This window comes from Anomaloglossus baeobatrachus, chromosome 8 (genome assembly GCF_048569485.1).
Source record: "Anomaloglossus baeobatrachus isolate aAnoBae1 chromosome 8, aAnoBae1.hap1, whole genome shotgun sequence".
Taxonomy (NCBI): Eukaryota; Metazoa; Chordata; class Amphibia; order Anura; family Aromobatidae; genus Anomaloglossus; species Anomaloglossus baeobatrachus.
In genome coordinates, this window is record NC_134360.1 from 203,667,126 (window position 1) to 203,739,214 (window position 72,089).

The following is a 72,089-nucleotide window of genomic DNA, read 5'->3' on the forward strand; positions in this document are numbered from 1 at the left end:
TCCTATCCCCAATATATAGTAAATGGAATAGCAATAATATCAGCAAACATCAATATTTGGAAATGTAGAATAGTTCTCCTGATTAGGCATGCCCTTACCTCATGAGCAGGGCATTGCAGCTTTGGTAGCAACAGTTACGACATGGACTCTGCTGCTGTGGACCCGGGGAGAGTGGGTGCAGATTCATTGCACCCACACTCCTCACAGGGAGGGTCTGCACTCCTAGAAAATGGGGGATACGTTCCCTGAGCGTTTTTCCTTTACATTAAATTGGTGAAAGAGGGAATGTTTTGGGGAGTGTTTTTTCAAATAATTTTTTTTTGTCTATTTTTTTGGTTAGTACTGACTGTTTGTGATGTCGGGTATCTGATAGATGCCATGACATAACAAACTGCTGGGCTTGATGTCAGGTGACCTTACAGCTAGTATCAACCCCATTTATTACCCCGTTTGCCACTGCACCAGGGCACGGGATGAGCTGGGGTGAAGCGCCAGGATTGGCGCATCTAGTGGATGCGCCATTTCTGGGGTGCCTGCGGCCTGCTATTTTTAGGCTGTGAAGGCCCAATAACTATGGACCTTCCCACCCTGAGAATACCAGACCACAGCTGTCTGCTTTACCTTGGCTGGTGATCCAATTTGGGGGGGACCCTACTTTTTTTTTTGTAATTATTAATATTTATAAAATAATTATAAAAAAGAGCCTGGGGTGACCTCCACATTGGATCCCCAACCACGGTAAAGCTGCCAGCTGTGGTTTTCAGGATACAGCCGTGTGCTTTACCCTAGCTGGCTATCAAAAATGGGGGGACCCAACGTCATTTTTTTTAACTATTTTTTAAATAAAAATTAATCCAAGAAACTAAAGAGAAAATTCAGCTCACAGAGTTGCTGTGATCCGCTGTATGTCCAAGGCTGCGCACGGAGGGCTAGGCTGCCATAGAAGAATCAGAAAAAGGGAATTTCCAGCGCGGTCCAGAATATCTTGTTAAAATTCATTTTTATTTATAAATCCTTAAAATAGGAATTTACAGGCGGTCAGCAGGATATTGCATAGATGTTATTCAGACCCCACAAAGCTACGCGTTTCGACGTGAGTCTTAATCATGCTCTGAGCATGATTAAGACTCAAAAAAAATTAATGGGCTTCCCTGTATTTTGATTGCCACCTAAGGTAACGCCAGGCAGATGGGGGTGGCAACCCGTAGCTGTCTGCTTTATCTGCACTGAGAATCAAAAATAACGCGGAGCGCTACATCTTTTTTTTAAAGATTTATTTTTACAGCACTGTGATGTTAGGCAATCAAAATACAGGGAAGCCCATTTTTTTTAGTTATTTAAATAAATAATTAAAAAAAATATATATGGGCTCCCGCTGCATTTTTTTGTATTGCTAGCTAAGGGTAATCCAAGCAGCTACTGGCTGCTAACCCCCACTGCTTGGTGTTACCTTCACTGGCAATGGAAAATCCAGGGAAGCATTTTTTATTTTTTTTGCCAAAAAACTACAAAAATAATGACGTGTGCTTCGCCATATTCTTGTATGCTAGCCAGGTACAGCAGGCAGGTACAGCTGTCCCCAATCCCCACCTGCCTATTTGTACCCGGCTGGGAACTAAAAATATAGGGAAGCCCTTTTTTTACTTAATTCATGAATTTTATGAAATAATTAAAAAAAAAAAAAATGACGTAGGCTTCGGCCCATTTTTGTGTCCAGCCGGGTACAACTAGGCAGCTGGGGATTGGATCCGCAGCACAGGTTAGCCCGAGGTTTCTGGGCGCCTCCGTTGCGAATTGCAGTCCGCAGCCGCCCCAGAAAATGGTGCTTTCATAGAAGCGCCATCATCTGGCGCTGTATCTAACTCTTCCAACAGCCCTGGAGCCGGATGGCTTGTTGGGTAATAATGAGTTAATACTAGCTTTGTTTTACTAGCTAGTATTAAGTCAGAGATTCTTAATGTCAGGCACGTTTGACCCGGCCATTAAGAATCTCCAATAAAGGGTTAAAAAAAAACACCACACAGAGAAAAAATACTTTAATAGAAATAAATACACAGACACACTTAGAGACTCCATCTTTATTACCCCCTCTCAGCCCTCCACGATCCATGCTCTTTTGTCTTCTTTCTCCTTCAACACATGCAGCTCTGTTTGCTCCATCAGACAGCGCTGCATAGGAGAAAGGACGCTGTGCTCCGTGCAGAAATCACTGTGTGAAAGTGACCACAGGCTCCCGGCTGTAAGCGGTGGCACGGGTTGCCATAGCAACGCTGCTCCGATCATGTGATTCCGGTGCCGCTGCGTGCTGGTAGCGGGACGTCCCCGTCACCGCTACCAAGCGCGTTGCTTTGGCAACGGTGATCTCCGTTAATGACCGGCTGTGTCAGCCAGTCAGGAGCCGGCTTCTGCGGACGCTGGTAACTATGGTATACATCGGGTAACCAAGAAGGCCTTTCCTTGGTTACCCAATGTTTACCTTCGTTACCAGCGTCCGCCGCTCTCACGCTGTCAGTGCCGGCTCCCTGCTCCCTGCACACATAGCATGACTACACGTCGGGTAAAATTAACCCGATGTGTACTCTGGATAGGAGTGCAGGGAGCCAACGCTAAGCGGTGTGCACTGGTAACCAAGGTAAATATCGGGTTGGTTACCCGATATTTACCTTAGTTACCAAGTGCAGCATCGCTTCCACGCGTGCTGCTGGCTAGGGGCTGGTCACTGGTTCCTGGTGAGATCTGCCTGTTTGACAGCTCACCAGCAACCCGTGTAGCGACGCTCCAGCGATCCCTGCAAGGTCAGGTTTCTGGTGGGATCTCTGGAGCGTCGCTTAATGTGACGGTATCTTAAGGTAACGGGGAAGCAGTGCGGGGAGTCGACCGTGTGCTAGAGCATGTCGCCGGTACACAGCAATACACAAACGTGCACCGTGTAAGGCCCCCTTCACATGTCCGTGATACACGTGCGTGTTTGGTCCATTTCCGTATATACCGGAGACACGGCCAAACGTGCACCAATGTTATTTAATGTTTGAGGACACGTGCGTTTTTCATTAAGGTCCGTGGGTCTGTGTGCGTGCTACGTTTGTGTCTCTGTTTTGCACGGGTGCATGTCCGTTTTCAGCACGCAACACACAGCACGGACCCAATGAAAGTCAATGGTCTGTGCGCACGTCCGAGTGAAACGGACGCATCTCTGTTTGCTCCCTGTACGTTTTGTGCTTTTTTCATGTGATGTCGGTCTTTTTTCTTTTTCTGTTTCGTTCTCTCCCTCAGTCCGTCGGTCGGTCGGTCTCTCTCTATGTCTGTTGGTCGGTCTCTCTGTCTTATCTGTCCCTCTCGCTGTCTGTCGGTCAGTTCCCCCCCTCTCTCATACTTACCGTTCCCCGATCACCGGACGGACACAAAAACGGAAAACGGACCCGAACAACGGACATAACACACGTGCGTGTTTTTTTCACGGACGTGTGAAGGGGGCCTAACAGAGAAATACAATGACAGGACCTAGCATGACGCGTCATAGTCATGTGACCAGTCTGTAGCCAATGAGATAATAGACACGTGACTGGTCACATGGCTATTTTGACGTTACGATAGGTCCTGCATCACTGCTGGTGTTCCCGGAGGAGGCAGCGATTACCGATGGAAAAGCTGCGGGAGACAGAGTGCAGGACGCATCCTGGGGACAGGTAAGTGTTATGGCAATGTTTATTAACTGTACGTGTACATTTACAGTATAATGCGTTTTTATGTGTTTGTGATTGCCTCCCATTGTTTCCTATGGGGTTCGAGTGGTTAGCCGAACCGAACTCGAACCAGACCTCGGTTCGGCTCATCTCTATTACTGACACTCCTGAATAGAGATGAGCGGTGTTCGAATCGAACCGTTCCTCAATTTCAAATTCAAGTTGTTTTGGGCGATGTTCGAGTCGGTCGACGAACTCGAACGATTTGCTTCACGTTCGACACTTCGAGTTAACGTTCGATAATGGTTCGGTCACCAAAAGCGTGACTTTTCACAATAAGGCTATGTGCGCACGTTACATATTTGCATGCGTCCTGCGTCCCCAGCACAATCCCTCTCTCTTTCCTACTCACCGATCAGCTGCAAGGCTGTCACAAAGCTTCGGCGGCTTTTGCTGTTTTGAAAATGGCTGCTCATTATTCAATCTTGTATTCCCTGCTTTCCTCGCCCACCGGCGCCCATGATTGGTTGCAGTCAGACACGCCCCCACGCTGAGTGACAGCTGTCTCACTGCAACCAATCACAGCCACCGGTGGGCGGGTCTATATCGTGCAGTAAAATAAATAAATAAATAATTAAAAAAAATTTGCGGTCCCCCCCCAATTTTGATACCAGCGAAGATAAAGCCACACGGCTCGATGCTGGTATTGTCAGGATGGGGAGCGCCATCTTATGGGGAGCCCACCACCCTAACAATATCAGCCAGTAGCCGCCTGGAATTGCCGCATCCATTAGATTCAACAGTCCCGAGACTCTACCCAGCTCATCCCGAATTACCCTGGTGCGGTAGCAATCGGGGTAATAAGGAGTTAAATGGCAGCCCATAGCTGCCACTAAGTCCTAGGTTAATCATGGCAGGCGACTCCCTGGTATACCTTCCATGATTAACCTGTAAGTGAAAGTAAATAAACACACACAATGAAAAATCCTTTATTTGGAATAATAGACAAAAAAAAACCCTCATGTACCACTTTATTAATCCCCAAACACCCATCCAGGTCCGAAGTAATCCACATGACGCTTTCAGCGCTGCTACATGAAGCTGACAGGGAGCGCCGTAGAACACGACTGCTCTGTGTCAGCTCCACACAGCAGCTGAAGTGAGCCGCGCTGTCACCGGAGACTTCACTCAGGTAGTGCTGGTGTGTGCGAGGATGATGGAGGCCAGTGTGTGCAGGGATGATGGGGGTCGGTGTGTGCGGGGATGATGGAGGCCGGTGTGTGCGGGGATGACGGGGGCGTTGTGTGTGGGGATGATGGAGGCCGGTGTGTGCGGGGATGATGGGGTCTGGTTTGCGCGCGGATGATGGAGGCCGGTGTGTGCGGGGATGACGGGGGCCGGTGTGTGCGGGAATAATGGGAGTCGGTGTGTGCGGGGATGATGGAGGCCGGTGTGTGCGGGGATCATGGGGGCCAGTGTGTGTGGGTATGACGGGGCCAGTGTGTGCGGGGATGATGGAGGCCGGTAACTGCAGTGACGGCACCGCGGATCGCAGCTCACTTCAGTCACTCAGGGGATTTGCGGTCACCGGTGACCGCAAATCAGGCTGCGACACATACAGAGCCGCAGGATGACAATGAAGTCGGGTGAAGTTCATCCGAGTTCATTCTCATCGCGCGACTGCAAAGCAAACATCCAGGGCGCATACATTCTGCATCAATTCTGCAGTCCCAATACATTCACATGTGCTGCCAAATCGCTGCAGAATTATATGCATGAACACTAAACAATGTGCGCAATGTTAATAATATCCAAATTCAGTGTATAGTGTGCGGGGGGGCGGGGGTTCCGGCAATAATGGCGATCTCCATTTTTTTTTCCTAACCGTGCGTACAGTGGGGCAGTGCAGGCTGTCAGCCAATCACACACACACATGTGACGCCCTGGGCAAGCCAGGGGTCACAGGTCATTACACCACCACACCCTACACCCCAGTTAGGAACATCTAAGCTAACCCAAAATCCTTGTTGCCTTCCTCCAGGGGCTGATGTTCACACCAGGGGGTGGGCCAGGCGGTTGGCTCCGCCCACCGAGGAGTACACAGCCCTGGAGGCGGGAAGAACCAGGCAGTTCAGTGAGGGAAGTGAAAGTGAGAGGAAGCAAGATGAGTCTAGGAGGAGGAAGTGAGAGGAGTAAACAGTAAGAGTTGAGTAAGGGAAGTGGAAGTGAAGGAGTGGAGAAACAGAAGGAAAGAGTAAAAGTGACAGTAAGAAAGCCTGAAGTTGGTCCGTGGCTGTGTGCCTGGACAGAGTCAGCAAGGTCAGCAGACGGTGGTGACAGTCTGGAGAGGGACTGCTCGGAGGTTGCTGGAAGGACCGCGGATGGGTAGTGGCCCGGCGGTCTGGAGCAGTATACAAAGGACAGTCAGCACCAGGGCAGGGGCCTCTCGGATCCCGGCAAGGCTAGGAGTCGCCGTAAATTTGCCAAATCCGTCAGTGAAGGGGACGTCTGTCTCCAAACAACCAAGTCCCGACTGAAGGCAACAGTCCAACCATTGAGGAGAGACACCGCCACAGCCAAGGCACCAGTTTCTCAGGGCCAGCGCCTGCGGGCAAAGTAGGGCTCCTCCGGCCCATATCCAAGCCGGGGATCGGGTTACCGGTGGGAACCCATCAAAACCAATATCAACTTAGGTGCAGGACAGAGGGACCGTCACCGTCACCTACTGGGGAAAGCAAGTGCAGCCGTCCGTGGGAACCGTCTTCCCAGCCGAGTGTTTTACCGAAAACTGTGTCAACGTCTCAGGCTGAGTGAGTACCACAGTGCCGCAAGGCACAGCGCTGCCCCCGCGTCCCTGCGCCCACCAGGCCCTGCATCTCCCGTTCCCTCGCTGGGCCCCGGGATCACCAACCCCTACCCACGGAGGGGCAACATAACAACTGGCTGCTCCGTATCATCCTTCCCGGGATCCCCATACAGAGCAGCGGTGGTGCAATCACCACAACCGTGGGTGGCGTCACGGACAATAGACAATCCCCACACCCCAACAACCCCTTTCACTCACGGGCGAGGAGTGCCGCTCGAGAACCCCCGGGATCCGGCCCACCGCTCGAGCCACCACTGAGCAGCAGCAGCCGGACCCGAGCAGAGGGGTGAGCGCGGTGCCGTCACCCTCCTCCCCGCCCGCGACAACTTGGCGTCACGAACAGGATCTTACCGCTCTGCCGTTGGGTAGAGGTGCGCCTTGTGACCGCCGGAGGTATCCGGCTGAAAATTTCCAGAAGTCGCCATCTTTGGCGCGAAAAGTTCCCGCTCGAGCGTCTTCTCGAGTAGCAGAGGCGCGAAGGCCAAAACTCCGCCCCAATAAAGGAGGGGCCGGAAAGAAGCTAAGGGGGACCCGATGGCGGCTGGACGCATGTGAGGTGGCTATAAAAGCAGGGACGCCAGGACCCTGTGGCCATCTTGTTGTCAGTTCCTGGAAAGCACGACTGCTGAGATGTCCGCTCCAACAAACGGCAGCGAGATCCCTGTGCCCGGCACAGCGGCGTGGATAGAGAAACCGGACTACCCCGCTGAGTCAGCGTCTGCAGGCCCGGATGCAGCTCCTCCTGGAGGAGTGGGAGGCCGACATGGCGGACGTGGTGGCTGCTATGCGGAGATGCGAGATGGAGGAAGATTTGGAGGAGCGGGTAAGAGACCCACGTCCCTGTATTCCAGAGGGATCGGCCATCGCGGCTCAGGGGCCCGGCCTACACCCGCTCACCCTGCTGCCTCCCCCGCTACCCGCGTCAGTTGCTGCCGCCCCGCCACTAGGCCCGCTACCTGTCCAACCGGTAGCGGTACCCTGCCCGTCCGCCCAAGCGGACCGACCGGCTGCAGGCGTCTGGGGCAGCCCTGCACTGCTTCCCCAGAAGCCCCTGGAGCCGAGCCCCCTTGATGAAGATGTGTTGGAGGCTCCGGCGGTGATTGTGCCAGACCCCGAGCCCGGGGCCGTGGCCTGGATGAAAGGCTGGGTGATTCAATTCCACCAACGTCAACAGAATCAGATCTTCAGGATGGTGGAGCAGTGGACCAACGAGGTGGAGATGCTGATTGCAACTGCCCTGGTGTACGGAAGGGGAACAGATGTAGCAGAACCTACTGGTGACCCACGTCCCTATGTTCTGTCAGGACCGGCCGCTGCGGCTGAGGGGCCCGGCCCAGTGTCAACCTATGCATCCTCCTTGCCGTTACTCCTGGGGCGCCTCAGTGTAAACTCGCCTGATCTGCTGCCCCGTGCTGTTACAGAGGGATCTGATGCGCTGGGTGTTGGAGGCCAGGAGACTGCGGCAGCTGGCGGCAACCCGCCTGACGCAGAAACAAGAGATGACGACTCCTACCCCAGCCTCGGGTCCGCTGTTGAGTTTGAAGAGTCAAGTGAGCGTTCCCGCTATGTAGGAGACCCCGTGGTTGTCCATACCCCGCGTACCGGTGGAAATGGGTACCGGGTGCCCCTGTCACCGCAGGCATGTCAGTGCATGTTTGATGTGCTGGTGGCAGAGGATGGGTCCGCCTCAGCAGAAGAGTATGAGTAAGGGCAGCGGATGCCCGCTGCAGCAGTCCCCGTTGGGACCACCAGAGTGTTGTTGAAAAAGTTTAAAAAGTTTGAAAGTTTACAGAGAATGATAAAAAAATGATGATTACCATGTATTTAACCTGATTCTCAGTGATTGAACCGGCCGGAGCCGGCACCGTTGTCCCTGTGGGGACCGTTTAAAAGTTTAGCATGGGAACTATCCATGGACAAGCCCGTGAACTTGCAGGACAACCACAAACGTTAGTGGCATGTAAATAAGTTGGTTTACCGTACCGTTTCCACAGTGCCGCCTCCGGAGAGGCAGGTTGGAGGAAGGGCCCTCAGCAGAGCAGGCTGGAGCCCAGCCACCACAGGAACCGGTGGCTACCCTCTGGAGGGGAAGGACAGATCCCGCTCGGGTGACTTGTGCTGGACTTGGGTAAAGGGGTGCTGCCTGGGTTTTAGGGGCAGCATCAGGGCCAGGTTGCTTGGGTGGGAGAGAGCGGAAACCGTACCCGTAAAACCGTTTAGTAACGTTTAAGAAGTGAACCTCCCGCTGTGGGATGATGCCATAATTTATATTTATGTTACCGTTTATTTTATATATTTACAGAAAAATAAAACCGGTGTTGGACGGGCAGCCCGCGGACGGTCTGCATTTTGCTAAGGGGGAATGTGACGCCCTGGGCAAGCCAGGGGTCACAGGTCATTACACCACCACACCCTACACCCCAGTTAGGAACATCTAAGCTAACCCAAAATCCTTGTTGCCTTCCTCCAGGGGCTGATGTTCACACCAGGGGGTGGGCCAGGTGGTTGGCTCCGCCCACCGAGGAGTACACAGCCCCGGAGGCGGGAAGAACCAGGCAGTTCAGTGAGGGAAGTGAAAGTGAGAGGAAGCAAGATGAGTCTAGGAGGAGGAAGTGAGAGGAGTAAACAGTAAGAGTTGAGTAAGGGAAGTGGAAGTGAAGGAGTGGAGAAACAGAAGGAAAGAGTAAAAGTGACAGTAAGAAAGCCTGAAGTTGGTCCGTGGCTGTGTGCCTGGACAGAGTCAGCAAGGTCAGCAGACGGTGGTGACAGTCTGGAGAGGGACTGCTCGGAGGTTGCTGGAAGGACCGCGGACGGGTAGTGGCCCGGCGGTCTGGAGCAGTACACAAAGGACAGTCAGCACCAGGGCAGGGGCCTCTCGGATCCCGGCAAGGCTAGGAGTCGCCGTAAATTTGCCAAATCCGTCAGTGAAGGGGACGTCTGTCTCCAAACAACCAAGTCCCGACTGAAGGCAACAGTCCAACCATTGAGGAGAGACACCGCCACCGCCAAGGCACCAGTTTCTCAGGGCCAGCGCCTGCGGGCAAAGTAGGGCTCCTCCGGCCCATATCCAAGCCGGGGAGCGGGTTACCGGTGGGAACCCATCGAAACCAATATCAACTTAGGTGCAGGACAGAGGGACCGTCACCGTCACCTACTGGGGAAAGCAAGTGCAGCCGTCCGTGGGAACCGTCTTCCCAGCCGAGTGTTTTACCGAAAACTGTGTCAACGTCTCAGGCTGAGTGAGTACCACAGTGCCGCAAGGCACAGCGCTGCCCCCGCGTCCCTGCGCCCACCAGGCCCTGCATCTCCCGTTCCCTCGCTGGGCCCCGGGATCACCAACCCCTACCCACGGAGGGGCAACATAACAACTGGCTGCTCCATATCATCCTTCCCGGGATCCCCATACAGAGCAGCGGTGGTGCAATCACCACAACCGTGGGTGGCGTCACGGACAATAGACAATCCCCACACCCCAACAACTCCTTTCACTCACGGGCGAGGAGTGCCGCTCGAGAACCCCCGGGATCCGCCCCACCGCTCGAGCCACCACTGAGCAGCAGCAGCCGGACCCGAGCAGAGGGGTGAGCGCGGTGCCGTCACCCTCCTCCCCGCCCGCGACACACACACACACACACACACACACACAGCAAAGTGCAGTTTTTGCACACAAGCAAGGTCATGTGTCATTAGCTGTGTATGTCCCATGTCCTTGCTCTATAAGGACTTCTGACTAGTTTCACTTTTGGACACCGTAGAAGGAGTTTTCTCTGTGTATACGTACTTCATAGTAGAACTGGCTCATCTGGATCGATCCGTGCACCTCCTGATTTGTCCTGTGGCTTCTACGCTGGAAAGCTGAATCTTTTTTTTGTGTTTTCTATGTGTTTGTATGTGTTTATGTTTGCCTGCCATTGTTTTCAATAGGGTTCGATGAACCGAACCGAACTCGAACACTAGGGGGGTGGCTCATCTTTACTCCTGTCCTCCCCTCACCAACCCCCCCAAGTGGGTGACCCTACTCCACTCAGGCCGTCCACTGGTGTGTCTGGTGGGTGTGGTGCAGAGTGTTCCCAGAATTTTGATTGGCTGATGTTGGCAACACCATTAGTTGGGGATCCGTAACCAAGGAGGAGGTGGATATTGCACAGAAGGGCAGATTGCACAATACCCTGTGACGACCTGATAGGCCAGGGCGTCACACAAACACCAAGAAAAATCCTTTGTTTGGAATAAAATAAAAAAAAAACCTCTTTCACCACTTTGCTAACCCCAAAACAATCCTGCAGGTCTGATGTAATCCATGTGAGGTCCCATAATGATTTAGCTCTGCTGCATTACTGAAGGCACAGCGCGCGATCATGGAACGTGACCGAACACTGTAACTGCAGGCAGAGACAGAGCTGTGATAAGTGATTATGTCACTTAGGTGATTTGCGGTTACAGTGGGAGGTTCTCACCTGTGACTGCAAATAACAGTCTCTGTCTGTGGTCACAGCGGGCAGTCATGCTCTATGGCCAATCGCTGTGACTGTGTGACTGAGATGTAGCAGAGCTTAATCGTCGTGGGACATCTCGTGGATTACGTCAGACCTAAGTGTTTGGGGGGGTTAATAAAGTGGTGAAAGAGGGTGTTTTTCTGTATTTTATTCCACATAAATAAATTTTTCGGTGTTTGTTTTTATTTATTTTCATTTATAGATTAGTGATGGTGGTATCTCATAGACACCTGCCATTACTAAACTAGGACTTAGTAACTGCGTAGGCTGCCATGAACTTCCTATTACCCTGATTGCCACTGCTCCAGGGCAGTCGCAAAAACCAGGGTAAAGTGTCGGGCATGTCGGATCAATCCTGGATGGCTGCAGGTTGCTATTTTCAGGCTGGTGGGGGCAATAAGCATGGCCCTTCCCCCAGCCTGAGACTAACAGTCCCCAGCTATTGGGCTTTATTTTGGCTAAACTTGGCTTGGAGTATCAAAATTGGGGGGGCGCATGCTGGTTTTTAAAATTATTTATTAAAATAATTACTATAAGGCTATGTGTCCACGGTAGAATGTACCTGCGGATTTTTCTGCATGAAAATCCGCGACTTTCGCGGCAAATCCACACCTTTTTTTTGCCGCGGATTTACCGCGGATTTTGGTGCGGATTTTTTTTTTCCCAATTCTAAAGCCAAAATCCGCACCAAAATCCGCAACAATAATTGACATGCTGCAGATTTTTCCGGATCAAAATCCGTGGCAAATCCGCCGCGGAAAAATCCGCAGCATGGACACAGCATTTCCAAAATGCCATAGAAATGGCTGGGAAGTGCCGCTGCTGCAGATTTTCGGAAAATCCGCGGCAAATCCGCGGCAAAATCCGCGCAAAATCCGCAGTGTGGGCACATAGCCTAAAAAAAGCCACATGCGGTTCCTCTTATTTTGATACAGAGCCAAGATAAGTGCAAGGCTGGGGGCTGCAGCCTTTAGAAATATGCATTATCAGTGCCGCTAGAAATAAAGATAGCGCTATGAGAAGCACCCGTGGCACAATTTAATTATAGTGTAATGAAAACTTCTCACCTGATTAGGTTGTGCGCCCTCGCACAACCTCGGTGATGATCATGTAAATCCTCTGGAGGATAAGGGGTTGTCTCGGCTGGTGTTATCCGATGTTAGGCTGAGTATCCTGGGGAGATGATTGCTCCTGGTTCCTAGGTTCACCGACTCATGAGATCCTGGAACTGATTGCGGCCGTTTGTCTTCCCTCAAGGTATTTGGAATGATTAGATCTTTTACTATCAGCAGCTTTAGAACCGGAATCCCATAAGGGAGTGAAAGTATATGGAGAATAGATAAAGCCGGTACCTGAGGAAAGCAGTATAATCCTGCTGAAACGCGTAGTGTTAACAAGAGCTTTATTTTATCTGACTTAGACTGTCACAAATAAAGCATAATTTATTCACAAAGATAACCTGAGTTAATAGATCTATTACTAGCGCTAAAAAAGACCGGCTTTATCTATTCTCCATTATCAGTGCCGGGCATCATAATATGGGGGGACGCTCCATGAAATATTTTATTTATTTTTACTGTACGATATAGATGCACACAGCGCCAGTGACTGGAAGCAGTCAGCTGAAAAAAAGCAATTTGTTTGCAGCACCTCAGTTAAAATCCTTAACTAGAAAATATGGACGCAGGTCTACAAACCTAGGGATCCTCTTGGAAATCAGCATGTAATCATTAGAAAGACAGAGTTCCGGGGTTAATCTTCAAAAGAAAAGGTTTTTATTCCATCCAAAACACAGACAGCAACATTTTACCCTGCCATAGGGCTTTATCAAGCATGTCTGAACAATTGCCACACCCAGGTTTAAATACTTCATTATTTATTACCAATCTGGGGAATCCCCACCCCCATTACACTTATCTAATCATAATAAGTTTTCACAAAAATAATACATAAACAATCTAAATCACAAGATCGCAATGATGATTGCAACAATTGAACCGCAATACATAGAAATTGCCCACATATAAAATCCCAAATGCAATTGGACATAGAATACCATATGTAAAAAATGTTCCATAAGAAAAGTTCCGTTCAGGAGCGTCTATATAACTATGATGACCGCCATCCAATAGCATGTCCACAGAAAGGTCAAATGTTTCAGTAGTCCAATCAGGGAAGGACGGTATTGCGCTCGCGCCAGCGTCCTGATTCCATTGGATGACCAGATAAACAGCAGGTCCTTGCAGATAAATGTAGGCCAAAGGAATACTGCGCATGCGCCAGCATCCTGATTTCATTGGGCGGCCAGAGACAAATAACAAGTCCTTGCAGATGAACATAGGCTAACACTGTGCATTCTCCAGCGTCTCATCCTCACTGGACAAAAAAGAGAATTCAAGGTCCTTGCAGATCAGAAAAATAAAAAAATCCCATGTGCCCTGAAAAATCTTCATATCAATCGTCAGCAGTACATAACCACAATAAACAGCTATAATCAATAATTCCAAAGAGAATACATCATGACACTTCCTAGAAGTCCAATGTAATCCAAATATAGGTATAAAAAATAATACATACATCGGACTAAATATCATCCCATCCAGGAACAGAATAGCACATAATTATCATAATTTATATAAATACCTATTAATTCCCAATCCGGACTTCAAAAATGTGTAATGATTCAAAAATACCATAATTACAAATCTAGAATCTGGAAGCAGTCAGCTGACATGCTGACACTCAGTGTGGAGGCGTGTCTGACTGCAACTGTGTCGCCCTGGAAAATCCAGGTAGTCACACAATAGGCCCCCGCATAACAGCATCCCAACACACGATTCGGGCACGCAAGCCCCAGCCATTGCCATACCCTGCACAGAGACACTGGGCCCCAGGGAAACCATCCCTACCCATGGAGGGGTTAACATCCGGCTGCCATTACATCTTCCCCCGGGTTGTCCCGTAACAGCAGCGGTGGTGTCCCACCTCACCACACACCGTGGGTGGCGTCACGGACAGTCTCCCTTTTAAACGAACCCCCCCTTTTCACTTGTGGGCGGCGGACCGCTGCTCGGGCCCGGGTCCGGCTCCCGCTCGAGGCACGGCCAGAAGCCCCAGATCCGAGCACCCTCTGAGCAGCCCCGTAGCCGCTGGTCTGGCCCCCACCCACAACAACTTGGCGTCACGAACAGGATACAGACCCATCCACCTACCTGGTGGAAGTGCGCCTTAAATTGGACAGTCAGCGGTGATCCGTTGCGAAATTTTCAGAAGTCACCATTTTTGCCGCCATTTTTGGGCGCGAAAAACAACAGCCCAGCATCTTCTTCCCTGAGAAAGGGCGCAAAGCTGAAGCCCTGCCCCCTGGGAACACGGCCGGAAGGAGAACCCTGAGGCCGAAAACTAAACTTACCTGCCGCACGAGGGAGTGCTTGCAAAAGACCAAGGGGGAGAAGCCGGAAGATGTCTGCGCCTAACCTGACGTGGCAGCGCCTGCCGATGTGGCAGATGACGAAGATGTGGTGGCTCTTGCTCCGGTCGCAGGGGCAGCAGATCCCTGGACTCCGGTAGTGACTCCCCGTGTAGCAGCTGGCGGTGACCCGCCTGCCACAGGAAGGATGTTGGCTCCAGCAGTCCGCCCGGCAGCAATGGGAATGGTGCCCAGCCCAGAAGATCCCTTAGCCACTAGCTCAGAATCGGGGGAGAGTAGTTCCGGTGTCGACACCTCAGTAGCTGCGTACATCCTGCGATGTGGTGGGAATGGATACCAGATGGCTCTGTCGTCCTGCACGTACCATGCGTTGGAGGTGTACAAAGCAGACGCGGAGTCCACCTCCAAGGATGAGGCACCATCAGCCGTCGGGGGAGAGGTAGTGCCAATCTGTTGGCACTGCGAGCTGCCAGGGCACTTTGCCAGTGCATGCCCTGGGATTTCCCGGCCTTAAAGTGGCCGGAGCCCGTTACAAGTTCTAAGTTCCAAAGTTACAAGTTGTTGTTTGACATGCCTGTTACCCCTGTTGAACGTCATCATGTTCCCTGGAGGAGGCCATCTGCACAGCAGGTGGGGGGTGTCAGGGCGGTTGAGAAATTGGCTGTTGCAGCGCTCCACTCTTGTTGAATGTCTTCACCCCTGCAAGTTACAGTGAAGAGGCCATTATGGGTCGGAGCCCTTAGTGGAGGATGGAGCCCGGTCTGGAGGAGCAGCCGTACCCGCACCGTCGGCAGCTGAAGACGGAGTCTTTTGGACAGTGCCGCCCGAGAGTAGAGGTGGTATTGGGGACTTGTGCTGTCCGGCGGTGGTCTTGTGGGAAAGCTGCAGAAGGAGGCTGTCCCGGCAGCGGAGTTTTAGCGTTTTAGATAAGTCCCTTGTAAATAATCCCCGACCATCCTTCTCACTCTGCTGCAGTCTTTTTAGAGGCTGATTGGAGGAAGGGCCTGCGATGGAGTCGGCTGAGGTCCCGTCACCACCAAAATCGATGACTACCCTCCGGGTCAGGGGTCCCCTGGACGTGGGACCCTTGGAAAAAACTGCCAGGTAAGGAACTTTTTACCCAGCCCATAAGGGCAACACCCGGACCTGTCCTGGATTTGGGCAAGGGGTGCGCACCAGTGCTTAGTGGTGGCACCAGGGGGCAAGTTGTTTTGGGTGGGAGTGAACTGAGAAGGACTCGGTCCGTCCTGTCCCGGTTTTATATGTGTAATGGTTAAGAGAAGTGCCTTCCGTAAGGGAAGAAAAACAAATGTAATACAGTAATTATACTTGTAAGCTGTTCCTTTTTCTGTTTCTGTTTCCAGCCCTGCTAAAATAAATGTTGGTGGTCGGACAGCCCGCGGACGGTCTGTATTAAACCAAGGGGAATGTGTCGCCCTGGAAAATCCAGGTAGTCAAACAATAGGCCCAAGCATAACACCATCCCTCACCTAGGTCACACACAGCCAACCTGAAACCCTAGTCAACCCCTCAGGGCAAGACAGGCACACCAGTGGGCGGTACCAGGTGGTTAGAGAACGCCCACCTAGGGGTCTAGACAGCCCGGGGCGGGAAAACAAACAGATCAAGTCTGAGTTGAAGTTTAGAGGAGTGTGGGTTGGAGCTAGGTGTAGCTCCAGCAGAGGAGTTAGTTCAAGTTGAACGGTGCCAGGGTCGGAGACCTGATACCTTGGCTAGGTGGCAGACGGTAGTCTCCGTTAGCAGGAGACAGGAAGACGGCTCGGCAGAACCAAGGTGGACCGGGACAGGGTTGGAGCTCGCCGATACCTTCACCGGAGACCCGACCGGAAACCGTGCACAGAGGGGGTATTCGGACCCTGAAGCCAAGACCGGAACCAACGGCCTAGCTAATCAACCGATTGAGGCAGGATTATAGGTCCTGTCCCAACCAAAGTCCCAAAAGCAGACAACCACCCAGAGAGAGGGATAGGGCAGCCACCAGGGCCCATAGATCCCACGGGTCAGCGTCGGCGCGCACGGCTCCTCAGTCACACAAAACAGCCAGGAGCGGACTCCCGTGTTCCATACTGGGAAGTCTAAAACACAAACAGTGCAGAGGAGAAGACGGCGACCATCATCCCGGGTGGGGGACCACAGTACAATCGGCCGCGGTGGCTGGCCACCAGCACCTTGTTTTGCCAAAAGACTCGTGTGGTTCATTTACTCGTAAGTAACCCAGCATCCCCCGATCCATTCGGGCACGCAAGCCCCAGCCATCGCCATACCCTGCACAGAGACACTGGGCCCCAGGGCAACCATCCCTACTCACGGAGGGGTTAACATCCAGCTGGCATTACATCTTCCCCCAGGGTGTCCTGTAACAGCAGCGGTGGTGTCCCACTTCACCACACACCGTGGGTGGCGTCACGGACAGTCTCCCTTTTAAACGAACCCCCCTTTTCACTTGTGGGCGGCGGACCGCTGCTCGGGCCCGCGTCCGACTCCCGCTTGAGCCACGGCCAGAAGCCTCGGATCCGAGCACCCCCCCGAGCAGCCCCGTAGCTGCGGTCTGGCCCCTGTCTGTGTCGCGGGCGGGGAGGACGCCGTCGCTACTGCGCTCTCGCTAACGCTCGGGTCCGGCACTGCTGCGGTGGCCGCTCGGTGGCTCGAGCGGTGGGCCGGACCCGGGGACTCGAGCAGCGCTCCTTGCCCGTGAGTGAAAGGGGTGGTTGGTTTGGGGGATTTAGTCTGTGACGCCACCCACGGTTCGTGGTGAAGATGGGCACCACCGCTGCTAGTGACGGGGATCCCGGGAGCGATGGTAGGGAGCAGCTGGGATGTTGTTTCCCCCCTCCGTGGGTAGGGGTCGGTGGTCCCTGGGCCCGATGAGGTGATGGGGAGGCAAGGTGGGTGAGGTGCAGGGTTGCAGGGACAGCGTGGCGCGGTGCCGGATGGCACGGGTGTACTCACTCAGCAAGAAAGGTACAAAGTCCTTGGTAAACCAAACGGCTGGATGGACGGGTCCCGCAGCCGGCTGCAGTGTCCCTCCCCAGACAGGTGATGGCGGCTGTCTTTCCCTGCACCTTGATGTTCTTGTTTGACTACGATGGGTTCCCAATGGTAGTCTGCTCCCCGGTGTATGGGTACCGGAAGAGCCCGTTTGCTCGCAGGCGCTGGCCCTTGGGTCTCATAGCCTTAGGCAGTAGCTGTTACCCTCACGGTGTGGGCGGTTGCCTTGAATCGGGTCTTTGGCTGCTAGGAAACCCCTGGGGTTCCAGTCGCACTCGGATTTGACTATTTGACGGCGGCTCCAAGCCTGGTCGGGGTCCGATGGCCCTGCCTGTGTGTGCTGGCTTCACTTCGCTCCCCGGTCGGTACCGGTGGGCCGTCACCCGTCCCCGGTCCTACGGTTCCGCGTCGATTCACCACTCCTGCAGATGGCCACCACCATCTGCCGACCTTGCTGTCAGTTAGGAAAATCTGTGGAAAGAGAAGCGCAATAGGGTCTTACCCCGGTATATAAGGGGTCTAGGATGAGCAAACCTACTCACCAAAAGGGGTTGTGAAAGTCACAACTCCTATGCAAGCATGTAACTCCAGGTCACGGCAGCAGTCCCCAAATGGCAGATAACAGAGAACGGTAGAGAAGAGTTTCAACACCGCGCCAATGACCGACAGATCCAGAAGTGTCAGATTAATGTTTCTTTATTTCACGCACAGGTCAGGTCAATGCGTTTCAAGAGACTCAGCTCTCTTCATCAGGACAAGCTGGCAAAGAACATCAAATCTGCTGCATGGCGCCCTATACAGCATTAAATACCTTAAAGGTCTCCTTCTCCGTACGGCGGGCAGTGCAGACCCTGTGGGGAGGTAAGTGTCAGAACCCCGATCCTAGTTTACTGCTGATGCCCCCGGATTATTTGGTTCAGTGAAGTCCGTGAAGGTATCCTCACCGTGTCCGCCCACCTCTTCTGTGAGCCACACTCTCTAGACTCTCTACTGACTGTTGACCCCTCCCACTAGGCTGGCTAATCCCAGGGTCTCGTTCCTTTCCATGGCGACCATCCCCTTACATGGTTAGCTCTCTATGCCCGGTGTGGAGAACTAGGATTTTAGTTGTGCTTTGGTGGTATCGGCACTAATACTCCAGGTCCCAGGCGGTAGGTCCTGCATCCCCAAGAGGATGCAGTTCCCTGTAGTGCCCTGAGGGTTTCAGGGGTGCTACAGATGCACACCTCCCTAAAATATAGCGGGCATTTCAAATAGAAGTATGAATTGTGCTCCGCATTTTCTGTCCTCATAAACTACTGTGTGACGGGATATCATACTGAGTGGAGGGTTGTATGTGAGGAAATCATACTGAATGGAGGGCTGTGTGGGGATATCATACTGAGTGGAGGGTTGTGTGTGAGGAAATCATACTGAGTGGAGGGCGCTGTGGGGATATCATACTGAGTGGAGGGTTGTGTGTGAGGAAATCATACTGAGTGGAGGGCTGTGTGGGGAAATCATAATGTATGGAGGGCCATGTGGTGACATCATACTGTATGGAGTGCTGTGTGGGGCATCATACTGTGTGTGGGCTGTATGTGAGGAAATCATATTGAGTTGAGGGCTGTGTGGGAGTAAATCATAATGAGTTGAAGGCTGTGTGGGGACATCATACTGTATGGAGGGCTGTGTAGAGACATGATTCTATATGAGGAGTTGTGTGGGGAAATCATATTGCATGGAGGGCTGTGTGGGGACATCATACTGAGTTAGAGGCTTTGTGGAGACATGATGCTATGTGAGGAGTTGAGTGGGGACATTATGCTGTTTGGAGGGCTGTGTGGGGACATCATACTGTGTTAGAGTCTTTTTGGAGACATGATGCTATGTGAGGAGTTGTATGGGACATCATACTGTATAGTGGGCATGTTGTGGATTTTATACTGTGTGGGGCCTTTTGAGGATATTATATTGTGTTGAAAGCTCTGTGGGAACATCATACTGTTTGGGTGGATATCATACTGTTTGTGAGGTTTTGTGGTTACATATTAATTTGTGGGCAGCTGCTTGGAGGCATCATATAGTTTTAGGAGCTGTGTGGAAACATCAAACTGTGTGGTTGGCTGTGGCACGTCGTACCCTATGTGGATCCTTGTAGGGACATCATGCTATATGCAGCAGTATGACTATAAACTTGATAAAAAATCAGTAAATCATATGGTTTCAATAGCTGCTAAAGGTAAATACTACAAGTGTCAACAAGCCCTACGGTGACATGTATTTGCTGTAGCAGCTAGTCAGCATTCTTAATTCCACTCAGTATTAAGTTATAAAAATTAATATAAAATAATAATAATTTGTGTAATTAAATTTGGGTGGTTGGTTTGAACCCCCACCAGTGGACCGTTAAGTCAGGGGGGCCAGTAGTAGCGTCAGCACCAGGTCAACACGCCAGGCACCATACTCTGAACTGTGGCGGCATCGCTATATGGGGGCTATGATAATATTTGGACGGCTATGTGAAGGCCATTATAATACTTGGAGGGCTATGAGAGAGCCTTTAAATACTTTATGGAGGGTTATTTAAGGGCTGTGTTGGGGGCCATTATACGTGTGAAGAGGTGTGGGGGCAATTATACTGTATGTAGGCTCATTATACTGTATGGAAGGTTCATACTGTGTTGGATTCACCATAATTTGCTGGGGTAGTTTTGGTGGGTACAGTAGGGTCATCATACTAAGCATGCAGAGGTACTGTGGAGGAATTCACTGTGGGGGACAAACAATGTTTCTGGGGCACTTTTGTGGGCATCATACTTTATGGGTACAATGAAAGGAGAATCTAGAGGCTTCAATAGGAGGAAAGTTACTTTGTAAAAGTTTTAAAGTTGTGAGATATGTTCTTATGTGACCCAACCAAATTTTAATTAATTTATTTTATTTATTTTTTTAGTGGGGGGCCTGGGAGGGGGGTAGAATTTCTGCTATGTGGCCTTATGATTTCTATGTACTCCCCTGCCTTCCACAATAGTCAAGGTCTCTCATGTGGGACCTGATTTGGTAGTGAAGACACAACCCTTTATAACACATCTGTGTGGAAGGCTGCTGTAGATTACAGCAAACAAAAGGAGATTACTAGATTAAAATCTGCTCTGCTGGAAATCCATTGATGAAACTGGAAACAAGGCATATTGAAGTGCGGTTTTATTCATCAATGTGTTTCGAGATAAAATCTTCTCTATCAGGGCAAACCACCTGCACTTCAATAAGCCTTGACTCCAGCTTCATCACTGGATCTCCAGCAGCGCACATTTTAACCCATTCATTTCTTTTGGCTTGAGAGGAAACTAAGGCATGCCAGACTGGGTGAAAGAGCTGACAGATTCTGAGAGAATGTCCCTGGATATTTCAGGTAATGCTTGCTCGAGGGTTCACCACATTGAGGAATTCACCCTGGTTTATATGTAACTCCACCCATTGGATACCGAGTGCACTCAATATGATGGATTCCAATGGCAAAGGGGACTTTGTGAGCCCCTTCTCATGATCGCCAGGGATCACAACAATTAGACCCCCAGTGATCATACCTCTATCAAATATGCGGATTAGAGTTCATCATGAGACAACTCTGAAATGTATAAAACTCTACAGTAAGAGCATGTTCTAATCTTAGACTGCGAAACATATTGGATCAAGGAAGCCCCATATGTAAATTAAAAAAATAATTTGAAAGGAATCTGTTGACAGTTTTTTTCTGTAATATGACAGTACCATGAAGTAGGGACATAGACCCAGATTCCAGCAATCACTTAATTTACTGTGTGCAGCAGTTGTAATAGAATTGTTCTGCCTTCTGCATTTAATCTGTGTTATTCATTGTTTGCTTTGCTGTACATCTGTTTTCTTTATTCGGTTATACTTTAGCTCCCTCTAGTGACCACATTTTATTAGCATTAACCTTGTATAAGAAGTCTCCATTTTCTAATGGCTCACATACTGACGACATTCTCCATTTTATACCCTTTGTGATAGCATCGCTGGTAAGGAAATTTATGTTTTGTTGCCATCTGCAACTCTGAACTCACAATGTTTAGATAGCTGCATTTACTTGTTGCTTGTACATTCGTATGCATATTGTCAGGCTTCTGTATGTATGTTCTTTGTTGTATTATACACGTGCTAATTGTATATATCTCATTGTTCCTAGTTTCACCAAACACATCTACTAATGTTCAATAAATACAGACTTCCTTCAAGCAACAGTCTCCTTATTGGGCTATAGTGGATAAAGGTTTAGCTGCCTGTCAAACTTCATAGCCTCAGGGCCCGTGTAAGGAGGAAACAACAAGCATCACAATTTTCTTTTCTACAGATCTAGCAGAGCGCAGAATGCTATGTTGCGTGTAACCCCGCCCACAACACTGATTGGCAGTATTCTGTGTACACTGTATATTGAACGAAAGCTGCTAGGGGCGTGGTTGGACTAGGAGGCATGAGGCACCTAGTCCTGTATTAATAATTTCCTGCTGATAAAACACTGAGAAATAGCAAACATTAGACAATAAGTGACAGATCACTAAAATAAGGGAATCTGCTCTCAGATTACATAGCAAAAAATGTTCTTTAATCAATCTATAATGTCTCATCAATACTAATAAGTCTATTAGTATTAGTGAGCTATTAGTATTACTAAGATATTATCATACTTTTAACTATCTGGTTAGGAAACTATATGCATATCATGTTTTTTTCTAGCCTACATAACTGATCACAGCCTTGATCCTAAAGTTTACTTCACTTATCCTTGTTTCCACATTTGCTGTTCTGTAGGAACAAAACTTCAGATCATTTAACCCAAACCAGTTACAGATCCCTTGTGCATTTGTCATTAGACTTTTAAATATAAGAAATAAAACACACACACAAAACATTGCTTTGCAATAGATTTATCTGGTAATCATTCCAGAAGAAAAACAGTGATGAAAGTTTAGGTGAAATTATATTTTTTTTATACTTTTTTTTATGCTGAAAGTTAATCTAAAGATAATCGTTGATTTGAGAGTGAAGATTTTCTTTGCATCCTTCATTGATTCTGATGGCTGTAAAGTTAAGAAAAAGATATATTGCATTTGTATTATTATCAATATTACTTATCATATGTAAGTAAACTAAACTGAGACAATAGAAAACCAATGTTTTAAAATTAAAATTGGAATTGTATAATATGTGGCAAAAGAATAGGCTTATATTACTAAAGCAAGAAAGCAGTGATGAGGCAAAAAAAGAAAAGAAAAAAGTGTAAAAGACAAGAAAAGGAATTGAAGAGTGAAATGGAGATATCCCTAGCTAAAGAAATTAAGAAAAAGCACAAAATATATTTTAGCTCCATGAATAATAATAAACCATAAACTTAAAATAGAAAGTATTATTCCTTTAAGAAAAAAATGGGAGGTGGTAAAGGAGGATCAAGAAAGGAAGATCATAAAAGGTTTTTCTACTTTTACCGTTGCAAATCCCATGACAGAAAAAAAATAATTAGGGATAATTCTAAAATAAAGGTAGTTTTTGTTCCTATTTTAATTTTCTGCTCCCAAGTATACCGTTATTTTTGTTAAGTCTGCCAAATATTTTTAGATACGAGAATTTTTATTTAGTGCTAATTTTTAAAGTTTTTACCAAGGGGTGTGGCTCACAATATCCTCTGGGGCGTGTCTTGAAGTTGCTCTACATTATTATTCCATAAGCAACGCCCCCTTGATAAGTACATCCCATGAGCAATGTCCCCTTGGGAAATGTCATAAAAATTACCACAAATTTAAAAAGGCTTACATCTCTGGACATATTTAAAAGGAAACCACAAACGTACATTCAGAGAAGTAACATGGATAAAATAAGAGTAAACACTGAACACTTTATGGTTTTATGAGGGATCATTCCTACCAAACTAATCTGACCAGCTTCTTTGAGGAGATAAGTTTTAGACTGTTTCAGGGATGTTGTGTTTCTAAATTCCCAAAGGAAATAAATATTTTGCTGGTACATAATATGAGATAAACTTGGGGAAGATGTGTATAAAAGGTTAAATTATTGGCCCCGTGATAGCAAACAGTGATAGGACTATGTTAAACTGACGAATGTGTGTTGTTTTTTTAGTCCTTAACTTTATAACTATATATAATGCACCTGCCCAGAGATGAGAAAGAGAAGAACAGGGAATAGATTATGTAAAATGCAAAAATTAACACATGTATTGGGTATTTAGAGGATAATTATAGTTTAGAGATACCTGCACCCATTAAAGAAACCCAAATGTATATGGCATAAAGAAAAGAGAGGAAGCTCTTCTTAGAGCAACAGTATAAAGAAAACTGTAATGGGCCCCTTGGGTAGAATGATGTTGGTTCGCTCCTCCGTGATTATCCCCACCAGTATTACGTTGTGTTAAGAACAAAATACCTCTTTGTATTTCTTTGTAGTTGTCAACTAAAGTTGTAGCTGCCTGTCCTGATCCTTCAATGATATCTCAATCCTAATGCAATAAAGATGATTCGATCAAGTGTAGATTTTCCGTCCTCATCTCAGAACTTTAGAACAGATGTTTACATCAACGCATTTCAGGGTTGACCAATCCCTTTTTAGGAAATAACATCCAACATATTGATGATAATTTCTGAAGGACAAAGGTCTGACTCTGAAATGGGCTGATTTACATATCTGCAATAAAATTCTTCAAACACATTTCCTTAGATGAGCAACGCATCCGCACATATAGCCATGACTTTGCATCCAGAGCATCTGATCTTTACTGCTTCTGTACATGGAGACTTATTCATATGGGAAAAAAAAATGTATATAAGCCAAGGAAGAATAGATTCGTCCTCTGAGGGTAACTATAATTATAAAAATATCACATTTCATAAAGTGATGTCAGAAGACGAGATTAGGGTGTGGAGGCGAAGAGCCCCGACCCTTCCCTTGAAACAGTTGTATTTTGGCATAGACAGTATATTTATTATCTGGACTCAACTTTCTAAGGACAGTTGAATAAAGCTGATAGGAATTAAAAAGGTAGAGAGTTCATCCCTTTAGTAATTGTTGAAAGACTTTTAGCATTGTGACTAGAGACGGGCGAATAGTAACGATTAATCATAACGAATCCCAAAGTACTATTCGGGTATTCATCACGAATAATGAACCCAATGTAGAGTATTTTTCTTGCCTTGACAAATACTGGAATAGTAGTCAGTATTCGGTAAGCATTATCCGAACACAAATAGTTAATATTCACCCATCTCTAATGGTGACCCTTTTCAAACACAACTTGAAACACTTCTTGTTGACACTTATGTTCATTTAAGGCTTTAATACTTACATTTATTTTTTTATTTTCTCTGAAATGGCTTACTTTATGCCGACACCTTTGCCTACTACACCAAGTACTGATTTCTGTTTGGAAGGGGGAAAAATATGTATTTCAATAAGATTTATTTAAGTGATGAAAAAAAAATTACATAAATTAGCTTCATTGTATGTAACATTTAATTCCAAAACATTTTATAATATTTTACAGTAATATTGTAAGACAATTCTTTTCTCCGTTTTATTTCATATATTGTGTTTGCTTATATGTCTTGTGTTGTAATTTGCATTAAAAGTTAAAGACTGCCCTCTAAACAGTGCCGCTGATAGAGCGCCTCCTCCATACTCTAGGGTACCATCAATTATTTCAAGACTTAAAAAAAGAACCATCGAGTGGAAAACTAGCAGAGCTCACAAGTCACTTGTGTAGATTTGTAGTTTAATTGTCACATAATACTTTGAAGATCTTGGCATCAAAACTTTGATCATAGTTGAATACTGAATGTAGCGTTCTGCTCGTATTTACACATGGAAATGAGGGAGGGACAATAATAAATGAGTGGAAAACATTTTGGAAACATGTACGGACTCTTCAACCAGATTCAACACTGATGTAAGGGAGTTTGAGGAGGACCCTCTTCTACTAACTTAATATTTTAAGCAATTGTCTATAGAAGATAACTTCTCTAAAATACAAGTTTAAATCTAAAAGAATCATCAAATTAATAGCAATTGAAATCCAAATGACATAAGAAGTATCTTATATAGGAATTATTGATCTTACCCCAACACAGAGAAGGAGATCCCCAATTTTTTTAACGTTTTCATCGTTCTGTCAAAAAGATAATAAACTTTAGTGTTCTAATCCCAATGGATATCCCACATGAAAAGTCTGAATAATAAATTTCATATAGCTGTATTCCCAATATCACATCTAAAATCTCCCATAGTTCTGAATAAATGAATGCTTTCAATCTTTGCACTCATTGCACTCAATTTGGGTAGCTACAAAAGAAAAAAACATTGAGACATTATGTAAATATCCCTGTTATTTCTTAGGATCACATCGTATAGGATTAGGATCACATCGTATAAATGATCCTGTGCACTGCATTAATTAACAAATAGGGTGAAATGTTAGACTGATCTATTCTGGCGTTAGTAATGATGTTTGGAGATAATATTCTAACGGAAATGCTTCTCAATGATGCTAAGACTCAGGCGACTTTTATACACCTGATATTCACGGTGTAAGTATGGACCTGACTGCCCGGTTACTAATCTGAACTCAACAGTCCTATATATGTCTGTGATCACAAAAGTCAGATGCGTAAAACTGACCCAAGATGACATGTAGACAAAGAATGTTGATATCAATTACCATCATATTTTTTACTGTATCAGACATAATACACTTGCAAATTCCATTGGCTGGTTCAGGGAGTGATGACTGTAAAATATAATTATGACACAAGTCACTTATTTTAGTAGGGTAAGTAGCAGATTGAGATTTAAAACCAACAAAACCAACAAAACAAATATAAAAAACTGTAAATGTCAAAACGATTTTCAGCCTCTTCCTGAAATAAAAGTTTTTCTCTGGCATTTTTCAAGCAGTTTAATTTTACCATTTTCCTCTAACAAAGAGACATTGCTTTACTTTCTTATGTCTTCTGTTTGCACAAAGAAATGGGGGGAAGCGATTTCTGGAGCCATTAGTCAGCCGGGGAAACTAGGCTTGTGCAGAGGCAAAAAAGAAAATAAATTACTTGGGATGTATACAGCAGCGGGCACTGGGATGTAATGTATACAGCAGGGGACGCTATGTAGGTCTCATGTCAGTGCAATAAAAGTCAGAATACAATCAAAGAAAAGGACAAGAAGGACAGGATCTCTGGCAATTTTATGTGTATTTTCGGTGTTTCGATCTCTTGGATGTCATTAGTCATTGCCAGTCAGTATTATTGAAAGTAAGTAACTCAAGGTACCATAGACTAAGCGCACTTACAAAATGTTGGGGCTGTTATATGTATAGAACACACATAAATTTATATTTACAGTTTCTTACCAGTCCTGTCATAGCGTCCCCCATACCACAATCCAGTTCAACCTTAAAGACAAATAAATCACAGAGTTTAAGATTTTAGTAGATGTTTTACATTTAGGCTATGTGTCCACGGGAGAATGTAGCTGCGGATTTTTCTGCATCAAAATCCGCAGCTTTCCCGCAAAATCCGCAGGTGCAGATTTGCCGCGGATTTGCCGCGGATTTGATGCGGATTTTGATATTTTTTTTCCATTTTAAAGGCAAAATCCAGATGAAAATCCGCAACAATAATTGACATGTTGCAGATTTTTCCGGACCAAAATCCGCACGAAATCCGCTGCGGAAAAATCCGCAGCATGGGCACAGCATTTACAAAATGCCATAGAAATGGCTGGGAAGTGCCTGAGCTGCAGATTTTCGGGAAATCCGCGGCTTTTCCGAGAGAAATCCGCGGCAAAATCCGCGCATTTTCCGCAGCGTGGACACATAGCCTTAGGCAAGCTGGCGATTGGGGAAACTACACAGTATACAACAAAAGTACATGAGCTACTGACTTGGCGCATTTTATATATATATATATATATATATATATATATATATATATACACACACACCGTTTATATATATATATATATATATATATATATATATATATATATACACACACACACACACACATATATTTGCTGTGTGTGCTGCCTATATGCTAAGCTTAACATGTACATGTATATTTATAGGTGTACTTATATAACTATGAAAGATTTAGCACATCAGAAAAGCAATGTTATATCATATATAATGTGTATAGATATAGATAGATAGAGGGATAGATAGACAGATAGATTGATAGAGGGATAGATATATAGATACAGGGATAGATAGAGGGATAAATAGCTAGATAGATGGATGGATAGATAGATAGATAGATAGATAGAGGATTGATAGATAGATAGATGGATAGAGAGATAAATTAGATAGATAGATAGATGGATAAAGGAATATGTCACGGGCGAGGGACAGATCAGAACCGGGGGCCGCTCGAGGCACTCGGATCCGGGCAGTGGCTGTGGCTCGAGTGGCAGCTGGATCCGGGGCTCGCACAGCCGTCCGTCACCCACAAGTGAAAAATGGGATATTTACAGGGGATTGTCTGTGACACCACCCGTGGGTTGCAGTGATGAGATGGTGGCACCGCCGCTGCCTCTAGGGACAGTGCCCGGGACCAATGGTGTGTGGTAGCAAGATGGGATCCCCTCCACGGGTAGGGGAGGTGTAGTCCTGGGGCCCAGTTGGGAGTGGTGGTGGTGGCAGAGATTGCAGGGAGCAGTAACTCACAGTTCGGTTGTCGTGGAGCTGGATGAGGTTGTATTGATGTGGTGAGTCAATAAACACAGAGTCTTTTTGGTAAACCAAATTGCCAGTGGCCGGCCGCCGCGGCTGGGTTTATTCTGGTCCCTCACCCGGGTGATGGTCTGTGTCACTTTCCTCTGCACTCTTTTTAGTTCTCCTTGGACTTCCCGGTTTGGAACATTGGAGTCCGCTCCCAGAACTACGGGCGGTAGCCTTGCCCGCAGATGCTGACCCTTGGGATGTAAAGGGACCCTGGCGGATGCCCTATCCTCCACGGTGGGCTGCCGGTCTGCTTTTGGGACTTTGGGTGGGGAAGGACCTATAATCCTGCCCTCAACTGGTTAATTAAGAAAGCAGGTGGTTCTGATTCTTTGCTTCAGGGTCCAGGTACCCCGTCTGTGCACGGTTTCCAGGTTGGTTCTCCGGTGTCGGTACCGGCGGGCTCCTACCCTATCCCGGTCCACCTCGGATCTCCGGCAGCCATCTTCCCGTCTCCTGACAGACACAGACCACCGTCTGCCACCTACCCAGCACCCCGGGGCTCCAACCCCGACGCCTTTCCCCTCTGGCTTGCACTTGAGTCTCCACTTCAACTCACCTCTGTCCACCCTGCTCTCTACTTGAACTCCAAACTCAAACTGCTCTTTTTTTCGCCCCGGGTTCTCTAGACCCCTAGGTGGGTGTTTCCTTCCATCTGGTCCCGCCCACTGGTGTGCCTTTCCTACCCTGGGGGGGGGTGACTAGGGTTTTGTCGGCTTGGTGTAACCCTGTGAGGGAAGGTGTTGTGCGGGGGCCTATTTTGTGTGACCACCTGGCAGCGCCAGGGCGTCACAAATAGATAGAGGGATAGATAGATGGATAGATAGATAGATGGATAGATAGATGGTTAGATAGATAGACGGATAGATATATAGATAGAGGGATAGATATGTGGTGCCCTGGACTAGCCAGGGGCCACAGGTAACAACACACACACACCCCCACCCCCAGGAGTTCACAGCACTCATCCCCAGTGAGACCTGATTTCTTCCCTCAGGTTCAGACAGACACATCAGGTGGGCGGAGTTAAGTGGATAGGCACGCCCACCGAGAGGTCTAGCTGGCCTGAGGCAGGAAACAAGTGGAGACAAGTCCAGGCAGAGGAAGGGAGAGGAGATGTGCAGAGAGGCAAACACAGACTGGGGCCTAGGTTGGAGCCTAGGGCCCTCGTGTAGCCAGTCAGGCAGACGGTAGTGGCCGTCTGCGGGAGTCGGGAAGACAGTCTTGGTGGAACCGTAGGTAGCCGGGGTTGGGCGGTGGCCCACCGGTACCGAACCGGGGAGCCAGCTGGAAACCGGAGCGCAGGAGGAGCATACAAGAAGGTGCAGGAAAGGACTTACACTACCAAACTGGGGTCAGGGGAAAAACACCGCAGCCGCCTGTGGGACCCGTCCATCCAGCCGTTTGTTTTACCAGAGACTCCGTGTACGTTACTGGCTGAGTGAGTACCACCGTGCCGTGCCGCCCGGCACCGCGCTGCCCCCGAGACCCTGCACCTCACCTGCCCTGCATCCCTCCCTTCGCCCCTTACCGGGCCCCAGGACCACCAACCCCTACCCACGGAGGGGGAAAACATCCCAGCTGCTACCTAACAACGCTCCCGGGATCCCCGTCACCAGCAGCGGTGGTGCCCCAACATCACCACGACCAGTGAGTGGCGTCACAAACTCAATCCCCAAACCAAACCAACCCCTTTCACTCACGGGCGAGGAGCGCCGCTCGAGTCCCCGGATCCGGCCCACCGCTCGAGCCACCGAGCAGCAGCAGCAGGACTCGAGCCGCAAGCGCGGTCAAGCAGCGCACCCCCCGCCCGCGACAGATAGATAGATGATAGATAGATAGATTGATAGATAGATAGATAGAGGGATAGAGAGATAGATTAGATATATTAGATAGATGGATAGTTAGAGGGATAGATAGATAAATGGATAGATAAAGAGAGGGTAGATAGATAGATAAACAGAGGGATAGATATATAAATAGATAGATAGAGGGATAGATAGATATGCTTTTCATGTGTGTTGTGTGTATGTATATGCATAAATGTGTAAATATATATATTTATGAACCCAATACTAAAACTAATACTAAAACTTCATAGACGTATATATATATATATATATATATATATATATATATTTCAATCTTACCCAATATGATTTTATTTTTTCCATATCAATGTTATCCTTGTCAGTTTTCTGTGACAACAAAATATAAATGTTAGTAAGATTTTCATTAAGCAGTCATTACATTGCAATTACTATTTTTTTCAGTTGATCTTCTTGGATATTTATGCTTTGTACTGCCCTGTTGTTCTGATGTGAATTGCAGCCAGAAAAGGGTTAATTGCTAGAATGTTATAATATTGTTAACCAAATTGAAGAAAAGGTAATAGTGGCATCATCTGTCGGTCACTTGGGCAAATCATCTTCAGCCCTGAGCTGCGTAAACTGGTGATGATGTGTCATTCACATTACTGGGCTTCTTTATAACTTTCAACTAAGAAATTTTTCAAAGTAAGTAACATATTTTATTATTTACCTCACACTTAAAACCCTTTACTATAATCTAAAAAAACAAAATGCAAATATGAGTTAATAAGCATCAAAGTTTGCAATGTATTTTAGCATGTGAAGTCTTCATATGAGCTTTACAGTTGTGATTTCAGACATTAAGAAGTATAAATCTAAAAATGTGCCTGATGTGACCTCCTGATTGCAATCATAATTCTGTGTATCATCACATTAATATTTTAAAAAACAAATTAGTCTTATGTAGAACAATTATCTTTAGAAAAAAACCATACCCACTCCTGGATTTTTTTTATAACCAAATCACTGGTAATAGGGAATCTCTCATACAGAAGTTAAGGTGTCCCTCACCCGCCATTTGTTTTATCTGTTTAAATTTAAAAGGGGTTGTCTACTTTATTTTAACAAATGTGTTAGGTGTTTACTTTTGTGGAATTTACTGATCTACTGTGTTTCTCTGAAAATATGACCTACCCCGAAAGTAAGCCCTTGGTTGACTTTACAAGATTTTTGTAGTATGCTTGAAATATATGCTCTACTCCAAAAACAATCTCTAGTTATAATCAGGGCCGGCATTAGGGGGAGTCAACTGCACAATTTTTCAAGCCCTCACTCTCTTAGGGACCCCAGCAGTTGTATTCTGTTATGAAGGTTAATTAAGGACCTTTGATGACTTCACAGTCATGTGACATGATATAATCAAAGGTCTCTTAATTGTAGGAGTCTAAAAGAACTCAACAGGAGACAGGCTTGTAAGCAAGACTGGCATTAGAGGGAAGGGAGAACAGACTGGGCAATTTCACAGTCCCCATATTCCCAAAGAAGCCCCACTGCTTAAATCCTGATAAGACTCCTTAAGGACCTTTGTGACATCATGTCATGTGACTAGGTTGTTACCAAAATGTCTCTTAATTGCAGGAGTCTAAAGCTGAAGAGGAGACAGACAGGTGTGTGTGTGTGTGTGTGTGTGTGTGTGTGTGTGTGTGTGGATAGATAAATAGATAGATGGATAGATAGTAGATGTAAAGATAGATACATATATGTGTTACACACAGGGTATGGAAATATATATTGATGTACCAGAATGCGATATGACTATATTTGAATAAAAGTTGATTTTTTTTTTTGTTCAAGAATGACTGTGGATTGTGGTTCATAGAAAAAGATAACACATCCCCTGAAAATAAGCCCCAGCCCATCTTTTAGAGCAAATGATAACAAAAGAACTTGTCTTAATTTTGGGGAAACACAATATAAGCATTTACAGGTTCTTTTCTTGTTAGCGTTGCTTCCTCCCAGATTGCAGAGCTCTCTTGTTATTCAATGGCTGCTGATGTAGAAGCATTTGGCATCTTGGCACAGCATGCGCAATATAGTGACGGTTGCACCGCTGTGCTGAAATGTCAAACACACAGAGAATAATGGAGGAGGGAGCTGTCAGTTCCCTCTTCTATCATTTTTTTTGACTGCATCAGCGTCCATAATGCCGATACAGTTGAAAGTGTAATGCCAACCAAGTGCTGGAGCGGTCATCGGCCCCGCTCAACTCACAGGCCCCATAGTGGCTGCCAGGTCTGTAGCCATTGGTGGTACACCAATATTTGCAGGAAAAGGTGTGATTATCATAACACCAGGCTAATATGCTGGCAGACATAATGTAAGAATACAAGCGTTTTCTTTGCTCATTTTTTTACCTACATGAAAAGTGTTTGCACATAGTGTATTGTATTGTGGTCTTGAAACTTTTTTCTTGACCAGTCAAGTGCATAATTTGTCATTCATTACATTAAATGGAAAACTATAACAGATGAAATGCTATTTGTAAATATTCACCTGTTGGACCGTGCCAGTTATACCCTGAAATAACATAAGAAAAGGCAGATAAGTTTACATGATTACCTTATACATTTGTGTAAATTCACATTAACACTTGACTTAACAATGACTTATCTCACCATGCACGGAAGGAAAGAATAACATGGATACCACAAGACCTATAATCATTGTCTTTTAAATCATTTTTCTATTTCACAGCTAGACAATTTTCCTACTTTCTTTCCCATTCCCCACCCATTTTGGATTCATTTGGAAACATTCTTCACTTTCCCTGTCCTGGCATACCCTATTCGCCTGATACTCATGTTGCATTATCACTTGTCTCTATTCTCAACTTCTGGCTTTTTTTCCCCACAATATTTTCCATAAAACGCTGCAAAGTCAGCTTTAACGTTCTGTAATAAGGAAACTTCTTCTGTTATCACACCGTCCATGTTTTGGGCAGCATGAGCTGCCTAAATGGTTTCCTTTTAAAGGTAACCTGTCACCTTGAGAAAAACCCTATTACCTGCAAATATAGGGTTAATGTCCAAATTAATAGTGTTATAATGTTGGCTAGTTACCTGGAAAAAAATATTTTTTTCCTCAGCCGCCAGCTTTCAGTCATGGAGGTGTACAAAGAGCAACTACAGTCACCTCTCACAGCACCACTAATTATACTGAAGGCAGAGGCTGTAGCACACCCCTATTCATTGATTGACAGCTTGCTCTACACTAATGACCTGCATCACAAGTTGTCAATCAATGTGCCAGAAAATATAGATGCCACCCACAGTAAGATGAGCGTTGCTGTGAGTAGTAACAGTAGCCGCTCCATACACATCCCCATGACTGAAAGCCGGTGGCTTCCAGGAGAAAAAAAACTTTATTTCCTCCTGGTAGCTGTGCTTTCAGCATGGCGGCCAGGCCACATTGTAACGCTATTTACCAACACATTAACCCTATATCAGCAGAAAAACAAAAATTTACAAGGTGACAGGTTTCCTTAAAGTTAAGTATTAAAAGTTTTAATTTAAAAGGATTGTCTAGTGAATAAAAATGTCTTATAAAGTGAGTTGGACATTGGGTATAATATGGGGGGGGGTGTATATCACATCATTAAAGTGTATCATGTTCATTTGCAGTAAAATATAAGGCCATAGTAAGATTATACTGTTTTCTGAACAACGTTCCTACCGTGAGGAATTTATGGAGACATTGTGATTGCACAAGGGGGTCTACCTGTAATAAAAAAGAAACGAAAATACATTTAGACACACCATTAATAAATAAGCGACTATGTTTGAAGATTATCTTTACTTGAAAGATTGATTGATAGACAGTTAGACACATTTCTGATCGGCTTTCATGGGTCTCTCAGTTATGGTTGACCAGGATATAATAGAAAAAAGATAATTTACTTGTTTGATGCACAACATTTTGGCAGCGTGGACTGGATCACTCATAACGGCCTCCTAAGGGGGAATCCACAGATTTGCAAACTTGTCTGCAACGTGTGAATTATTGGATATGACATGTCCGGACTTGCTAACACCACTACATTACCTGTAGGCGCAGGCGCACACAGACAGCACAGTGACTGGAACCATAATTGTGTGAATTGGCCCCACTAATGGTTAACAGGGACATTTAGTCAGATTTTTCTGCCATTCTGCTTTTGTAACTACAAAAATTCACTACAGGAGAAAACTACTGCTCTAAAAAATATATTATATAGTTCAATATTTTTAATAAAAAGAGCGACTTTTTTTTAAAAATGTTGAAAAGTGAACTATTAGCAATATAAGAATAATAGAGGTTCCTCATTTAAAATTTGCTGGCCATTTTTGGGTTAAGGGTATGTGCCCACGATCAAGAGTCAATGTGTTCTTGGCCCAGCGGGTCCTGACCTGCGGGGCCATGCGTCTCCTCCGCAGGAGACTGCAGCTGCTTGTACCCACGATCAAGATTCGGTGCGCTGCAGTCGCTCGCTTGTGTTCTCCCTGCGGAGGACGCATGTGAGTCCACAGCAAACAATTGACATGCAGCGGTCTGGAAAGACGCACCGCAGGTCAGTGTTTGCTGTGGAAAAAAGAAGCACAGTGGGCGTGGGATTTCAAGAAATCCCTTCCACTGTGCTTTTACTGTACATCACAGTGGTTTGGATGCAGCTGAAGTATGCTGCATCCAAAACACTGCAAACACTGATCGTGGGAACGCAGCCTAACTTGTGTAAGGATATGTGCGCACTAGAAAAGTGATTTTTCTCAAAAACATTTCTTGAGAAACTTCTGGGAGTTGAAGATTACCGCACCTGCGGTAAAAAAACGCACCAAAACCGCGAGAAAAACACATGCGTTCTTGCCGCGGTTTTGCCGCGGTTTTTCCGTAGGTTGGTCCCTGCGTTTTTTTTATGCTGAAACTGCAATAAATAATATAGATAATAGATAGATAATCGATAGATAGACAGACAGATAAAGGATAGAGGGAAAGATGGATAGATGAATAGATAGAGAGATAGATAGATAATAGATGAGAAAGACCTATAAAATGTCCCACCCCCCTGCATATTCTAAGATGGCACCCTTTAGTGACTTTCATGTGGCACTAAAGGGTGCCTAGCCTTGTATTTAGCCAAAAAATAAATAAATAATGAAAAAAAAAACGACGTGGGGTCCCCCCATCTTTTGTAGCCAGCTAGGGTAAAGCAGACGGCTGCAGCCTGTAGACCACAGCTATCAGCTTCACCTTGGCTGGTAATCCAAAACAGAGGACACCCCACGCTGTTATTTTACATGAAATAAATAATTTAAAACAAAAAACGTGGGATCCCCCCCAAATTGGATCACCAGCCAAGGTAAAGCGGACAGCTGTGGTCTGGTATTCTCAGACTAGGGAGGTCCACTGTTATTGGACACTCCCCAGCCTAAAAATATCAGGCCGCAGCCGCCCCAGAAGTGGCGCATCCATTAGATGTGCCAATCCTGGCGCTTTGCCCCGACTCATCCTGTTGCCCTGGTGCGGTGGCAAACGAGGTAATATATGGGGTTGATGCCAGATGTGTAATGTCACCTGGCATCAAGCCCTGGGGTTAGTGATGTCACATGTCTTTCAGATACCCGACACCACCAACCCAGTCAGTAATCAGTAATAAAAAAAAATAGACAACAAAAAAAGTTTTATTTGAAAAAACACTCCCAAAACATTCCCTCTTTGACCAATTTATTGAAAAGAAAATCAATTCCACGTCCGGCGTAATCCAATAAGGGGGGGGGGGGGTCCCACGGTGATCCATACCATAGTCAATGTCCCAGTCAATGAAGAACAGAATGTTCCCCATTGGTTGGGAGAGTAATGCAGTGACCTGAGCTAACATCAATAGGTCAGCCCAGGTCACTGCAGGGCATGATAAGCGCTGCTGTCGGGAGGTTAGATGAGATCATTACCTGCGGTGACGATCTCCTGCCTCCTGACATCAGCGCTGTCACTGACTTCTATGTCCGCCGCGTTCTCAGCAGTATCGCGAGTGCCCGTGACGTCACCGCTAGTGACAGTCTTGGGCCACCTGCGTGACGGGCATAGACGGCAGTGACCGCGCTGACGTCAGGAGGCAGGAGATCATCACAGCAGGTAATGATCTCATCTATCCTCCTGACAGCAGAGCTCGTCATCCCCGCGGCTGCCAGCACTGCAGCGTGACAAGCTGCTGATACTGCGGGCAGACACTGAGATGCTGCAGTGCGGGCAGCCACGGGGCTGGAGCGGGACACAGACTGCACGGGCACCTGGAGGTCACATGGAAATGCTTCTGTGCGGCATCCAGGGAGTGTGACGTGTGTGTGTTTACTCTGCTCCGCTTCCTGTCCTGTCATAATGACATCACTCCCCTGCAAAACTGCAGGCTGTGATGAGCATTACCGCAGGTAAATCGCGGCTATACCGAGGGTATACCGCACATAATTTGCTACCTGCGGTATACACCTGGTACATTACAGTGAATGGAGTGAAATACCGCAGGTACCTGCGGAAAAGAAGTGACATGCACATTTTCTCAAGAAATTTTCTCAAGAAATTCTGCACGAAGAATTTTCTTGAAAAAAAATGCAGTGTGGCACAGCTATTTTTTTTCCCATAGGTTTTGCTGGGAAATGTCTGCAGAAAGATTTCAAACAATTCTCAAGAAATTTCCGCAGCAAAACCGCGGGTAAAACCGCGGGTAAAAACGCAGTGTGCGCACAGGGCCTTATATGGGTTTTCCATTTTCAGGTTCACCCCTTCTAATGAAAAGTGTGTAAAAATAATAAAATCAGATGACGCCCACCCTCACTGAGTCCATAACCATCTCTTCACTGTTGCTCCAGTCTCTGTATTTTGGCTGCAGCAGTATTGTCACCATATCAACACTGCAGCCAGTCACTGAGCTTAGTAGCTCATGCTGATATCACGGGTGTGTCACATGTGACAGACATTCATATGATTTCTGGTCATAGAAGGTCACAGTGTCTGGCTGCGCAGAATGCTCCCTGACTTTTCATTATTCTTGCTGTCAGTATTTATTAGTATAGGTAGCTTTCCTGCTGGATTCATCTCTCTAACTTTTTTACCCAGCAGGAGCTCGACATCCACCCGTGTGCTGATATCAGTATTCCCTTGGTGTTTAAATAACCCCTTAAGCTGGTGTCACACTAAACGACAGCGACAACGACGTCGCTGTTACGTCACCATTTTCGGTGACGTAACAGCGACCTTGTAAGTCGCTGTTATGATCGCTGCTTAGCTGTCAAACACAGCAGAAGCAGCGATCATAAGGTCGCTGTGCTACATGTTCAGAGAGCAGGGAGCCGCGCTTAGCGCTGGCTCCTTGCTCTCCTGCAGCACACATCGGGTTAATTAACCCGATGTGTGCTGCAGCTACATGTCAGTGCAGAGAGCAGGGAGCCGCGCGCACTGCTTAGCGCTGGCTCCTTGCTCTCCTTGCTACAGTATACATCGGGTTAATTACCCGATGCATACTGCAGCCACATGTCACAGTGCAGGAGCCGGCACTGGCAGCAAGAGCGGAGGCTGGTAACCAGCGTAAACATCGGGTAACCAGGGAAAGGTCTTCCCTTGGTTACCCGATGTTTACGCTGGTTACAGCTTACCGCAGCTGCCAGTGCCGGCTCCTGATCGCTTCATTTCGTCGCTCTCTCGCTGTCACACACAGCGATGTGTGTGTCACAGCGGGAGAGTGACGACCAAAAAATGAAGCTGGACATTCAGCAACGACCGGCGACCTCACAGCAGGGGCCAGGTCGTTGCTGGATGTCACACACAGCGACAGCGACGGGACGTCGCTGCAACGTCACAGAAAATGGTGACGTAGCAGCGACGTCGTTGTCGTCGTCGTTATGTGTGACACCAGCTTAATTTCCTTTGGACTGGTGCTGGTGATATTTTCAGTTTATTCAAGCCTTGGTTGTAACCAGGTGGCTTGTACTCCTCTGTGGTATTGTTGCTGAAAGCTTTGCTGAACTTCTAAAACAGTCATCTGTAGATAAGTAGTTCATGCTTTCCCCCCTGTGTGTCCCCTTGTGTGTTCTATAGTTCTTTAGTGGGATTGATGAAGAGTTCATCCCATCTGTTCCCTATTTAAGACCCAACACTACGGATAACAAGTGTCAGGTATCCGGCTAGGTGCATAGGTGCGGTACCTACTGTATCTAGGGTGGTGAGGTATTCCAGTAGGTTCGGTCAAGGGTCACCATCTTCCCTTTCCCTAGTCACAGGATTTCCGTTCCCTTTCGCCATGCGCTTGGTATTTGTACGTATCTAGCTTGACAGCTGATCTCTGGGATTGGCTGCAGTGGTGATGTGTGCTGTAGTTGTCACATTACCACTGTGGAGAGCAAATGCTAGATGCACACAGGGAACGCAGGATCTGAATGAACACAGTGATGAAGCTATACATAGTCAAATGCACCATGTCACCATTAGAAGATACAATATCTATGCCTTCCTTTTGTAGAAACTCATATGGTTGCCTTTGGGATATATTGCATCTTTAAGAGCAGTGGGATTCATCCTACTATTATACCAGTCAATTTTTGCTGGAGAACGTCTGACATGAGATAAAGTTAGGGGCGACATATCATTGGTGCTACACAGGTGTCCAAGAAGTTATGGGACCCATTTCTACCTCTAAAGTTGATGGACTTGTGTATGTTGATGAGTTATTGGACTAAAAAGACCCATTTGCTGTTTTTGCACAGGGAAATAAAGTAACAAACAATGTCAAAAATTGAAATGAAAAATTATTACTGGCATGAAATTTGTAACTAATGATGGGTTCACTATTAATGAAGACTTACAATTTGATTGATATTTTATCTGATTATATTAGGACACTTGGTTCCTATAAAATACCAATGATGTGAAGAATATAGAGTGTAAATACAGCACAATGTATGATCATTGAATCCATTGTGACAGAAGCGTAAAATGAATGTTTGTTGATGTTGATAAAGGAATGTATTGAATAATGAACTTACTATGGTGCATATTTTCTCCATGACGGGAGAAAGTGCCTTCATTACGTCCTAGAGGTATAGAAAAGATAATGTCCTTATAATCAAATGTAGAATCACCATGACAAATAAGTGGAAATTAAGAGACAGATTTTTGCTTAATTAAAGCTACCGTTCCATTTTTTAATTTATGTTTTTAACTGTAACCTGTCATTTGTTTTGTGTTACCTGAACCCTGGGCAGCCGGAATCAGAGCCTGACATGATTATAGCCTGATATACTTTTTTCGAAACTCTGCAGTGTTTCAGAGAAAACATAGTTTGAAAAGTTGGCCAGGGACTATAGGAGGAGATCTGACTAGTCCAGTGCAATCCCTGCTAAGCTTCTTCTCGCACAATTCAAGTTGATTGACAGGTCTCTCCCTATGTGCACACATGAGGCACCTCTCTACCAACTGGAGAAGCCGGTCGGTGCAATCTTCAGACTAGTCATGTCTCTCTATAGTCCCCAAATGGCTTCTCAAACTATATTCTCTCTGAATCGCTGCATCGTTTCAAAGTAAATCATACCGTACTACAACTGCACAGTCAGGCCCCGCTTCACACCGCCCATTGTTCAGGAGCATTAATCTAACGACAAATTCCCATTAGCTTTAATCACTTGGAATCAGACAGCATTATAACACTTTAAATAGAAAATACATTATATAACATCATTGAAATATAATTTTATGATTAAAAATAACATGCGCAGATCAGCCATTTTTAATTAAAGGGGATTCCTACTTGTACAACACATTGAAGACTTTGGGCTTCCTGTGATCGCTCATCTGAATAAAGATGTGTCACAGGGTTATTTATTTCTTTCATTGGAGGCCAGAAGTTCTACTGCGCTGAGACCTCAATGGCGCTCATATTAAAGCTCCACAGATCTAATGTAGGATGAAAATTTGGGAGGGCCTATGCAATGGCTCCAAGGAGAAAATAGGAACTAAATGACAGATGTAAATTATTTAAAATGTGTAAATTGTTAAAATGTGTTAAAGGGGCAGTCACAATTGTTAAAATTCTTTACATGGGTAAAACTTTGAAATTCTTGTAAAAAACAGCAATTTTGCAAATTACCTCTTATTAAAAATCCTCTCTACTCTCAAGAACAGGGGGATTTTTAATTTTATACTTTACTGCTTATTGTGTAGGTTATCGGACACCTTTGCAGTCTATCAGAGGTGGCTGGTTTTCTGGGAAAAAAGATCAAATCTATCAGAGGTGGTCGGTTTTCTAGGAAAATAGGGTAGTCTTTCCCACTATTTGTTAGCAGAGCTCTGAAGCCGGAGCCGTCCTGGCCTGAGCTACCAACCCTCTAAAAATTCCAGGACAGTCCGTAACAATAGAGCACTGTGTTGCACTGTCATTAAAACAAAAAGTTAACACGTTTGTGATTTTTTTGGAAGCTGAAGTAATCTATACACATTATTTTGTCTGTAGTTATCATCTTTTTACAGTTTACAATAAATGCAGCCGATGTCTTCATATCAGAATTATGGGCTGTAGACTTGTATCACTTATTGTCATAAGGATTTATTATGGTTTTCCAATGTAGTATCTGTCCGTGATTTTTTGATAATCTGTCCAGAAAAAAAAGCCAAGTTGGCAACTCTGATCCTTTCTTATGTGCCACAGAGGCAACAGCCAAGCTGTCTCTGCATAATGGGAACACTTAGGGGTACTTTAAACGCTGCGACATCGCATCCGAAATATCGTCGGGGTCACGTCGTTAGTGACGCACATCCGGCGCCGGAAACGACATTGCAAAGTGTAAATCCTTTGTGCGACGATAAACGATCGCAAATGCGTCGAAAATCAGTGATCTGTGCGTCGGTCATTTTCAGAATGTCGGGTCGACCGCAGGTACGATGCTGTTTGTCGTTCCTGCAGCTCCACACATCATTGTGTGTGAACCCGCAGGAGCGACAAACATCTCCTTACCTGCGTCCCGACAGCAATGCGGAAGGGAAAAGGTGGGCGGGATGTTACGTCCCGCTCATCTCCTCCCCTCCACTTCTATTGGCCGGCCGCTTAGTGACGTCGCTGTGACGCCGAATGCACCTCCCCCTTGAAGGAGGGATTGTTCGGCAGTCACAGCGACGTCGCCGAGCAGGTATGTGCGTGTGAAGCTGCCGTAGCGATAATGTTCGCTACGGCAGCAATCACCACATATCGCATGTACGAGGGGGGCTTGTATTATCGCGCTCGCCATTGCTAGCCGATGTTAGCGATGTCGCAGCGTGTAAAGTACCCCTTAGAGTTCAAACCAGTATGATGACCATGTTACTGGTCCAAACTGTCAATCATTAGAAGCCCACCAACCCCTGGAAAGCAGGAAGCCTAGACGCAGAAAAGTGGTGCAGTCCTGAACAACGAAGATTTGCCAATTCATTTAAGAGTGAGTGGGGAACATTGCTATTAATCTGGACACCTGTAAATGCATTCGAAAATATAAATATCAGCTGAGTGAAGTAACTCAATGATCTGATACCTACAATGAACAGAAATATAAATGCAACACTTTTGTTTTTGTTCCCATTTTTCATGATCTGAACGTAAAGATCTAAGACTTTTTCTATGTACACAAAAGACCCTTTTTCTCTCAAATATCGGTCAGAAATTTGTCTAAATCTCTGTTACTGAACACTTCTTTATTGAGATAAAACATCCACATCACTGGTGTGGCATATCAAGATGTGGACTAGATAGCATGATTATTGCACAGGTGTGCCTTAGGCTGGCCACAATAAAAGGCCACTCTAAAATGTGCAGTTTTATAGCAAGATTATTGAACAGGTGTGCCTTACGCTGGACACAATAAAAGGCCACTCTAAAATGTACAGTTTTACAGTATGATTATTGCACAGGTGTGCTTTAAGCTGGGCACAATAAAAGGCCACTCTAAAATGTCCAGTTTTACAGTATGATTATTGCACAGGTGTCCCTTAAGCTGGCCACAATAAAAGGCCACTCTAAAATGTGCAGTTTTAAAGCATAATTATTGCACAGGTGTGCATTCGGCTGACCACAATAAAAGGCCACTCTAAACTGTGCAGTTAAACAGCAAGATTATTGCACAGGTGTGCCTTAGGCTGGCCACAATAAAAGGCCACTCTAAAATGTGCAGTTTTAAAGCATAATTATTGCACAGGTGTGCATTCGGCTGACCACAATAAAAGGCCACTCTAAACTGTGCAGTTTTACAGCAAGATTATTGCACAGGTGTGCCTTAGGCTGGCCACAATAAAAGGCCACTCTAAACTGTGGAGTTTTACAGCAAGATTATTGCACAGGTGTGCCTTAGGCTGGCCACAATAAAAGGCCACTCTAAAATGTGCAGGGCTCACTAACACAGATTTAGACAAATCTATGAACAATATTATTGAGAAAAAGGCCTTTTAGAAAAAAAAGTCTTAGATTTTAGAGTTTAGCTCATGAAAAAGGGGGAAAAAAAGCAGAAGTGTTGTGTGTATATTTCTGTTTAGTTTATGTCGGGAGCATCGGTATATCGATCTAGTATTTATCTATATTAATATATTAGTTTAATAATGATAGTAAAAATAACTTACAGTCTCTAGACACGTATCGTGGAAGGACTTTGCAAGTTCCTCTAATTCTTTGCCAGCTAGTTCAGCCTAAAAGAAAATGTAGACTTTGATTAGATGGGTGGGAACAGAATATATAATAATTTAATACGGACTTCCCAAATATACAAACTGTGTTACATTGATGAGAGGGTCATGCTGTTTTGGAGCGCAAGGAAAATCTAGGAAAAAAGCATTTTACTGCCTCTTAAGTCTTAAATGATCCTATCCACTTTGCGGTCAGCGCAGAATTGCTACATATAATAACATTAACACCAGCGTCTGTTGTGCCGCCATAGTACGACCGTTTGGTTGGATCGACATGTGAACTATTTTCTATTAATCAGTGTAGATCATAAAACACCTTGTTGATAGTTTCTGATTCTGTATATGGGAAAAAAAGATTAAAAAAGCTAAATTTTCTTAAACCTTACCATACATTCTGTCATTTTCTGCCTGATAGAGGGGTTTTTGGGGGCCACATAATGAAAGCTTATAAGATATATCAGGGGGCGAAGAACACTGGAGTACGGGGGAGGAGGTGAATGGGTAAAGTATATAATAGAGGCTATTATTCAACTGTTTAAGAAGAGTTGAAAGGGAATCTGTCACCAGGTTTTTGTAATGCCTTTGGAGATCAACATGAGGTATGGGCAGGGACCCTGATTCCAGTGATGTATCACTTGCTTGCTGCGGTTTTGATAAAATCATAGTTTGTTCTGCAGCACATCTACCAGTTGTCTGAAAGCTGAGCTCAGCATAACCCGATCCACACCACTGATTAGCAGCTTTCTGTGTAGTATACAGTGCATAGCCAGAAAGTTGCCAATCAGTGGTAGGGGCATTGGTATTTAGAGGAGAACTACCTGGCAGCAGGTTTATTACTTCTCTAGTGATAATCTCCTGAAGATAAAAGGGATTTTACCTAAACTACAGCAAGCAGCCCAGTAAGGCTACGTTCACACATCAGTTTTTTTTCCATCAGGCACAATCCGGAAAAAAACGGATAAAATGGATCTGTTTTATCCCCATTGATTTGTATTAGCGCCGAATTGTGCTGGATGGCATTGCATTGCATCCGGCTTTTGCTGGATCCAGCGTAATTGGCTAATGCGGTGGCTGGATGAAATGTCTCGTAACATTTTTTGTCTTTGACAAAAACCCGCATCGCGCTGGATTCGGCGCGATACAGCATGATTTACAATGGAAGCCCATGGACGTTGGATCCGGCGTAATGTGGCAAAAACCGGATGCGGCCGCCGGATCCGTTTTTTTAAACTGAGCATGCTCTAATTTATTGTAAAAAACGGATCCGGCAAAAAAAAAAACGGATAAAAAGGATGCAAAAACGGATGCTCCGTATACCGGATCCGTCAAAAGAAAGGATCCGGTGCATCCGTTTTTGCATATTCTGCGCCGGATTTATTGCATCAGGCACACGCCGGATTGTGCCTGATGCCAAAAAACTGATGTGTGAAAGTAGCTTAAGTGACACATCAGTGGAATCAGGGTTTCCGCCCCCAAATTATGCTGCCCCTCAGATTAGGTAGCAAAACCCTGGTGACAGATTCCCTTTAAATAGTATTCTAGTTCTGTAGATTAGAAACTTCAAAAAAAGGGGAAAGATCAATATGTACTTTAATAAGGTTTTCTAGTCAGAAAAATGTGCTCAAATGGACATGAAACCGGGGAGTCCCTCCTCACTCAAACCCTTTATCTATTACTCAATTGAGCTCTTGCATCCAGCAGGTCCAGCTATGAAGGTTCAAACATAGATGACATGGTAATCTTACATGGTACTTCTCACAATCAAAGCTATCACTGGGGACCTGATCTCTGAAATCCCCATCAACCCTGGCAATGGGGCTCTACAGAGCCTTTTCTGATTTGAGTGGAGCTGTGCATGTTCTATTAGTTTTTGAGACAAAGGCTCAGAGGCAATGAATGAAGTTGAGGTCGAGCATGTGAACCTCTATTTGGACAGACCCTCATTCTTGGGACTGATAAGTGTCCCAATGCTTGGACTCCCACCGAGCCATAAGTTCTCTATCATCCTTCCTGGCGATACGCCATTCTTTGTAGCCAACTAGTAAATTTAAAATATAAAGACATTTCCTTGTAAAATTTTCAAACATTTTCTTTTTATGACAAATTATTTCCATTGATGAAAAAAAAAAGAACTGAAAAACTTACAAGATCCATATCACAAAACTTAACGGCACAACCAAAACCTTTCTGTAAAATGATAAAGAAGAAAATTAAATTGTTACAATTAAATCAAATTTATTCAAAAGCCTTTTGTAAATTAAGTTTATTAGAAAAAAATTACAAGCTCTCTGCTCTTGGCAAGAAACTAATCAACCAAAAATAATAGAAGCCGATCAATGCCACTAATAGAGGTGTGAAACTTGAGGGGCATTGTTGGACCCTAGCAGTTATAGTTCATAAGGGGGGTGCTGTGTATACAATACTTTATAGAAGAGACAGTGGGGAGGCAATGTGCCATAAGAAGGACAGTGTGTGGTACATAGTTTGTTCAGGGAGCACAGTGAGGGGCAATTATTTATTCAGGGGCATAGCACAGGGCAAATAATTTTATGCTGGAGCATTATAATTATGCTGTTAATTTAAAGAGCACAGTGTCGGATTGAGCAGCACAAGGCCAAAGTAGATGAAAGTCTGCAGAGACGAATAGTGGATATGAAAAGTTAGAATGGTTTCTGAACAAGATGAAGAAGAAAAGAAAAAGAGCAACTTCAATCAGAAGAGACGTCATCTGTAAGGTAACTAGAAGTAAATTGTAATTTGTAATACTGACTATGTCTCATTAGTTGTGTGGTTACGGTATGGTCTGAAAACTGATTATGGTAAAAACAACTCCCAGTATCTCTTTACCATTTTTAAGGACATAATGGGAGTTGTAGGTTCATGTAAAACAATTATATAATTGAAATTACAATTGATCACTATTCTATGCGTGGCAATGTATTCATATACTGATGGTGGATCTGGTGCTGTATTCATAATTATTGTGGTTCTGGTTATGTGTTCATGTACTGATGATGGCTTTTGTGATCTATTGCTGTACTGATGGTGTTTCTAGGGATGTATTATTGTACTGATTTTGGCTGTGATGATTTGATTCTGTACTGATGGTGCATCTGGTGCTGCATTTCTTTACTGTTATTGGTTTTGAACCTGTGCACATGTAACAATCCATAATTTGCCAGGTAACTTTATACATGGGCATGTTAATAAAGTCCAATTTATGTATATCAGCTCACCGTGAACAAGCTCACTCCTGGCCTCTCCCTGGAGCACGGAGAGGCACTGCCACAGCCCGATATTGCAAGTAAAAGAAAGGAGAAACATCCAGCTCTTCAGGCGAGGAAAGCCATGGTCTTTATTTCAGCATGCAGACAACGGATGACATGACCAGCACAGCACTACGCGTTTCAGGTGAAACAATCACCCTTAATCATGATTAAGGGTTATTGTTTCACCTGACACGCGTAGTGCTGTGCTGGTCATGTCATCCGTTGTCTGCATGCTGAAATAAAGTCCATGGCTTTCCTCGCCTGAAGAGCTGGATGTTTCTCCTTTCTTTTACATGTTAATAAAGTATTTTGCCTTCTGACAAGTTGATGATTATTACATCTATACTTACGTGACTAAGTATGCAAATTACATATGAGTGGTCCCCTAAAGACAACTCAAATTTAAGCTTTGTATAACAGGGGGCCGCAACAGAAATTTTGACTTGGGTGTAGGAAAACCCAGATTTGACTTTGACTAATAATAAATGGTTTCTCTACATTCAAGATAAAGTTTCACTTTTACTGACTACTGCAGTGTAGAATTATTCATCCCCCAAATAGAATCAGTTGTAGGTTGTAGGAGCACACATTTGTAAATCTGGTGTTGTCTCAAGTAAAATTGAAGCTAGGACTTCAGTGGTTACATCAGGTGTGCTGGAGATAAAACACATCAAATACATGGACTGGATAGGGTCTTCTTGACATTTGATTGCATGTCAGAAATACGGCTAAGTCAATTTTTCTGATCCAGCTATAAAGTAATTTAATGTAGTAACACACTTATATTAATTGGGTAAATAATTGTGATACTGGACATTTTTGTATTTAGCTACTACATTTTTTAATATTTTGGAGCGCAACCAAATAAATGTTACCATCATGTCTTGTACTTTTTTCATAATGTTCCCGATTTTTTTCTCATCCCCTTCGGTCTATTAAAATATGAATAAAAGGTAAGGTATCGTTAAATTATTGTTTTTCAATTATTAACACACAGTAAAATTGTTACATTTCTGTTGTCCATGTTTTTCTTATTTTATATTGCATGATAAAAAAATGTGTATTATATTGGTAGTCTAGTTTAATATTCACACACAGTAACTTGACCTAGATACAATACACTATAGAATATATAATCCAAACATTTAGTAAAACAATTCTTAGGTCCTGAATGCTGTTCACATCCATGCAGGTCCACAGATGAAGCTCACATCTATTGGGTATGCCATAAATGCTCATTGTGGGAATATCACTTTTATATACTACTAACTGTAGTACCCGGCATTGCCTAGGATAGTGACTTTCTCTTTGTCTCTCTCCTACTCTTCCTCTCTCCCAGTCTTTGTCTGTCTGTCTGTCTCTCTATCTCATTCTGTCTGTCTGTCTCTCTCTCTGTCTCTTTCTGTCTCTCTGTCTCTTTGTCTCTTTCTTTGTCCGTCTCTTTGTCTGCCTCTTTCCCTGTCTGCCTCTTTCCCTGTCTGTCTGTCTTTGTCTGTCGGTCTCTTTCTCTGTCTGTCTCTGTTTCTTTCCCTGTCTTCCTCTGTCTGTCTGTCTGTCTGTCTGTCTGTGCCTATATCTGTCTTTGCCTGTCTGTGTCTGTCTCTTTATCCATCTCTCCACGAACATATTACCTCACACATAAGTTTCTTATACTAAGAATGTTCTTAGTTCCTATAGCAACCAATCACAGCTCCTATTAATGAGCTGTAGCTCCCAGCTCCATTGACTTTAATGGAGGCAGGTTTTTGGCGAATGACTGTAAAGTGCAGGGTTACATTTTCCCCTCAAAACATAGTCTACGATGTTCCCTTAGTCAAATGGGGTGTCTGTGCAAAATGTTGTTATTGTAAATGCAACGATGCGAATTCCTTTAGCAGACATATATACGCACACACACACACACACACACACACTCAGCTTTATATATTAGATAGAAATTAATATGACTGGGTAAATCTGCTCTATTTGGGGCGTCAAGCAGGGAAAGCAGCTTAATGTACTTTCACACTACGTTTTTTACATGCGTCGTGAACGTTTTTTAACGCAAAGACGGATCCAGTACAAATGTGTTTGCATTTCAATGCATTTGCAATGGACTCACGTCAACATGGGTTCACAAGCGGTTGCGTGTGTTATAGTCAGAATCCAGTGACTTGCAGTATTTTAACTTTTTTCAAAAATGCTACTTGTAGCGTTTTTGACCTGTGTCGAAATACTGCATGTCACCGGATCCTGTCTATACCACACGCAACCGCATGTGAACGGTGGTATGCTGATAAAAAGGATCCTGTTTGCTCTACTGAGCATGCCCAGAAACCAGCCTGGCGGGATCACAGAAAGTCTCTCTGTCTTTCTCCCTCTCTTCTCTCTCCCCTCTCTCCTCTATTCTCTCTCCCCCCTCTCTCTCCCCCCTCTCTATTCTCTCCCCCCTCTCTCCTCTCTCTCCCTCTCTTCTCTCTGTCTCCTTTCTCTCTCTCTCTCTCCTCTCTCTCTTCTCTCTCTCCCCTCCCTCCTCCCTCTCACTCCCCTCTCCCTTCAACAGTGGCATGTGCATTTGCAGGCTGTCAGGTCGACTTCCAATCATGACTCCAATGCCCGCCCATAAACTGCAAGTGAAAGGATCCTGTAAAATAACACTTGCATTTGCATGCGTTCAACAGGATCCAGTCATATGCGGTTTGCGTTTTTTTGACGTCCGTCAAAAAAACTCTAAAGTGAAAGCAGCCTCTCCGTCTCATCACAGGTCCTATAGCAGTTGTGCCAACTTCTGCTATGGTAGGAATGCCACTGTTGTGGGCATACAGGTGGTAACGTCTTCCAGAGATGTTGTATGAACGCTGCACAAGCTCCAGCCAGATGAGGTCCCCTATACCATTCTCTGCAGCCCCCAACCATCTGGTCACAGAAATGTCTTGTCTGCCAGCAGCTTTTTTGTATATAGATTTCATAAGAAAGAAAAGAGCGGTGGCACACAATCATTAATGTAAAACACATTTTAGGAGTATGAATATGACTTCACCAGCTATGCCTGTGGCTCTTTACCTTGTAGTTTATGGCAAATTTATAATGGGGGAAACCACATTGACACTTGTTTTCTGACCTAATAGGGCATAAAAGAGACCCCAACCATTCTCATGGGTGCAGGTTTTCAGATTCCTATCTAGCAACCATTTAATTTTGATTTGCCAGAATGGCCTCAGATGGTAACGCCCTTATATGATTTATTATGGCCCTTGGATGTGATTGATAGAGAGACCCTCGGATCAAAAAAGGTTGTGCAGCCCTGTGTGTCTGCAGACTGTACAATGATGTACAAAAATGGGTCCCTGGAAAGTCCGATCCTCAGGATCATGGACCGGTCTACAGGCCGCTCCGTTTGGGACGTCCATCAGCAGCAGAGTGTTGCAGTTATATTTTAACCCACTAAATATTATAGATTATTATATTATATTGTAATTATTATATCATCATATTTAACAATACATGTAGTGGGAAATATTGTGAATTACCTCTTTTTTCCCAAACGTGCACATAAAGTCAATTAGTATTTTAGGCATGTCGGATACTTCCTATTAAAACACAAAATTATCAAATATTAATATTATACAGTTCAATATTACAGTATGCCGTATATACAATAATATAAAATTAGTCAATATCTGGAGATTTGTGAATGCTGTGCCCAGGAGATAAGAACATCATTGGGGACATTCTGATTTCTGTTTCCTTAAAGAAGCACCTCTATGTTTTTATTTATTAACCCCTTCATGCCATGTCTATTTTCCATTGTTGCACTTTTGTTTATTCCTCTCCTTCTAGGAGCGATATTTTTTCATTTTTCCATCAGTATAGCCATATAAGGCTTGTTTCTTGCAGGACGAGTTGTACTTTTAAATGACACCAATCATTTTACCATATAGTGTACTGCTGCAGAGCCCAGAAAGTATAATTCTGGCATTTTTCCTTTTTTTTGCTATGCTTTTACCTGTTGGATTAATTTATTTAATATTTTGATAGATTGGACATTTCTGAATGCAGCGATACCAAATATGTGTATTTTGTTATTGTTTTATTTTAAAAGGGGCAAAAGGAGAGTGATTTTACTTTTTTTTCCATATTTTTAAAAACTTTTTACTGAATTTATTAATAATAATAATAAAATATTTATTAATTGATATAGCGCTATTAATTCCACAGCGTTTTACATATATTGGCATTACTGCCCCCATTGGGGCTTACAATCTAAATTCCCTATAAGTATGTCTATGGAGATTGGGAGTAAATCGGAGTATCCGGAGGAAACGCACACAAACACAGGGAGAACATACAGACTCCTTGCAGATGTTGTCCTTGGTGGGATTTGAACCCAGGCCAGGACTCCAGCGCTGCAAGACTGCAGCGCTAACCACTGAACCACCGTGCTGCCCCATGTTACTAATCCTCTGTGATCATCTGATCACTTGTGCTATGCAGAGAAGGTATCAGTACTGTCCTGTATAGCAGAAACAATCGCGGTCATGTCACAGGTGCGCAGACGAGAACGGGGAATGATGAGCTACCCGTCAACGGTTGTTAAATCCCGCTGTTAGAGAGTGACAGTGGGATTCAACTGGTTAACAGCCGTGGAAGGATCTCCGATACAGCTGTGGCTGTTAGATTAAATAAAGTGTCATGTGCGGGGAAAGATGCAAGTTTCGGTGTGCGAGCCTGCATCAAAGGCAGGTACGCTACATACCGTATGTCATAAATATATGTAATATGTCATTAAAAGATTAACTGTGTGTATATGTGCATGTACTGTAGTGTCAGTGTATTTATATTCTCACCTACTGCTGCTGTCTATGGGCTGCAGCGCTGTTCTGCTCCTATAATTAGTGACTTGACCGCAATTCCAATTAGCCGGCTGACTCTATGCTTATGCGTGAGATGGAAATCTTTACAGGCTGCTGTCAGACGGACGTAAATTCTCTCATATGAGAGAATCCGATCGATTATGCTAAATGGCACTCTGATCAGAGTTTGATCTGAGTGTCTGATTTTCTTAGTGGAGAGAATCATATGACAGGTGAGGAAAGGATGGAGAACAAAATGTCTCCATATTCTCCATTCTATGAGTCCATGGAAATTGGAGTGTACTTGGATTCATCTAAGTGCAATCCAATGATTTCCATGCACCCATAGACTTGAGTTGGTGTGCTCAGTCTGATTTGCGCTGCCACTCACCGCATGTTGTGCGTTTTTGCTCATGATCGGCACTGCCAAATAGTAAAACATTGGAGCGAGCGACAAAAATCTGATATCGCCCATTTCTGTTATATACTCATGTGAGTGAGCCCACAATGTAAGTCTATGGAGCCTAGTTCTTAACCTTGTTCTGCTGCTCCATAGACTTACATTGTATAAGCCACTTCAGAGTCACGCAGAGCGCAGTATGACCCGGAGAGCCTTCAACGAGGGGGATGTCATCGAGAAGAGGAGAAGGATCCCGGAGAGAGCAATGTTAGGTGACTATATTAGCATTCTACTACTATGCATGCATATATACACGCATTTAATGTGTAAAAAACTTCATTGGAGCTATTCTTTAAATACATATATATTGGTTTAAAATGTGTTATTCCAATTGGATTTCTTGAAAAATGTTGCCTTTTTGTGGTCTTTATTTCACTAACTAAAGCTGAATTAAAAGAAAAAAAAAATACCTTGCAGGCAGTGTCCACACATTTAGCCTCAAGCATGTGATCGTAAATTAGAAAGCAGTTTCCTGAAATAAACAAATAAATAAATACATAAAAATTAGAAAAAAATATTACGAGACCTAATCAATATACTAAGTAAAGAAATTATGTCAACTTGTTCCTTTTAAAACTTTCATATTTCTTCACATTTCTGCATGCAAACCAATATATGAGGCTTGCTTTCATAAACAAATATTTGTTTCCAAATACAATTTTTGACTAATACATCTTTGATCAGATATTAATAGTTATTAGGCTCTAATTTATACAAATTCTAGTCTTGGTCTCATAGAAATCAGGTTTCCATTCTCTGTTACGCTGTCAGCAGGGACATAACTATAACAGGTGCACCCTGACCCTTGAGCCTAGTGGGGCAAAAAAGAACCCTTTGGCCCATATGAGAATACCAACAGTACAAAAACAACTGGTAGTGGACATTTTACTCTGGTGCAGCGGGAATAAAATAAGAGCAAAAACTGGTGACATTTTACCTGGTGATTTTAAGTGTAAAGTCATTAATTGGCATCATAATATATTAATTTAATGTATAATATATCAATAAGTGGCTTACAGGAAACCTATCCGGTATCTTACCATTGCTGAAGAGGCTGAGACCAACCAGCAAAAAGATGGCGATGTTCTTCATGGTGCAGATTGGAGAGTTCACTTCAAGCTACTGATGACTACTGGGTCCTGCTCCTAATTTATACTGTTCATGAGCGCTGACGTCACCTGAGACAGAAGATGAGGCTATTGACACTGTCTTCTGCCAAAACCACAATCTCCGTTAACATTTACAATTTATCAACCATTGGCATTACTTAAAACAATACATACTGGGCAATTTTCCATTTTCTGGAACTAATATGAAAATGTTATTTTTACCACTAATCCCTTTATTTGAGAACAAGATCCAATGCAAGAAATAAATGGTGAGAGGTATAATGGACTTGTCAATGGTGAACTACGAAGAAAGTCAAGTCTACAATATAAGAAGAGATATCTATTTTATGTCTTATGGATGAGTTTAAGTAAGCTTTACAGACCCCATAAAGAGAAATTTACAATCTAAGACCCTGGGCACACACTGCAATTTTTGGAGCATTCTTTTTTCTTAAAGGGAACCTGTTAACAGATTTGGTGACTATAAGCTGCAGCCTCCACCAGTGAGCCCTTATATACAGCATTCTAACATCTTCTGAAGTCTGAGTGCATGATGCATCCTACATCATCCACACTAGCCGGCATTGAGGTCCTGCGCAGGCGCACTTTGATCTGCTCTGAGAAGGGCAGATCAAAGTGCGCATGCACGGGACCTCAATACTGGTTAGTGTGGATGATGTAGGATGCATCATGCACCCAGGCTTCAGAAGAAGGAGGACAAGAGGAGAAGAGAAGAGGAGGCACCAGTGCTGGGGAACGGAGACATCCATCCGACCAGTCTGCGCAGCACCACCCCTTAGGTGAGTATTATAAAGTGATTTTTACGTTTTACACAGCGGCCTGGGCTCATATATACAGCATGTTAGAATGCTGTGTATAAAGGCTCCCTGGTGGTGGTCGCAGCTGAAACTTGCCAAATCTGGTGACAGGTTCCCTTTAAAATTGCTTCAAAATCTGCATACCTCTCCTGAAGCCAGCAAAGTCTATGGGATTCTCTCTCTTTCTTTCTCTCTCCCTCTCTGTCCCTCATTCTCTGTCTCTTTGGTTGCTTGCTTTAGTTACATTGCATCGCCATAAAAAAAGTATTAAAAGTGGTCGTCCATCTGGGTTGCCAACTGTCCAAAAACTCCAGGACAGTTTGTAAAAATCGGGCACTTTTTTGCCCTGACATTACAAATTTGTTGAAGCATCCATAATTTTTTTGAAGCTGAAGAAACTCATTGTGATTATTTTGACTATTATCAGCATCATTTTACCATTCACAGTGAATGCAGCTGAGGTCTTCATATCAGAATTAAGTGCTGTAGACATGGATCACTAATAGTCATAATGATTTATTATAGTTTTCCAATGTGTCCCCAAAAAATATTGTCTGCTCATGATTTTTTCATAAGCCATTCAGAAAAATTAAAAAGTCAGGTTGGCAACCCCTGCTTAATTAATTCAGGACTCCATATACAATAAAAACAGTGGACACTCCTCTCATCCTGCTGAGCTGGTCCAGCAATGTCAGCACTAGAGATGAGGGAACCTTTTGAGGTTCGTTTAGCTGGCAGCAATCAAACTGAACCGGCACTGGTTCACACTTTACCAAGCTTGGTTCGAAATCACTGATTGGCAGTTTGAGTCTCTGCCACATACAACCAGCCATAAGCAGATCACTTCTGGGGGAGAGTGGGTGGGCTTTTTCAATTTTTTTTTTGTTGCACACTACTTCCAATCACGCTGTTGTTACTCCCATTGCGCGCCGAGACTTGTGTCCCATGCTGCAGCCAATCGGTGGTCGTTCGTCGGCTGCATCTCATCAAAATTCCTTTGAAAGTTATTTCTGCTAATGAGAGGTTTGGTCACTGTAGAGATGGCTTTCAGTCCAATTGCTCTTAATTGTTGTGACATTGTACGACGAGACAGATCCTTAAGGGGGCTTTATACGCTACGATATCGTTAATGTTTGGTCGCCGGGGTCAAGTTGTTAGTGACGCACATCCGGCGTCATTAACGATATCGCAGCGTGTAATACTTACCAGCGACCTTAGGCGACCTCAAAAAATGGTGAAAATCGTTCACCATGGAGAGGTCGTCCCAAAGTCAAAAATCGGTAAGGGTTGTTTAGCGTTGTGGTTCATCGCTCATGCGGCAGCACACATCGCTATGTGTGACACCGCATGAGCGAGGAACGTCTACTTACCTGCCGCCGGCCCCAATGAGGAAGGAAGGAGGTGGGCGGGATGTTACGTCCTGCTCATCTCCGCCCCTCTGCTTTGATTGGCCGGCCGCTTAGTGACGTTGCGGTGACGTCGCTGTGATGCCGAACGTCCCTCCCCCTTGAAGGAGGGATTGTTCGGCAGTCACAGCGACGCCACCGACCAGGTAAGTATGTGTGACGCTGCGTAGCGATAATGTTCGCTACGGCAGCGATCACAAACAATCGCATGCGCGACGGGGGCGGGTACTTACACGGTCGCTATCGCTAGAAATTGCTAGCGATATCGCTACCGTGTAAAGCCCCCTTTACCCTGTTCAATGCTGAACCAGGCAGCAATTTCAGCTGCAGTGTTGAAACGATTACTCATGAAGATTCTCTGCATTATCCTGTCCTCTCTTGCATTTGTCTTGTGAGGACGACCAGCATTCTTGGGGGACTTGAAAGAGTTTGCAATGTTGTAAATATGCAATATTCTTGAAGTCACAGACTTGGAACGACCAACTTTTCTTGTTATAGCTGATAGGCTGATAGGGTCATCCCTTTGGCCTTCATCTAGACAACCTGCCGCTGGGGGGTTTCAGTCACGTTGGAACAGCACACCAATTTTGCAAAGTCAGTTTAAACTGGAAAGTTAGGCTGCCAGTTACATAGGGTTTGTCAGATAATTAAGAAAATTAGCTCCAGGTGCCAAATTAATATCAATAACTTGCAGGTATCTGAAAGTATTCTCTAATTTTGACCAGTGTTCTTTTTCATTTATCTCATTTACATTTTTATTATGTGCTTTTGAAAAAATTAAATTTATGAAATAAGCTTAAAATACTGCTAGTTTACTCATGTTAGGATATAATCACATAGGACTATACAATATCTGCAACATTTAGGAAATTGTGTATTGTTCTCTAATTTTGATCTCCAGTGTATATGTATTAGGGTATGTTATAAGATAGGTTGCCTGGTAACAGATTGCAGGGCAAGTGACAGATAACAGTTGGGATTAGCCCATGGGAGAGGACCTAGTGCTTATAAAAAGGACAGACTCCATCTTGTAATTGAGATAGAGTTTTCTGACTGAGAAGATAACCAAGTGCTGGTTTAGGTGCAAGGCGCTATCAAATATCTCTTTGTTAACTCCTTAACATCTGGAGCCGACGGTTTGTATTTGGTGCCAGGGTGGACATCCATTTTTTCTCTGACGGGGGATACAGACGTGGAGTTCGTCTGGGGTAAGAAGTAGTGGGCCTGTTAAAAACTGCAGACCTAAGCCAGGAGGATCGGAGTATGAAGAACAGACTTGAATAGAGAGATCAGCTGGTGCCCAAAAGAAAGTCTTGAAGTGAGTTGCAACCTAGGAAAGAAAGAAGGCAAGAAAGTGTTTTATCGCATATGCTGTACCACCGTTTGTTAAAAAAGATTGTTCAGTAAAGTGAGTTTTGAAGAAGAACTTTGGGCTTCCCGTGATAGATGCGTGGCCGATCCTCAGTGCCAAAACGTGGAAGATGGCAGCAAAATGCAAGAAATCAGTGAGTGTAAAGCCCGCACTCACATCGTCACACATAACCAATGGTCCGTTTTCAATGTGAGGTGCCAGGGCGCAACAATATGGCCTCATGCACGACTATCACACTCTGGCACCTTATACATTAGTGCTGGGAGAGAAAAACTGAAGCAGGGAAGAGTGATGCAGATGACTGTGCAAGCAGCATTTGTTACACACAACACTCTGGATTAGAAATGAGCAAATAAATTTGAGTTGAATTTACATTGTAGAAACAAATGTGGCAAAATATTTTTTTTTTTCTAATTTGCTTCCTCTCAGATTTAGCAAAATAGTGGCTGTAGGTAAAAAAAAGGCTTTAAAAGGTTAAAAAAAAATAAAAAAATAATTTTACTGTTTATCTTCTGGCTAGAGATGAGTAAACCAGAGGTTCGGTGTTCAGACTTTTAAAAAAAAAACAACTGAATTTGGGTTCGGCGTTGGGGTCCTTTACGTATGAACTTCACTCTCGCGAGATTCGCTGTGCTTGAGTACGCTTTGTGCAAGCCGCTTGTAGTGTTTGAATGGCACACACTGGGGTAAAATCAGCATAATCGGATGTAGTTTGCATCCCCCACAAAATGGAAAAACTACGTCCACCCGCCATCGGAAGTGATCTCGTTATAGCTGGCTGCATGTGGGCGGTGACTCAAACTGCCCAATCAGCAACTTCCATTGGGGTTCAGGTCAAGTTCGGGTCCCAAACTGAACTTAATTTACAGTTCGGCTAACCCCGCCAAACCGAGTTTCCACGTGTCCGCTCATCTCTACTTTTAGCCCCTCCGCTACTCACTATTACCCATCTGATCCTCTCCACATCTTCTGATCACCCACCACTTGAGGTGGGATCCCAAGGCCTCTCACCATCAGCTAGGACTTTTGGCTTTCATGAAGCGCAAGAAGGTTCTGCACAAATATTTGGAAGGTCACAGCGTCATGACGTTACTATGTGCGCTGTGACCTTACACAAGCTTGCACAGAACCCTCCTGGATAGCATGAAAGCTGTAGATTCCAGTGTGAGTGTTGGGAGATCAGGAGATGCCGTAAGGCCCAGACAGGTGATGGTGAGTAGCAGAGGGGCTAAGTGGTGAGCAGTAAGGAAAGTATAAAGATTTTTTATTCTTTTACATCTTAAGCTTAATATTCTCTAGGGTCTGGAGAGACCCCAGACCGTAACAAAATACATTAAATTGGCGGAGGATAACCACCCACAAATTGAATTCTAATTTATCCTAATCCTCTTATCTCTATGCTTGATCTAGCCCAGATGTTGGGGTATTATTCACCAATATCTGGGATAGATCCTGAGTGTTGTATGTAATGACATTATAGCACTGCTCTTCTCTTCTCCCTTCACTTGTGATGTAGGTATGTGAAGGGAGTAAGAAAATTGCAATGTGATCAGGTTTAGGCCTCCAACACACATCAGTGCCGCCGGTACGTGTTTGGTACGTTTTTGCACGTACCGGCGGCACGGAGACACGTACACCGATGCTACCCTATGGTAACAGGCACACACACGTAAAACCACACGGAACGTGTGTCCGTGTCGTTTGTACGTGTATGCGTTTTCCAACACGCTCGACATGTCCGTTTTTCTCCGGCATCACGAAGGCACGGACCCGCTAAAGTCAATGGGCCCGTGCCTGCAGGTACGCGACATGTAGCATGTCCGTGTGCTACATGTACCATCCGTGTGCGTTTTTAATCCAAACATCAGCTACACTTGTTACCAATCTAGCAGGTCAATTAAGGTAATTAATTCTGGCGCCAAGACCTCATATCCTGTCTCAATTGCAACCGTGACTGCAGCTGGGCTCCTTCCCTCTCTCTGCTCACAAAGTGAGCTCTCTGTACCCCACATTTTTGGAAATGGCTCCAAGGATAGACACAGAGAGGCTGATTGGGGAAGTAGAGAGGCATCCAGAGCTGTGGGCCACCCTCTTTGATGGATACCACGACAGGTTGATGGTGGAGAGAGCCTGGATGTCTGTGGCTGAACAAGTATACCCCAGGAATGGATGGTCTCAATGCACCCCTGGAAGGAAAACTAAATATGGTAAGTACTGCCATTGTTGTGGCTTCTCTCATTACCTAAATGTGGTGATTCATTTGGCTGAAGGTATATATTGTAAAATAGAATATTATGCATTTATTACTGGTGCTGACTCATTTTGAACAACACAGGAGACGAACATACAGAAAAGTATGGGTCTGTTTATCATGGCGGTAATTAGTACTTTGTTTTATTGCTAAAATCATGGAAACATGACATGTCATGCATTAAATGAACGTCACCCACAGTTTTCATGTGCTTTAACCAACTGGCCTAGATGTACACATATCTGCATACCTCTATTTTAAACTTGTGATGTCTACACCCATGTCCACAGGGCTAGGCCATCATATGTCAGCTATAGTTGTTTATGTGTTTGTTTGAAAGTATGGATAGAATTTATGTTTTTTCTGGGAGTTTACTTTTGTCATATGTGAACATATGGCATTGCATGTAGTGGTGGTCAATATAATTAGCACATTTATTAATATTATCATTATTATGTTTGAATACCCATTATACATGAATTTCATTTGTTCATGTAAGTAATGCAAACATGGGCATGTTGTGTTGGTCATGTATATATTTAAATACATTATGTTTGTTATGTGCATTTGTGTATAATCACTTGTTATGTTACAATATATCTTCATTTACCAATAATTTTTTTCAATGTGTTAATTTTTGTAAGATTATAATTTTTTTAAAAAGGTTATTTAAAAAAAAAAATTATAGTTGGTTTTCCTATTGCTGTTTCCTTACAGTAGATTTGGTTAAACGGCGATGGAGGTCAGCAAGAGACCAATTCCACCATGAGTTTAATCCTGTTGCTACCTCTGCAGCTGCTTCAAAAAAGAAAAAATACATATACTACGATAGGCTGAGCTACCTAATGCCAATTATGGAGGTACCAAAGTAATTATTTTCAATTATAAGTTATTGTTGATGTAATTCTTAACATTAAAAACAATTTTTTTTTTTTATAACTTACAGTACTGAAGATAATCTTGAGGACAGTGAAGAGGCGCAGTCCGCAGTGTTGTCAGCAACAGCCACATCAGCATCTGAGATGGAGCCTACATCCTATCAGCAAATCACAAGCCAGAACACCATCCAGCCTGAAGCAGACGAAGGGTCATCAGATCTGGGTTTGTGAACAAGTCAATCCACTACGCAAATCACAGGCCAGTCTACAGGGCTGCAAAGTGTCCCATCACCAGTTATTGGCGAGGGAAGCCCACAAACACATGCAGGCACACAGCCTAGAGCAACAACACATAACCTTCGGTCACTAGCACAAACATTCCATGGTCGCAGACATAGATGTCATGAGGATTTACGTTCCCTGCCAGAGATCATTGATACTAGAATACTACACATGATGAATTCACTAATACCAGAGAGTGATGGAGAGATATTTTGTCGCTCCCTCTCACCCTCTCTTGCATTGGTTGCACCAGATAGACAGGACAGGTTGAGGGCGTCTATAATCACATTGATTTCTGCATGTCAACGTGAGCCTGAGCCAATATATGTTTTTGAAGTGATAGAGCAATGGAGAGCTAAGCCACGTGGCCCACACACAAGCACTACACTACACACTATGTAAACCCAAACTGATGAAAACACATATAATTCACAACAAAATACTGTAGTGCAACAAACACAAATACAGTGGCCAAGTTCTTCTTTGATTAATGATCCTCAAACAAGGCCTTCAAGTCTACCTCTACAATCAGGTGCTTTAGTTACACAAATGACTGGACAACAGCCATCTTTTTACCTTCGAGGGCAATAACAAGCACCTTTGCAAACCTCTATGACCTATCAAAGTAATGTTAGTAATGTTCATAGACTCCCCCAAATGCTACATCAACCGGCATCATTCCATATGCAACATAGTCAACAGCAGCAGTACTTTCAAAGTCAGCCTTACCCAACCAACTTCACATACACACATCCACATCCTGTTCCGTTGCAACCATATTTACCACCGTCACAAGGTCAACAATCTGTTCCCACAACAACAATAACAGGTGGAATCACTATTCAGTCCCTTACTACAACATCTACTATTGTGCAGCCTACATATTCAGTAGGTGACAATGCCATGGAGACTACACAGGAAAGCATAACTAGCCTAGAGGATTTAGTTGACACATAATTTGACAAAATACATTTACATCTAAATTGATAAATGCCTAGAATTTCACAGTAGTATTCTAACCATCCATAAATGTTTCTGATTAATCAGTCCATACTTGAGGATGATTATTTTATAAACATTGTTCAGAAATTTCTTGTAAGTTGCTCTATCACTTCAAAAACATGACCTGCATTGTATGATGTTGGTTGGCTCTTGACAGGAGGTTATGACCATCTTAAAAATTCCATGTGTTGTTAAAATTTATGTACGCACATAACCAACTAAATTTCCATTCATACACCTTTCTAAAAATTTAAATCCAGGCAATATGCAGTATCTGCATATGTTCAGGTCCCTTACTTTCTCATAGTGTCAAACAAATTATGTTTGCGTGACACTATGGCATAATACAGTATGGTGTGTTTTCTGTGATAATGTCTCAGAAAATATTTTAAAAATATGTTAAAAATGCAGTGTCTTGAAAAAGGAAACATGCATACATAGTAAAAAATTCATTTTCAAAATTTTTATTATCTTTAAAAATTTGGAACAACGTAACACATCAAAGTATGTTGTAGTAACAGTCCTAAATTTAATATAATTGTTTTAACAATAAGAGTTTTGACAACCAAATGTTCGTAGTAAACATATAAATCCAAGAATAACAATTAGAACATATAGCTAACTATGTATGGACATTTTCCCTTTTTCATTACATATGTGATTGTGATTGTGATTATGTAACATACTGTCAAAAGGAAAAAAAAATAATCTGTGTTACTATGCAGATTTAAACTAAAATAATCTTTAAACTGATTCCTAGCTTGCAGACCAGATGAGATCCCAATTGGATCGTAATCTTCCATTACCTACTAATGGGGCATTAAGATCAGGCAAGTCTTCAAAATCATCGTCATTGATTTCATTCAATCTACAGTAATTATGTAACACTACTGTAGCTTTAATGACAGCCTTGACAGTGGTTGGTTGGAGCTGGATGATGGTTTGATAAATGCGCCATCTTGAAGCCATAATGCCAAAGGCACGTTTGACATAGCAACGTGCTCTGGCCAAGGTGCTATTAAATTGACCTTTTGACCTGTCTAGGCCACGTCTTGGATATAGACGCATCACATGGCGAGACAAGGCAAACCCCTGATCTGCAACCATGATAAATGGTGCATTAGGTCCAGTTGTACCAGATAGAGGCCTTGGTGAAAGCAGATTTAGGTCTTCGGACATTAAACGCCGTGATAAACGTGAACAACGGAAAATTCGTGTATCAGATGCACTGCCATAGGCCCCAATATCAACAAAAATAAAACAGTAATTAGTGTCAACCAAAGCAAGAATAACAACAGAAAAATACCTGTGAAAATTAAAATATCTAGTAGCAGAGTTAGGTGGTTTCTTCACTCTAATGTGCGTGCCACCGAAGGCGCCAACACAATTAGGAAAGGTTGTTTTCTCAAAAAAAGCTTCTGAAATGCGCATACAATCCTGTGATGTAGGCTGCTGCATGACATTGTGCTTAAGGGTTTCCCATAGCACAGTGCAGGTATGCAGTATTATGATGCCAATTGTCGATCTCCCCAATAGGAATTCAAAATGAAGACTGCTGAAGGATTGTCCAGTTGCAAGGAATCTACATTTGAAAAGGAAATGATTTTAGTATTTGAATTGCATATTTTCAGCATGTCTTTTTTAAGGTGAATGGCAATGTATGGCTAGATACAGTATTGAAATTTTGTTTTGTGCATTAAACAAACAAAAAAAATAAATGTTTTCTATTTTCCATTTTGGAAACTGAACATAATTTATGTTAACTAAAATGTTTAAAATGATATTTAGATGTTTTTATTTTTTTGTATATGACATCACTACAAGGTATGACTGATGAGACTAACCATGTCATTACACTGACATTATGATATAACATTTGTCTTGACAAAATTTTCAAATTCAAAGGAGTATGCACTTTGCACATTGCGACATCGCTACCGTGATATCGTCGGGGTCACATCGTTAGTGACGCACATCCACCGCCGGTAACGACATCGCAACGTGCGAATCCTAGATGCGCCGATAAACGATCGCAAAAGCGTCTAAAATCTGTGATCTGTGTAGCGTCGGTCATTTTCATAATGTCGAGTCAACCGCAGGTACGATGTTGCTTGTCGCTCCTGCGGCAGCAGACATTGCTGTGTGTAAACTCGCAGGAGCGACAAACATCTCCTTACCTGCGCAACGATGGCAATGCGGAAGGGAGAAGGTGGGCGGGATGTTACGTCCCGCTCATCTCCGCCCCTCCGCTTCTATTGGCCGGCCGATTAGTGACGTCGCGGTGACGTCACTGTGACGCCAAACGCACCTCCCCTTGAAGGAGGGATAGTTCGGCAGTCACAGCGATGTCTCCGAGCAAGTATGTGCGTGTGAAGCTGCTGTAGCGATAATGTTCGCTACGGCAGCTATCACCGCATATTGCATGTGCGATGGGGGCGGGTGACGCACAAGGCCCTGGATGGTATCAAAGGACGTTAAGGTCAATCTGCAGTAGACATGGAACTTTGTCGGAAATTTCCTAAATTCACCATATAAAGTGTGAAAATGCCCATACGATTTCCGAAGCATTACTAGGGGGTGGATCCACATCCTTTTTTCAAAAGTAAGATTATATTCAATCATATGTCGCCTTAACCCAAATCTCCTTGAAATCAACCATAGCAGATACATAGTCGCTTCATTTGACAGAGACATTTTTGTGTCTGTGTAATGAGCAAAATGAACCCTTTAAACTGAGTTTAAATAATGTTTCCCAATTAGTTCCAATGATGGGAGCTTATTGACCAATTAAAGGGAACCTGTCATGAGAAATGTCCCCTAAAACCTCACAGATTCCCCCTCTGCAGCTCCTGGGCTGCATTCTATAAAGGTCCCTGTTATGATTGTGGCCACTTTCTGACCTAAAAAAAGTGTTTATAAAGTTGTACCTTTTTTGCTTCTGATTCTGTAAATACGTCCCGGGGGCGGGCTGCCTGATGGCCGTTAGTCTGCCCCCTGGTCCTGTATGCCGCCCCCCTCGCTGATTACAATAATGCTGGACGCCGCCCCCTGCTACATCCATCGCCGCGCATGCCCAGTGCCCATCTGTCGGGGATGAGCACTGTGCCTAGCGTCACCGCTGGTGACGTGCACGCAGGGTTAAGATTATGGGCGGTGCTGTGATGTTTATCGGCCTGCTTCGTTCTGCGCAAGCGCGCTGCTGGTAATCTGATCTCCGCGTCTCCTCCTGATCGGTGTAGTCACCGCTCCTCCCATCTATTTCCTGCCTCGGGGCAAGATGGGAAGGAGGTGACGTGGGGGTCAGCAGCAGCGCGCTTGCGCAGAACGAAGCAGGCCGAGGGGGCAAGCGCGGCCCCGCGATTATGGGCGGTTGCTTAGGAATAAACATCACAGCACCGCCCATAATCTTAACCCTGCGTGCACGTCACCAGCGGGTGACGCTAGGCACAGTGCTCATCCCCGACAGATGGGCACTGGGCATGCGCGGCGATGGATGTAGCAGGGGGCGGCGTCCAGCATTATTGTAATCAGCGAGGGGGGCGGCATACAGGACCAGGGGGCAGACTAACGGCCATCAGGCAGCCCGCCCCCGGGACGTATTTACAGAATCAGAAGCAAAAAAGGTACAACTTTATAAACACTTTTTTTAGGTCAGAAAGTGGCCACAATCATAACAGGGACCTTTATAGAATGCAGCCCAGGAGCTGCAGAGGGGGAATCTGTGAGGTTTTAGGGGACATTTCTCATGACAGGTTCCCTTTAAACACACCAGTATCTCATGATGATGCTTTGTGTATGTCATTTTTAATGGAAAACGGATCAGTAAAAACGGATATCACACGGACACCACATGTACATATTTGACTCAAACACGGACATTCCACACGCACGCACGGCGAGCATATGCTATCACACGGATGTCACATGTACCGGAGAAACGCCCCAAAAAAACGGAACACTGACCCGAAAAACGGAATGTGAGACATGTACGTTTCTTTTTGAGGAAATGTGGCAGAGGCCTTAGATAAAAAGACCATGCTAAAAAGGCTGATCCTGACCTTCTCTGGGGGTGTTTGCCTTTTTCCCCCCTGTGCAATGCTGCCTTCTTATTATTGGACAATGTTATACAGGAGAAAAAAATAACCATTCCCAGAGAAGAATCTCTGTTAATGCTCCATTGTTAAAAAGGAAAATTTGCATATAAACTCCAAAAACTCAGATTTTTGCAATGCTGTAGAGTGAAATAAAAAAAAGTTTTAATTAGACTCTCTTCCCCTTTTTACTAAACGTATGCAGATTAAAAGAAAAAATATATTGAAAGCTCCTCTTTAGGTATTATAAAAAGACTGCAGTCTCTTCCATTTGATGAGAAAACTCTGATCACATTCATGCATTTATGGGAGTATTGATCGCAGTTGCAGAATAGCATGTGGACTCACTTTGTTTTATATTTTTCAGCCCCGGCTTCATAATTGCATAATTGATGACCTTGGCTAGAAAATACTGACTGCCCTGATGATACCTGAATATACTAATGTATTGTCAAATAAATGAAAAATCAATTGAAATTAACCAAACAGCTGTCTACACAGGAATAGCTCTCTTGTGATGATCATAATGTGAAAGTATAGCAGTCCAAACGCGAACCAGATTTCTTTAGCTCGGGACCTTTTTCATGTCTTCTAAACTATTTTTTATAGTGATGCAATCTGTGTTTTTATGTGTTTTTAGGAGCTACTATTGATGGAGTTCCAACAATAAAATGTAAAAGTTATAGAATAGTAAACTTCTTTGTGTCTATTTGCAGTTTTGCTTCTCTGGGAATCCATTCTTTAATCCACTATTTTTTATTAAAAAGATCAAGGTTTTTTGCAGCTTAATAATTCATAAACAAAAAAAAATATGATGTAACATTGGGATATTGTAATATGTTCTTTCTAAGGCCTAAGCCACACGGCATGGAAATCGGTGCGAGTGGAGTGCGATAAAAAATCACATTCCACTCGGACCAATATTAGCCTGTGTGTCAGCACCCATGAGCGTTTATTTTCTCAGCCCTAATCGACCGAGAAAACAATTGCAGCATGCTGTGACTGTAATGCGAGACTCTTTCTCTCGCACCCATTCAAGTCTATGGGGCGAGAGAAAGATTGCACTGCACTCGCGGTACACCGGTGTACCACAAGTGCAGTGAGAGAATGGCAATACCCGGCTACGGAAGAGAGAGTGAGAGAAATCCCTCCCCTCAGTGCCGGCCCGCCCCCCGCAGCTGAGGTCCGCTCGCACAGTCGGACCTCAGTCGCAGGGACACTCGCATGACACTCGGCTTTGCTGTACTGGCAGCATGAGCCGAGTGTCATGCGAGGGGATCGCAGTAATCTCCGTGTGGCCCCAGATAAAAGATCCTACTGTGATATTTTCTGGACACTGTGAACTTTATTTGCAGCTATTCAGACAAATGCATAAACTATATTATACCCATTGATAATATAACTATAAGCACAGATATATTAGGAATAAGAAGATAATAGTTTGTGTATTTGCCCGAATACCTACTCATAATGGTTTTGTATAGCTGGACTAGTAAATTTGTGGTTTTCACTGGTTTTATGCAATGTTTTAGCCCAAAACACATCAAGACTTTGCTTTTTAACTTATTTCGAATTTATCCAGTGCAGGGCTCTGGAGTGCCTCTGTCCCCATTGGGGCTCACAATGGGTTATGAACCCAGAATCCAGTGAGTGTGCCACATTTCTGTGACTATATAGTTCACTTGTCCATCACGACAAATTTGGCATTAGAGCTATTTTAATGGATGAAGCCCAGTTGTCACTGTAATCCTTTATCACTATAAATGCCATATTTATACAGGGAGGACATTCAAGATAAAATATTGTTGTTATATTCATTCAAGAGATAAAAAGTTTCCATCACAGGAAGATTACTGTCATCACAGCAAAACAGGACAAAAAGCAAAACTTCTTTGAAAGGTTTAATTGTTATCTTATTCAGGACAGTTAACCTTTTAATGACTCAAAGAAGCATAACACGAAACTTATTTTTAGTTATGTGATTAAATTATATTTTTTTTTTTGGGTAGGAACAAATTGTAATATGTTGTACGTTATTTCTTTTAAAGTGAATCCGTGGGTTGTTTTTTTTAGATTAAGTTGTATTGTATGTTTCTTCAGAGGAGCACTCTGGTCATTATATCACTTGTGTCCAACATTTTTTACTAGTTTTTCCATCTGCATAATCCAACTCTAATTTTCTGTTGTGTCCGAGCTAGTGGGTGGGAAATGGTTGTTTTGTTGTCTCCCATACATAGTGCACAGACACTACAGTATCCACTTCTATTTTCAGTGGTATCTACAGTTTAAATCAGAAATTTGCATACACTATCTAAAAAGACATATTTTTCTCACTATCTGATATGAAATCCGGATAAACCTTTCCCGTGTTAGTTCAATGAGGAAAAAAATGAGAGAGAGAGAGAATGTTTAAAGGTATATCTATCTATCTATCTATATATATATATATATATGTATATACAGGGCCGTATTTGCCACTAGGCACCCGTGGTCCGGTGCCTAGGGCGGCACGTTGCGGGGGGGCGGCACTTTCTGGCAGCAAAAAAAAAAAAAAAATATTTATAAATTTTTTTTTTTTTTTTTTTTTTACATCCCCGCCCCCCCGCCCCTCCCTCCGTTGCACTTCGCTGTGTTCTCGAGGGGGGGGTGAGAGGGAGGAAAGGCGCACCTCTGTCTCTTGATAGTGAGCTGATTAACCCCGGAAGTTCCAGCGCCTGCACTTCCGGGTCAGAGGCGCGCGGGCGCGCCAATCAGCTCACTGCCCCGTGCTGCAGCGTCCAATGCTGCAGACGACACACGCCGCGGAGGAGGACGCGACTGGAGCCGGAGCCAGCCAGAAGAGGATAATCAGCAGAGCAGGGCAGCAGGCACCGGAGCAGGTATGCATAAGGCAGAGCCTAGAATGTATGGGCACCTTACAGGTTAGTTGATGATCGTTGCGATGCCTCTTTTTGGCTGGGAAAAGAGAGAGGCTGGGGGGAGGCTGGGAAAAGAGAGAGGCTGGGGGGAGGCTGGGAAAAGAGAGAGGCTGGGGGGAGGCTGGGAAGAGAGAGAGGCTGAGGCTGGGGGGGAGGCTGGGAAGAGAGAGAGAGGCTGAGGCTGGGGGGAGAGAGAGGGGGAGGCTGGGAGGAGAGAGAGGCTGAGGCTGGGGGGGAGGCTGGGAGGAGAGAGAGGCTGAGGCTGGGGGGGAGGCTGGGGGGAGAGAGAGGCTGGGGGGAGAGAGAGGCTGGGGGGGAGGCTGGGGGGAGAGAGAGGCTGGGGGAGAGGCTGGGGGGAGAGAGAGGCTGGGGGGGGGAGAGAGGCTGGGGGGGGAGAGAGGCTGGGGGGGGAGAGAGGCTGGGGGGGAGGCTGGGGGGAGAGAGAGGCTGGGGGGAGGCTGGGGGGAGAGAGAGGCTGGGGGGAGAGGGAGGCTGGGGGGAGAGGGAGGCTGGGGGGAGAGAGAGGCTGGGGGGGGAGGCTGGGGGGAGAGAGAGGCTGGGGGGGAGGCTGGGGGGAGAGAGAGGCTGGGGGGGAGGCTGGGGGGAGAGAGAGGCTGGGGGGGAGGCTGGGGGGAGAGAGAGGCTGGGGGGGAGGCTGGGGGGAGAGAGAGGCTGGGGGGGGAGGCTGGGGGGAGAGAGAGGCTGGGGGGGAGGCTGGGGGGAGAGAGAGGCTGGGGGGGAGGCTGGGGGGAGAGAGAGGCTGGGGGGGAGGCTGGGGGGAGAGAGAGGCTGGGGGGGAGGCTGGGGGGAGAGAGAGGCTGGGGGGGAGGCTGGGGGGAGAGAGAGGCTGGGGGGGGAGGCTGGGGGGAGAGAGAGGCTGGGGGGAGGCTGGGGGGAGAGAGAGGCTGGGGGGGGAGGCTGGGAAGAGAGAGAGAGGCTGAGGCTGGGGGGAGAGAGAGGGGGAGGCTGGGGGGAGAGAGAGGCTGGGGGGGAGGCTGGGGGGGAGAGAGAGGCTGGGGGGGAGGCTGGGGGGAGAGAGAGGCTGGGGGGGAGGCTGGGGGGAGAGAGAGGCTGGGGGGGAGGCTGGGGGGAGAGAGAGGCTGGGAGGAGAGAGAGGCTGAGGCTGGGGGGAGAGAGAGGGGGAGGCTGGGAAGAGAGAGAGAGGCTGAGGCTGGGGGGAGAGAGAGGGGGAGGCTGGGAGGAGAGAGAGGCTGAGGCTGGGGGGGAGGCTGGGAGGAGAGAGAGGCTGAGGCTGGGGGGGAGGCTGGGAGGAGAGAGAGGCTGAGGCTGGGGGGGAGGCTGGGGAGGAGAGAGAGGCTGAGGCTGGGGGGGAGGCTGGGGGGAGAGAGAGGCTGAGGCTGGGGGGGGAGGCTGGGGGGAGAGAGAGGCTGAGGCTGGGGTAGAGGCTGGGGGGGGAGGCTGGGGGGAGAGAGAGGCTGGGGGAGAGAGGCTGGGGGGGAGGCTGGGGGAGAGAGAGGCTGGGGGGGAGGCTGGGGGGAGAGAGGCTGGGGGGAGGCTGGGGGGAGAGGGAGGCTGGGGGGAGAGAGAGGCTGGGGGGTGGAGGCTGGGGGAGAGAGAGGCTGGGGGGGGAGGCTGGGGGAGAGAGAGGCTGGGGGGAGAGAGAGGCTGGGGGAGAGAGGCTGGGGGGGAGGCTGGGGGAGAGAGAGGCTCGCGGTACACCGGTGTACCACAAGTGCAGTGAGAGAATGGCAATACCCGGCTACGGAAGAGAGAGGGAGACAAATCCCTCCCCTCAGTGCCGGCCCGCCCCCCGCAGCTGAGGTCCGCTCGCACAGTCGGACCTCAGTCGCAGGGACACTCGCATGACACTCGGCTTTGCTGTACTGGCAGCATGAGCCGAGTGTCATGCGAGGGGATCGCAGTAATCTCCGTGTGGCCCCAGATAAAAGATCCTACTGTGATATTTTCTGGACACTGTGAACTTTATTTGCAGCTATTCAGACAAATGCATAAACTATATTATACCCATTGATAATATAACTATAAGCACAGATATATTAGGAATAAGAAGATAATAGTTTGTGTATTTGCCCGAATACCTACTCATAATGGTTTTGTATAGCTGGACTAGTAAATTTGTGGTTTTCACTGGTTTTATGCAATGTTTTAGCCCAAAACACATCAAGACTTTGCTTTTTAACTTATTTCGAATTTATCCAGTGCAGGGCTCTGGAGTGCCTCTGTCCCCATTGGGGCTCACAATGGGTTATGAACCCAGAATCCAGTGAGTGTGCCACATTTCTGTGACTATATAGTTCACTTGTCCATCACGACAAATTTGGCATTAGAGCTATTTTAATGGATGAAGCCCAGTTGTCACTGTAATCCTTTATCACTATAAATGCCATATTTATACAGGGAGGACATTCAAGATAAAATATTGTTGTTATATTCATTCAAGAGATAAAAAGTTTCCATCACAGGAAGATTACTGTCATCACAGCAAAACAGGACAAAAAGCAAAACTTCTTTGAAAGGTTTAATTGTTATCTTATTCAGGACAGTTAACCTTTTAATGACTCAAAGAAGCATAACACGAAACTTATTTTTAGTTATGTGATTAAATTATATTTTTTTTTTTGGGTAGGAACAAATTGTAATATGTTGTACGTTATTTCTTTTAAGTGAATCCGTGGGTTGTTTTTTTTTAGATTAAGTTGTATTGTATGTTTCTTCAGAGGAGCACTCTGGTCATTATATCACTTGTGTCCAACATTTTTTACTAGTTTTTCCATCTGCATAATCCAACTCTAATTTTCTGTTGTGTCCGAGCTAGTGGGTGGGAAATGGTTGTTTTGTTGTCTCCCATACATAGTGCACAGACACTACAGTATCCACTTCTATTTTCAGTGGTATCTACAGTTTAAATCAGAAATTTGCATACACTATCTAAAAAGACATATTTTTCTCACTATCTGATATGAAATCCGGATAAACCTTTCCCGTGTTAGTTCAATGAGGAAAAAAATGAGAGAGAGAGAGAATGTTTAAAGGTATATCTATCTATCTATCTATATATATATATATATATGTATATACAGGGCCGTATTTGCCACTAGGCACCCGTGGTCCGGTGCCTAGGGCGGCACGTTGCGGGGGGGCGGCACTTTCTGGCAGCAAAAAAAAAAAAAAAAATTTATAAATTTTTTTTTTTTTTTTTTTTACATCCCCGCCCCCCCGCCCCTCCCTCCGTTGCACTTCGCTGTGTTCTCGAGGGGGGGGGGTGAGAGGGAGGAAAGGCGCACCTCTGTCTCTTGATAGTGAGCTGATTAACCCCGGAAGTTCCAGCGCCTGCACTTCCGGGTCAGAGGCGCGCGGGCGCGCCAATCAGCTCACTGCCCCGTGCTGCAGCGTCCAATGCTGCAGACGACACACGCCGCGGAGGAGGACGCGACTGGAGCCGGAGCCAGCCAGAAGAGGATAATCAGCAGAGCAGGGCAGCAGGCACCGGAGCAGGTATGCATAAGGCAGAGCCTAGAATGTATGGGCACCCTTACAGGTTAGTTGATGATCGTTGCGATGCCTCTTTTTGGCTGGGAAAAGAGAGAGGCTGGGGGGAGGCTGGGAAAAGAGAGAGGCTGGGGGGAGGCTGGGAAAAGAGAGAGGCTGGTGGGAGGCTGGGAAGAGAGAGAGGCTGAGGCTGGGGGGGAGGCTGGGAAGAGAGAGAGAGGCTGAGGCTGGGGGGAGAGAGAGGGGGAGGCTGGGAGGAGAGAGAGGCTGAGGCTGGGGGGAGGCTGGGAGGAGAGAGAGGCTGAGGCTGGGGGGGAGGCCGGGGGGAGAGAGAGGCTGGGGGGAGAGAGAGGCTGGGGGGGAGGCTGGGGGGAGAGAGAGGCTGGGGAGAGGCTGGGGGGAGAGAGGCTGGGGGGGGAGAGAGGCTGGGGGGGAGAGAGGCTGGGGGGGAGGCTGGGGGGAGAGAGAGGCTGGGGGGGAGGCTGGGGGGAGAGAGAGGCTGGGGGGAGAGGGAGGCTGGGGGGAGAGGGAGGCTGGGGGGAGAGAGAGGCTGGGGGGAGAGAGAGGCTGGGGGGAGGCTGGGGGGAGAGAGAGGCTGGGGGGGAGGCTGGGGGGAGAGAGAGGCTGGGGGGGAGGCTGGGGGGAGAGAGAGGCTGGGGGGGAGGCTGGGGGGAGAGAGAGGCTGGGGGGGAGGCTGGGGGGAGAGAGAGGCTGGGGGGGGAGGCTGGGGGGAGAGAGAGGCTGGGGGGGGAGGCTGGGGGGAGAGAGAGGCTGGGGGGGAGGCTGGGGGGGAGAGAGAGGCTGGGGGGGGAGGCTGGGGGGAGAGAGAGGCTGGGGGGGAGGCTGGGGGGAGAGAGAGGCTGGGGGGGAGGCTGGGGGGAGAGAGAGGCTGGGGGGGAGGCTGGGGAAGAGAGAGAGAGGCTGAGGCTGGGGGGAGAGAGAGGGGGAGGCTGGGGGGAGAGAGAGGCTGGGGGGGAGGCTGGGGGGAGAGAGAGGCTGGGGGGGAGGCTGGGGGGAGAGAGAGGCTGGGGGGGGAGGCTGGGGGGAGAGAGAGGCTGGGGGGGGAGGCTGGGGGGAGAGAGAGGCCTGGGGGGAGGAGAGAGAGGGGGAGGCTGGGAAGAGAGAGAGAGGCTGAGGC

At 45.4% G+C, this 72,089-nt stretch overlaps 1 protein-coding gene across 2 annotated transcripts; it reads right to left on the minus strand.

Moving 5' to 3' along the window:
• Window positions 1-22,405: 22,405 nt before the first annotated feature.
• Window positions 22,406-52,461, minus strand: LOC142249403 (uncharacterized). Of its 2 annotated transcripts, XM_075321051.1 has the most exons (16): window positions 52,394-52,461; window positions 51,764-51,825; window positions 49,571-49,630; window positions 46,937-46,993; window positions 44,938-44,979; window positions 42,730-42,795; window positions 39,138-39,185; window positions 33,805-33,849; window positions 32,626-32,649; window positions 30,803-30,829; window positions 30,412-30,459; window positions 26,894-26,935; window positions 26,207-26,275; window positions 25,610-25,657; window positions 24,839-24,912; window positions 22,406-22,565 (listed from the first exon to the last, which is right to left on the minus strand). In XM_075321051.1, exons 1-15 carry the CDS (start codon window positions 52,443-52,445, stop codon window positions 24,868-24,870), a joined length of 735 nt encoding a protein of 244 aa, XP_075177166.1. In that variant the 5' UTR covers window positions 52,446-52,461; the 3' UTR covers window positions 22,406-22,565; window positions 24,839-24,867. The 2 variants fall into 2 exon arrangements, with proteins under 2 accessions (XP_075177166.1, XP_075177167.1); XM_075321052.1 differs by lacking the exon at window positions 30,803-30,829.
• Window positions 52,462-72,089: the final 19,628 nt, after the last annotated feature.

Bases quoted from the DNA above. Each gene is read 5' to 3' on its own strand.
- LOC142249403 (XM_075321051.1), bottom strand. From the start codon at position 52,445: ATGAAGAACATCGCCATCTTTTTGCTGGTTGGTCTCAGCCTCTTCAGC. The intron at 30,460-30,802 runs GTAAATAATAAA...TTGTTGTCACAG, and splicing joins TAAAGGGTTTTAAGTGTGAG to AAAACTGACAAGGATAACAT. The intron at 25,658-26,206 runs GTAATTGATATC...TCTTTTTGACAG, and splicing joins ATACAGTAAAAAATATGATG to AACGATGAAAACGTTAAAAA.